We start from the raw sequence: 71,344 nt of genomic DNA, 5'->3' as shown, positions 1-71,344 counted from the left end.
ACGACATACGGGTGACAGTGGTTTCAACTTATTTTTTGAGGTCCATACCGGCCTATGGGCTTTTTCTTAAAGATCGGCAGCCCAATGTATTTTTTTAACCACATTATATATATTTATATTATTACTATTATTGTATATTTTATAGAGACTTATATATACATTATGAAAACATCCCACGTGTTATTAACTTATAACAGTAAATGTTTAACAGAAGTTGGCAAGGAAAATCCTAGTTGTTTTTGACTCACAGGCAAGGAAAATCCTTGTGATTGCGTACAAAAGCTTGCGAAGATTTTAAGGACCAATGTAATAATAACGCGCTCATTTTTATTTTGAGCAATAACTCACTAATTTGTTAATTATGTATATAAAAAATGTGCCATTCCGGTTTATTTTTGATATTAATTGCTCCTTCTAACATAACATTATATATATAACGAGCCCAGCAAATTCGTGTATTTGAAGGAAGTGCAAATGGGCTGGGATTTCTTAGATAATATAAATGGGCCGCATTGACGCGAAATTATTTGTTCACCCAGCCCAGCAAATGGACTGTACATTCTAGAAAACATGGCTTAAATATATGCCACATTTTTGCAGGCTGACATGTGGGCAAATAGGTCGAAGCCTACGCAGGGCGTTGTCAACTTGGTCGGCATGCACCTTCAATCTCTCGTCTTCTTCCTCCAGCGTCGCCGGGACCGCCTGGTCCGGCCTCCGGCGGCTAGCGGCTCTGCTTAGCACGCATCACTGCGAAGCACTACCCCGCCGTCGGCCAGGCTATCCCTCCACCCCTCCACACCTCCTGTTATTCTCCACCGACTGCAGCCCCACGCCGCACCAGAACCAGTTATAACCCTTCTCCTCCACTTAATCTGCACTCCACTGCCGCGTCTTCCCATCTCCGAGTCGTTCCCGTCCGGGGCCTCGTCGTCGTCCACTGTCTCGCTGCGCTCGTTGCGGCGTGGTCAACAAACGAGAGTCATCAAAAGAGGACTATACGTGGAGAGCCTAACGGCTAGGACCCACGAGGTCCATGGTCGCACGCAAGGAAAGTTCCTCCTTATTAAGCTAAAAAAAATGTTTCCTCCACCTGACAGCTGGGACCCACCGGCTGTATCTTCGCACGGAAGGAAGTGCCTCCTTGTTATGCGAAAAAAATTATTCCTCCCGTTGACAGCTGGGACCCGTCAGATTTGGTGGCTGACTTGTGGGCCTACTAAGCGGACGTGTACGCAGGGCTTTGTCAACTTAATCAACAAATGATTCTAGCAGCTGGACTGTTGGATGCTAATCCAACAGCCATGCTCCTTCTTCAACCTCTATTCTTGCTCCTGTCTCCCGTGAGCGGCACCGCGGCTGTGCTGCCGGGCACCCGAACCAGTCAAGTTTCCCACTCCTCTCTATCTGCGACTCCACTGCCCCGTCTTCCCCATCTCCGGGTCGTTCTAGTCTGGGGCCTCACCGTCGTCCACCGGCCTTTGGTGCGCTCGGCACGGTATGGTCAACGTGGTCAACAACCGAGAGTCATCGGAACATGACTGTACGTGAGAGGCTGACAGTGGGGACGCACCACGCCCATGGACGCATGCATGCAACGGAACGCGGCGTGGTCAACGTGGTTAAGGAACGACTTCCATCGGAAGTGTACTGTACGTGGAGAGGCTGACAGCTGGGTCCACAGCCGCAGCAAAGAAGTGCCTCCTTATTACGCGGAAAATAATGATTCCTCCACCTAACAGCAGGGACCCACCGGATGGGCCACCGTATTTTGTGAAAAAAGGTTTCCCCCCTGACAGCTGGGACCCACCGGACGGGTCACCGTATTTCGCGAAAAAAACGTTCCCCCCGCTGTCAGCTCGGACCCACGGATGTGCCTCCTTATTATGCACAAAAAAATGAATACTCCCCCTGCTAGTTGGGACCCACCTTGGTGGGTGGCTGACTTGTGGGCCTACTAAGTTGACGGGGACGGAGTGCTTTGTCAACTTAGTCAATATGAACGATTCTAGCTCCAGTGACCGTACGATGTCCATCTGATACGTCTCCAACGTATCTATAATTTTTGATTGTTACATGCTATATTATATTCTGTTTTGGACATTATTGGGCTTTATTATACACTTTTATATTATTTTTGGGACTAACCTATTAACCGGAGGCCCAGCCCAGAATTGCTGTTTTTTGCCTATTTCAGAGTTTCGCAGAAAAAGAATATCAAACGGAGTCCAAACGGAATGAAACCTTCGGGAACGTGATTTTCGGAACGAACGTGATCCAGAGGACTTGGACCCTACGTCAAGACACCAACCAGGAGGCCACGAGGTAGGGGGCGCGCCTACCCCCCCCCCCCCAGACGCGCCCTCCACCCTCGTGGGCCCCCTGTTGCTCCATCGACGTACTCCTTCCTCCTATATATACCTACGTACCCCCAAACTACCAGATACGGAGCCAAAAACCTAATTCCACCGCCGCAACCTTCTGTACCCGTGAGATCCCATCTTGGGGCCTGTTCCGGAGCTCCGCCGGAGGGGGCATCGATCATGGAGGGCTTCTACATCAACACCATAGCCTCTTCGATGAAGTGTGAGTAGTTTACCTCAGACCTTCGGGTCTATAGTTATTAGCTAGATGGCTTCTTCTCTCTTTTTGGATCTCAATACAATGTTCTCCCCCTCTCTCGTGGAGATCTATTCGATGTAATCTTCTTTTGCGGTGTGTTTATTGAGACCGATGAATTGTGGGTTTATGATCAAGTTTATCTATGAACAATATTTGAATCTTCTCCGAATTCTTTTATGTATGATTGGTTATCTTTGCAAGTATCTTCGAATTATCAGTTTGGTTTGGCCTACTAGATTGATCTTTCTTGCAATAGGAGAAGTGCTTAGCTTTGGGTTCAATCTTGCGGTGTCCTTTCCTAGTGACAGTAGGGGCAGCAAGGCACGTATTGTATTGTTGCCATCGAGGATAACAAGATGGGGTTTATATCATATTGCATGAGTTTATCCCTCTACATCATGTCATCTTGCTTAAAGCGTTACTCTGTTCTTATGAACTTAATACTCTAGATGCATGCTGGATAGCGGTCGATGTGTGGAGTAATAGTAGTAGATGCAGGCAGGAGTCGGTCTACTTGTCTCGGACGTGATGCCTATATACATGATCATACCTAGATATTCTCATAACTATGCTCAATTCTGTCAATTGCTCAACAGTAATTTGTTCACCCACCGTAAATACTTATGCCCTCGAGAGAAGCCACTAGTGAAACCTATGGCCCCCGGGCCTATTTTCCATCATATTTATCTCCCATCAACAAGTTATTTCTGTTGCCTTTTATTTTGCTTCTATTTTACTTTGCATCTTTATCATAAAAATACCAAAAATATTATCCTATCATATCTATCAGATCTCACTCTCGTAAGTGACCGTGTAGGGATTGACAACCCCTTATCGCGTTGGTTGCGAGGATTTATTTGTTTGTGTAGGTGCGAGGGACTCGTGCGTGGCCTCCTACTGGATTGATACCTTGGTTCTCAAAAACTGAGGGAAATACTTACGCTACTTTGCTGCATCACCCTTTCCTCTTCAAGGGAAAACAAACGCAGTGCTCAAGAGGTAGCACCATCCAACGGCCGTAGTGCTTCTTCAACCTCTGGTCTTGTTGCTCCAGCCGTCCAAAGCAGCGCCGGTCGTGCCGCATGGTCCTGCCTCCCGTGGTCGGCTGTGCTGCCGCGGAGGCCTCACCGCCCCCTACTATTCCCACCGCTGGCCAGGCCCTGCGGTGACGGCAGCCTCACACCGCAACCGAACCAGTGAACCCTCGTACTCCTCTCCGCGCGGGCTTCCACTGCCGCGTTTTCCCCGGCTCCGCGTCGTCCCCTTCCTAGGCCTCGCCGCCGTCCACCGCCCTGGTGCTCTCGGCGCGGCGTGGTCAACGTGGTTAAGGAACGGCTTCCATTGGATGTGGACTGTACGTGGAGAGGCTGACAGTTGGGTCCACGGCCGCAGCAAGGAAGTGCCTCCTTATTACGCGCAAAATAATTATTCCTCCACCTAACAGCGGGGACCCACCGGACGGGCCATCGTATTTCGCGAAAAAATGTTTCCCCCTGACTGCTGGGACCCACCAGCTACATCTTCCCATGCAAGGAAGTGCGTCCGGGCAAAAAAATGATTCGCCCCCCTGACTGCTGGGACCCACCAGCTACATCTTCGCAGGCAAGGAAGTGCCTGACAGTCGGGACCCACCTGGTCGAAGCGTACGTAGCGTTGTCATTTTGGTCGCGAACGTGTACGTACATACTGATCAATGTAGAGGTGCGCACGTGTCATAGTAGAGGTGCGCACGTAGCATGTACACGTACGTACAGCGGCCAGGGTGCAAGAAAGTAAATACATCCACGTATGTACATACGGACGGGGTCTCGAACGCCTACTCGCGCGTACGTACGGCCAGGGCTCGTGTACATGGCTGGGTCGGAACAGAGAAACAACGTCGTCGTCGTGTTCATGGGGAGGCAACGGAATGCGTCGTGTTCATCGGGAGAAAACGGAACGCGTGGGAGCCAACCGGCTTGGACGGAACAGCCGATGGAAACGAGGCCTGGCGTGCCACAGAATGGAGGAAATGGCCTTGTGTTCGACCGGCCACGTTCGAAACGGGATCCTATTCATCGGGAGGGGTCTGGCGTACCGCAAAATAGAGGAAACGGACCTCCTACGGTCGCAACGGGGGTCCTGTTAATCGGGAGGGGTGTGGCGTACTGCAAAACGGAGGAAACGGACTTGTGTTGGAGCGCTACGGTCGAAACGGGGGTCCTGTTCATCAGGAGGGGTGTGGCGTACCGCAAAACGGGACTCCACGGGATATTGTTCATCTCCACCGTCGACCCCCTCCAGCCTCCACGGGCTACTGTTCATCCATCGTCGACCTCCTCCAGCCTCCACCTGCGACTGTTCATCCACGGGCTCCTGTTCATCCAGCCTCCACCGCGCGCTACTCCACCAGCTACTGTTCAACCAGCCCTCTCCACGGGCTCCTGTTCAACCACCCCTCCACGGGCTACTGTTCATCTAGCCCTCCACCGTCTACTGTTCATCCTGCCCTCCACGGGGTGGTCCTGTTCATCCTGCCCTCCACGGGGTCCTGTTCATCCAGCCCCAACCGGCTCGAACGATCGGGGTCCTGTTCATCCACTCCCACCGGGAACTGTTCATCCAAACCCCCCAGCAACGCTCACTGTTCATCCAGAGGCAACGCCACGGGGTCCTGTTCATCCACCCCCACCGGGAACTGTTCATCCAAACCCCCCAGCAACGCTCACTGTTCATCCAGAGGCAGCATCGATCGGCTTCAGTTAGCAGCAGTAGCGAAGGAATCGCTCGATCGGGTTCAGTTATCAGCCATCGATCGATCGCTCGGGTTCAGTAACGCGTAGCCTGCAGTGTAATCGCTCGGGTTCAGTTAGAGCCCAACGCCTCGCACACACGCGCGTACGTAGGAGAGAAACGCGCTTCGCTCGGCCCCCGACCACCCACCGTAATCGGGGACTCCCCGATATTTTCCGCGCCCTCGCTTCTACAACGGTTTTTTTCCGTCATGGACGGCCCAAAGAATGTCATGCAGCTGCGTCTCCGGCCCGCCCAGGACGAAAAGCCCATTTTCTGTCATGATCTTTTTGTTGGGGAACGTAGTAATTTCAAAAAAAATCCTACGCACACGCAAGATCATGGTGATGCATAGCAACGAGAGGGGAGAGTGTTGTCCACGTACCCTCGTAGACCGACAGCGGAAGCGTTATCACAACACGGTTGATGTAGTCGTACGTCTTCACGATCCGACCGATCAAGTACCGAATGCACGGCACCTCCGAGTTCTACACACGTTCAGCTCGATGACGTCCCTCGAACTCCGATCCAGCCGAGTGTTGAGGGAGAGTTTCGTCAGCACGACGGCGTGGTGACGATGATGATGTTCCACCGACGCAGGGCTTCGCCTAAGCTCCGCAACGGTATTATCGAGGTGTAATATGGTGGAGGGGGGCACCGCACACGGCTAAAAGATCTCAAGGATCAATTGTTGTGTCTCTGGGGTGCCCCCTGCCCCCGTATATAAAGGAGCAAGGGAGGAGGAGGCCGGCCCTAGGAGGGGGCGCACCAAGTGTGGAGTCCTACTAGGACTCCCTAGTCCTAGTAGGATTCCACCTCCCATATGGAATAGGAAAAGAGGAAGGGAAAAAGAGAAGGAAGGAAGGGGGCGCCCCCCTTCCCTAGTCCAATTCGGACCAGACCAAGGGGAGGGGTGCGGCCACCCTTGAGGCCCTTTTCCTTCTTTCCCGTATGGCCCAATAAGGCCTAATACGTATTCCCGTAACTCTCCGGTACTCCAAAAATACCCGAATCACTCGGAACCTTTCCGAAGTCCGAATATAGTCGTGCAATATATCGATCTTTACGTCTCGGCCATTTCGAGACTCCTAGTCATATCCCCGATCTCATCCGGGACTCCGAACTCCTTCGGTACATCAAAACTCAATAAAACTGTCATCGTAACGTTAAGCGTGCGGACCCTACGGGTTCGAGAACTATGTAGACATGACCGAGACACGTCTCCGGTCAATAACCAATAGCGGGACCTGGATGCCCATATTGGCTCCCACATATTCTACGAAGATCTTTATCGGTCAGACCGCATAACAACATACGTTGTTCCCTTTGTCACCGGTATGTTACTTGCCCGAGATTTGATCGTCGGTATCTCGATACCTAGTTTAATCTCGTTACCGGCAAGTCTCTTTACTCGTCCCGTAACACATCATCCCGCAACTAACTCATTAGTCACAATGCTTGCAAGGCTTATAGTGATGTGCATTACCGAGTGGGCCCAGAGATACCTCTCCGACAATTGGAGTGACAAATCCTAATCTCGAAATACGCCAACCCAACAAGTACCTTTGGAGACACCTGTAGAGCACCTTTATAATCACCCATTTACGTTGTGACGTTTGGTAGCACACAAAGTGTTCCTCCGGTAAACGGGAGTTGCATAATCTCATAGTCAGAGGAACATGTATAAGTCATGAAGAAAGCAATAGCAACATACTAAACGATCGGGTGCTAAGCTAACTGAATGGGTCAAGTCAATCACGTCATTCTCCTAATGAGGTGATCTCGTTAATCAAATGACAACTTATGTCTATGGCTAGGAAACATAACCATCTTTGATTAATGAGCTAGTCAAGTAGAGGCATACTAGTGACACTCTGTTTGTCTATATATTCACACATGTATTATGTTTCCGGTTAATACAATTCTAGCATGAATAATAAACATTTATCATGATACAAGGAAATAAATAATACTTTATTATTGCCTCTAGGGCATATTTCCTTCAGTCTCCCACTTGCACTAGAGTCAATAATCTAGTTCACATCGCCATGTGATTTAACATCAATAGTTCACATCACCATGTGATTAACACCCATAGTTCACATCGTCATGTGATCAACACCCAAAGGGTTTACTAGAGTCAGTAATCTAGTTCACATCGCTATGTGATTAACACCCAAAGAGTACTAAGGTGTGATCATGTTTTGCTTGTGAGATAATTTTAGTCAACGGGTCTGTCACATTCAGATCCGTAAGTATTTTGCAAATTTCTATGTCTACAATGCTCTGTACGGAGCTACTCTAGCTAATTGCTCCCACTTTTAATATGTATCCAGATTGAGACTTAGAGTCATCTGGATCAGTGTCAAAATTTGCATTGACGTAACTCTTTACGACGAACTCTTTTTGTCACCTCCATAATCGAGAAACATATCCTTATTCCACTAAGGATAATTTTGACCGCTGTCCAGTGATCTACTCCTAGATCACTATTGTACTCCCTTGCTAAAATCAGTGTAGGGTATACAATAGATCTGGTACATAGTATGGCATACTTTATAGAACCTATGGCCGAGGCATAGGGAATGATTTTCATTCTTTTTCTATATTCTGCTGTGGTCGGGCTTTGAGTCTTACTCAATTTCACACCTTGTAACACAACCAAGAAACTCTTTCTTTGACTGTTCCATTTTGAACCACTTCAAAATCTTGTTAAGGTATGTACTCATTGAAAAACTTATCAAGCGTCTTGATCTATCTCTATAGATCTTGATGCTTAATATGTAAGCAACTTCACCGAGGTCTTTCTTTGAAAAACTCCTTTCAAACACTCCTTTATGCTTTGCAGAATAATTCTACATTATTTCCGATCAACAATATGTCATTCACATATACTTATCAGAAATGCTGTAGTGCTCCCACTCACTTTCTTGTAAATACAGGCTTCACCGCAAGTCTGTATAAAACTATATCCTTTGATCAACTTATCAAAGTGTATATTCCAACTCCGAGATGCTTGCACCAGTCCATAGATGGATCGCTGGAGCTTGCATATTTTGTTAGCACCTTTAGGATTGACAAAACCTTCTGGTTGCATCATATACAACTCTTCTTTAATAAATCCATTAAGGAATGTAGTTTTGTTTATCCATTTGCCAGATTTCATAAAATGCGGCAATTGCTAACATGATTCAGACAGATTTTAAGCATAGATACGAGTGAGAAACTCTCATTGTAGTCAACACCTTGAACTTGTCGAAAAACCTTTTTGCGACAAATCTAGCTTTGTAGATAGTAACACTACTATCAGCGTCCATCTTCCTCTTGACGATCCATTTATTCTCAATTGCTTGCCGATCATCGGGCAAGTCAACCAAAGTCCACACTTTGTTCTCATACATGGATCTCATCTCAGATTTCATGGCCTCAAGCCATTTTGCGGAATCTGGGCTCACCATCGCTTCTTCATAGTTCGTAGGTTCGTCATGGTCTAGTAACATAACCTCCAGAACAGGATTACCGTACCACTCTGGTGCGGATCTTACTCTGGTTTACCTACGAGGTTTGGTAGTAACTTGATCTGAAGTTACATGATCATCATCATTAGCTTCCTCACTAATTGGTGTAGAAGTCACAGGAACAGATTTCTGTGATGAACTACTTTCCAATAAGGGAGCAGGTACAGTTACCTCATCAAGTTCTACTTTCCTCCCACTCACTTCTTTCGAGAGAAACTCCTTCTCTAGAAAGGATCCATACTAAGCAACGAATGTCTTGCCTTCGGATCTGTGATAGAAGGTGTACCCAACTGTCTCGTTTGGGTATCCTATGAAGACACATTTCTCCGATTTGGGTTTGAGCTTATCAGGATGAAACTTTTTCACATAAGCATCGCAACCCCAAACTTTAAGAAACGACAACTTTGGTTTCTTGCTAAACCACAGTTCATAAGGCGTCGTCTCAACGGATTTTGATGGTGCCCTATTTAACGTGAATGTAGCTGTCTCTAATGCATAACCCTAAAACGATAGTGGTAAATTGGTAAGAGACATCATAGATTGCACTATATCCAATAAAGTACGGTTATGATGTTCGGACACACCATTATGCTGTGGTGTTCCAGGTGGCGTGAGTAGTGAAACTATTTCACATTGTTTTAACTGAAGGCCAAACTCGTAACTAAAATACTCTTCTCCACGATCAAATCGTAGAAACTTTATTTTTCTTGTTACGATGATTTTCTACTTAACTCTGAAATTATATGAACTTTTCAAATGTTTCAGACTTCTGTTTCATTAAGTAGATATACCCATATCTGCTCAAATCATCTGTGAAGGTCAGAAAATAATCATACCCGCTACGAGCCTCAATATTCATCGGACCACATACATCAATGTATGATTTCCAACAAATCTGTTTCTCTCTCCATAGTTCCGGAGAACGGCGTTTTAGTCATCTTGCCCATGAGGCACGGTTCGCAAGCATCAAGTGATTCATAATCAAGTGATTCCAAAATCCCATCAGTATGGAGTTTCTTCATGCGCTTTACACCAATATGACCTAAACGGCAGTGCCACAAATAAGTTGCACTATTATTATTAACTTCGCATCTTTTGGCTTCATTATTATGAATATGTGTATCACTACGATCGAGATCCAACAAACCATTTTCGTTGGTGTGTATGACCATAGAAGGTTTTTATTCATGTAAACAGAACAACAATTGTTCTCTAACTTAAATGAATAACCGTATTGCAATAAACATGATCAAATCATATTCATGCTCAACGCAAACACCAAATAACACTTATTTAGTTTCAACACTAATCCCGAAAGTATAGGGAGTGTGCGATGATGATCATATCAATCTTGGAACTACTTCCAACACACATCGTCACCTCGCCTTTTACTAGTCTCTGTTTATTCTGCAACTCCCGTTTCGAGTTACTACTCTTAGCAACTGAACCAGTATCAAATACTGAGGGGTTGCTATAAACACTAGTAAGTACACATCAATAACATGTATATCCAATATACCTTTGTTCACTTTGCCATCTTTCTTATCCACCAAATACTTGGGGTAGTTCCGCTTCCAGTGACCAGTCCCTTTGCAGTAGAAGCACTTAGTCTCAGGCTTAGGTACAGACTTGGGCTTCTTCACTTGAGTAGCAACTTGCTTGCCGTTCTTTTTGAAGTTCCCCTTCTATCCCTTTTCCCTTTTCTTGAAACTAGTGGTCTCGTCAACCATCAACACTTGAAGTGGTCATGTCAACCATCAACACTTGATGTTTTTCTTGATTTCTACCTTCGTCGATTTCAGCATCACGAAGAGCTCGGGAATTACTTTCGTCATCCCTTGCATACTATAGTTCATCACGAAGTTCTACTAACTTGGTTATGGTGACTAGATAATTCTGTCAATCACTATTTTATCTGGAAGATTAACTCCCACTTGATTCAAGCGATTGTAGTACCCAGACAATCTGAGCACATGCTCACTAGTTGAGCGATTCTCCTCCATCTTTTAGCTATAGAACTTGTTGGAGACTTCATATCTCTCAACTCGGGTATTTGCTTGAAATATTAACTTCAACTCCTGGAACATCTTATATGGTCCATGACGTTAAAAACGTCTTTGAAGTCCCGATTCTAAGCCGTTAAGCATGGTGCACTAAACTATCAAGTAGTCATCATATTGAGCTAGCCAAACGTTCATAACGTCTGCATCTGCTCCTGCAATAAGTCTGTCACCTAGCGGTGCATCAAGGACATAATTTTTCTGTGCAGCAATGAGGATAATCCTCAGATCACGGATCCAATCCGCATCTTTGCTACTAACATCTTCCAACATAATTTTCTCTAGGAATATATCAAAGTAAAACAGGGAAGCAACAACGCGAGCTATTGATCTACAACATAATTTGCCAAATACTATCAGGACTAAGTTCATGATAAATTTAAGTTCAATTAATCATATTACTTAAGAACTCCCACTTAGATAGACATCCCTCTAATCATCTAAGTGATTACGTGATCCAAAGCAACTAAACCATGTCCGATTAACACGTGAGATGGAGTAGTTTCAATGGTGAACATCACTATGTTGATCATATCTACTATATGATTCGCACTCGACCTTTCGGTCTTTGTGTTCCGAGGCCATATCTGTATATGCTAGGCTCGTCAAGTTTAACCTGAGTATTCCGCGTGTGCAACTGTTTTGCACCCGTTGTATTTGAACGTAGAGCCTATCACACCCGATTAACACGTGGTGTCTCAGCACGAAGAACTTTTGCAACGGTGCATACTCAGGGAGAACACTTTTATCTTGAAATTTTAGTGAGAGATCATCTTATAATGCTACCGTCAATCAAAGCAAGATAAGATGCATAAAGGATTAACATCACATGCAATCCATATAAGTGATATGATATGGCCATCATCATCTTGTGCTTGTGATCTCCATCTCCGAAGCACCGTGCTCGTGATCTCCATCTCCGAAGCACCGTGCTCGTGATCTCCATCTCCGAAGCACCGTCATGATCACCATCGTCACCGGCTCGACACCTTGATCTCCATCGTAGTATCGTTGTCGTCTCGCCAACTTATTGCTTTTACGACTATCGCTACCGCTTAGTGATAAAGTAAAACTATTACATGGCGATTGCATCTCATACAATAAAGCGACAACCATATGGCTCCTGCCAGTTGCCGATAACTCGGTTACAAAACATGATCATCTCATACAACACATTATATCACATCATGTCTTGACCATATCACATCACAACATGCCCTGCAAAAACAAGTTAGACGTCCTCTACTTTGTTGTTGCATCTTTTACGTGGCTGCTACGGGCTTAGCAAGAACCGTTCTTACCTACGCATCAAAACCACAACGATAGTTTGTCAAGTTGGTGCTGTTTTAACCTTCGCAAGGACCGGGCGTAGCCACACTCGGTTCAACTAAAATGAGGGAAACAGACACCCGGCAGTCACCTTTAAGCAACGAGTGCTCCGAACGGTGAAACCAGTCTCGCGTAAGCGTACGCGTAATGTCGGTCCGGGCCGCTTCATCTCACAATACCGCTGAACCAAAGTATGACATGCTGGTAAGCAGTATGACTTATATCGCCCACAACTCACTTGTGTTCTACTCGTGCATAGCATCAACGCATAAAACCAGGCTCGGATGCTACTATTGGGGAACGTAGTAATTTCAAAAAAAATTCCTACGCACACGCAAGATCATGGTGATGCATAGCAATGAGAGGGGAGAGTGTTGTCCACGTACCCTCGTAGACCGACAGCGGAAGCGTTATCACAACGCGGTTGATGTAGTCGTACGTCTTCACGATCCGACCGATCAAGTACCGAACGCACGGCACCTCCGAGTTCTACACACGTTCAGCTCGATGACGTCCCTCAAACTCCGATCCAGCCGAGTGTTGAGGGAGAGTTTCGTCAGCACGACACCGTGGTGACGATGATGATGTTCCACCGACGCAGGGCTTCGCCTAAGCTCTGCAACGGTATTATCGAGGTGTAATATGGTGGAGGGGGGCACCGCACACGGCTAAGAGATCTCAAGGATCAATTGTTGTGTCTCTGGGGTGCCCCCTGCCCCCGTATATAAAGGAGCAAGGGAGGAGGAGGCCGGCCCTAGGAGGGGGCGCACCAAGTGTGGAGTCCTACTAGGACTCCCTAGTCCTAGTAGGATTCCACCTCCCATATGGAATAGGAAAAGAGGAAGGGAAAAAGAGAAGGAAGGAATGGGGCGCCCCCCTTCCCTAGTCCAATTCGGACCAGACCAAGGGGAGGGGTGCGGCCACCCATGAGGCCCTTTTCCTTCTTTCCCGTATGGCCCAATAAGGCCTAATACGTATTCCCGTAACTCTCCGGTACTCCGAAAAATACCCGAATCACTCGGAACCTTTCCGAAGTCCGAATATAGTCGTCCAATATATCGATCTTTACGTCTCGGCCATTTCGAGACTCCTCGTCATATCCCCGATCTCATCCGGGACTCCGAACTCCTTCGGTACATCAAAACTCAATAAAACTGTCATCGTAACGTTAAGCGTGCGGACCCTACGGGTTCGAGAACTATGTAGACATGACCGAGACACGTCTCCGGTCAATAACCAATAGCGGGACCTGGATGCCCATATTGGCTCCCACATATTCTACGAAGATCTTTATCGGTCAGACCGCATAACAACATACGTTGTTCCCTTTGTCATCGGTATGTTACTTGCCCGAGATTCGATCGTCGATATCTTAATACCTAATTCAATCTCGTTACCGGCAAGTCTCTTTACTCGTTCCGTAATACATCATCTTGCAACAAACTCATTAGTTGCAATGCTTGCAAGGCTTAAGTGATGTGCATTACCGAGAGGGCCCAGAGATACCTCTCCGACAATCGGAGTGACAAATCCCAATCTTGAAATACGCCAACCCAACAAGTACCTTCGGAGACACCTGTAGAGCACCTTTATAATCACCCAGTTACGTTGTGACGTTTGGTAGCACACAAAGTGTTCCTCCGGTAAACGGGAGTTGCATAATCTCATAGTCATAGGAACATGTATAAGTCATGAAGAAAGCAATAGCAACATACTAAACGATCGGGTGCTAAGCTAACTGAATGGGTCAAGTCAATCACGTCATTCTCCTAATGAGGTGATCTCGTTAATCAAATGACAACTTATGTCTATGGCTAGGAAACATAACCATCTTTGATTAATGAGCTAGTCAAGTAGAGGCATACTAGTGACACTCTGTTTGTCTATATATTCACACATGTATTATGTTTCCGGTTAATACAATTCTAGCATGAATAATAAACATTTATCATGATACAAGGAAATAAATAATACTTTATTATTGCCTCTAGGGCATATTTCCTTCACTTTTGTCATAGAAGTAGGACCCCACCACATCTATGATGATACCGGATTTTGTCACAATTATCGTCATAGAAGTGTCATAAGTATGACAGAAAAGATTTTCGTTCGGCCCAAAATGTCACGGATGTGTCTTTTTTTGTAGTGGTATCTGTAACAGCAATAAAATAACACAGACGATCGAAATCTTACCCATTCAATGGGGTTGTACATGGAGTAGCCTTCCCGGCAGTTTAAGCGGAGAAAATCTTCTTTCTCACCCTTATACAGATCGGCCAAGATTGTGGCCAGTTCGGCTGGGGTATCCGGATCCTTCCGCCTGTAATGGGACGCGCCATCTTCTCCGTTGTAACACCATAAGGAAGTTACTCTGGATTGGAGAGGCTGGACACACCTCTTTATTGCAATAGCCATGACCTCGACTATCGAGAGCTCGGTATGGGCTAGCAGCCTGACCTTGCTGACCAACCTCTTTATCTCAGCACTGTCTTCTTCCTTGGGACTTCGGGGACGCCAGTTAAGACGCTTATTTAAAGGAGCACTGGAAAATTCAGGAAGGCCACGCCGAACTGGGTCCGGCAGTGGGACATCGTCCATATAGAACCATTCCGAAGACCACTGTTGGTACACCTCTTTGGGAGTTCAAATGAGGTATCCGGATCCGGCTATGCGCCATACTTCGGCGCCACCCACTTCAAATATAGAGTCTCCTCGATGGCGAGAACGAGGCAAAAGGACTTCTTCCATAATTCAAAATGGGCCTCAATGCTGAGGAATAGTTCGCAAAGGGCAACGAAACCTGAGATGTGCAGAATCGAACCTGGGGTAAGGTTGTGCAGTTGGATGCCGTAAAATTCCAATATGCCCCTGAGAAAGGGATGGATTGGAAATCCTAGGCCCCGCAGCAGGAATGGGATGAAGCACACTCTCTCCTCCTTATTGGGGTTGGGGAAATTCTCGGACATCACATCGTTGCCGATTGAGGCCAGTCCCGCTCGAATAGGGACTAGATCTGTGAGGGGAAGATAGCCCTGTGTCTGGAGTTGGCTCAGCAGAAGATGAGGCACGAAGCAACTCTGCCAATCACCCTCTTGAGGGCCATGGGGGCGCAAAGAAGAGCCTGGGGCGCTGGCCATGTTGGAAAGCTTTGTTCGTGGCTAATCTTGACGGTTTTCCTTTTGCACGACATGGGATGGCATTTGGGGATCTACATCTCCTTATATAGATGCCGTCCGCGCGTGGTGAGGGGCTTATTTGCAAAAAAACACGGCCCGTTCGTATTCATTCGGCGCGGAAATCGAAGTGACCTCAGGAAGGGATCATAAAGGCAGCACATCGAGGTCAGAGCCAGACTGTTGTCAATCCGAAGTATGAATGAAGAACCCGCCTTGCAAAGCCGAAGATATAAGCCGGATACTACATCGTCATTGAAGGCAATTTCATGGGCTACTGAGGGAGTCCTGGATTAAGGGGTCCTTGGGTGTCCGGGTTGTGTGTTATGGGCCGGACTGATGGGCCGTGAAGATACAAGGTAGAAGACCTTTCCCCGTGTCTGGATGGGACTCTCCTTTGCATGGATGGCAAGGTTGGCGTCCGGGTGTATAGTTTCCTTCTTCTGTAAACCGACTCTGTACAACCCTAGGCCCCTCTGGTGTCTATGTAAACCGGAGGGTTTAGTCCGTAGAGGCTATCAGAATTCATATAGGCTAGACATCTAGGGTTTAGCCATTACGATCTCGAGGTAGATCAACTCTTGTAACCCCTATACTCATCAAAGTCAAAATCAAGCAGGAAGTAGGGGTTTACCTCCATCGAGAGAGCCCGAACCTGGGTAAACATCGTGTTCCCAGTGTCCCTTGTTACCTTCGATCCTCAGACGCACAGTTCGGGACCCCCTACCTGAGATCGGCCGGTTTTGACACCGACACCGGGGGCCATAGGTTTCACTAGAGGCTTCTCTCAAGATAGAAATTATTACGGTGGGTGAACAAATTACTGTCGAGCAATTGATAGAAAAGCGCAAAGTTATGATGATATCTAAGGCAATGATCATGAATATAGGCACCATGTCCGTGTCAAGTAGACCGAAACGATTATGCATCTACTACTATTACTCCACACATCGACCGCTATCCAGCATGCATCTAGAGTATTAAGTTCATAAAGAACGGAGTAACGCATTAAGCAAGATGACATGATGTAGAGGAATTAACTCAAGCAATATGATGAAAACCCCATCTTTTTATCCTCGATGGCAACAATACAATGCCTGCCTTGCTGCCCCTACTGTCACTGGGAAAGGACACCACAAGATTGAACCCAAAGCTAAGCACTTCTCCCATTGCAAGAAAAACCAATCTAGTTGGCCAAACCAAATCGATAGCTCGAAGAGACTTGCAAAGATATCAAATCATGCATATAAGAATTAAGAGAAGATTCAAATAATATTCATAGATAAGCTGATCATAAATCCGCAATTCATCGGATCTCGGCAAACACACCGCAAAAGAGTATTACATCGAAAAGATCTCCAAGAACATCGAGGAGAACTTTGTATTGAGAATCAAAGAGAGAGAAGAAGCCATCTAGCTACTAGCTATGGACCCGTAGGTCTGTGGTAAACTACTCACGCTTCATCGGAGAGGCAATGGTGTTGATGTAGAAGCCCTCCGTGATCGAATCCTCCTCCGGCAGGACGCCGGAAAAGGCCCCTAGATGGGATCTCACGGGTACAGAAGGTTGCAGCGGTGGAAAAGTGGTTTCATGGCTCCCCTGGTAGTTTTTGGGTAATAAGAGTATATATAGGAGGAAGATCTAGGTCAAGGGGTCACCGAGGGGCCCACAAGGTTGGGGGCGCGCCCTCCACCCTTGTGGCCGCCTCGTGGCTCTTCGGACTTGCACTCCAAGTCTCCTGGTGTCTTCTGGTCCAAGAAAAATCATCGCGAAAGTTTTATTCCATTTGGACTCCGTTTGGTATTCCTTTTTCGCGAAACTCTAAAACAAGGAAAAACAGGAACTGGCACTGGGCTCTAGGTTAATAGGTTAGTCCCAAAAATCATATAAAATAGCATCTTAATGCATATAAAACATCCAAAACAGATAATATAATAGCATGGAACAATCAAAAATTATAGATACGTTGGAGACGTATCAATCTCAAAGCAAATATGATGAAGACTAGATCCGAGGGCCGTAGATTTCACTAGTGGCTTCTCTCAAGAAATAGCACACGGTGGGTAAAAAAAATACCGTTGGGCAATTGATAGAACCTCAAACAATTATGATGATATCCAGGCAATGATCAATATATAGGCATCGTGCCCAAGATTAGTAGACCGACTCTGCCTGCATCTACTACTATTACTCCACACATTGACCACTATCCAGCATGCATCTAGTGTATTAAGTTCATGGATAAATGGAGTAATGCAATAAGAACGATGACATGATGTAGACAAGATCTATTCATGTAGGAATAGACTCCATCTTATTATCCTTAATAGCAATGATCAATACGTGTCTTGCTGCCCCTTCTGTCACTGGGAAAGAACACCGCAAGATCGAACCCATCACAAAGCACCTCTTCTAATGGCAAGAAAAATCGATCTAGCGGGCCTAACTAAACCAAAGATTCGAAGAAGAAATACGAGGCTATAATTAATCATGCATATAAGAGATCAAAACTCATATAACTTTCATGGATAAATAGATCTAATCATAAACTCAAAGTTCATCGGATCCCAAGAAACACACCGCAAAAAGAGTTACATCAAATAGATCTCCAAGAGACCATTGTATTGAGAATCAAGAGAGAGAGAGAGAGAGAGGAAGCCATCTAGCTACTGTCTAGGGACCAATAGGTCTACAATGAACTACTCACGCATCATCGGAGAGGTACCAATGAGGATGATGAACCCCTCCGTGATGGTGTCTAGATTGGATCTCGTGGTTCTGGAACTTGCGACGGCTGGAATTGTGTTTCGTCGACTCCCCTAGGGCTTCTGAAATATGTGGGTATATATAGGGCAAAGAGGCGGTGCGGGAGGCCATCGAGGTGGGCACGACCCACCAGGGTGCGCCTGGGCGCCCAGGTGGGTTGTGCCCCCCCCCTCGGGGCACCCCTCTGGTACTTCTTTGGCCCATGTTGTTCCTTCTGTTCCATAAAAATTCTCCAAAAAGTTTCGCTGCGTTTGGACTCCATTTAATACTGTATTCTGTGATGTAAAAAACAAGCAAAAAACAACAACTGACACTGGGCACTATGTCAATAGGTTAGTCCAAAAAATGATATAAAGTTGCTATAAAATGATTGTAAAACATCCAAGAATGATAATATAACAACATGGAACAATCAAAAATTATAGATACATTGAAGACGTATCATGTGCCCTGTTCTCCCTCCCTCGTGTGTTGCTTTGGGTTCCTCAACGTGCCATTTGGTTCTAACGAATTGAACTACAAACGGGCTTTCCTTTATCCTCCATGTACGCCAACCTACTGACTGAAGGAAATATGCCCTAGAGGCAATAATAAAGTTATTATTTATTTCCTTATATCATGATAAATGTTTATTATTCATGCTAGAATTGTATTAACCGGAAACTTGATACATGTGTGAATACATAGACAAACAGAGTGTCACTAGTATGCCTCTACTTGACTAGCTCGTTGATCAAAGATGGTTATGTATCCTAGCCATTGACATGAGTTGTCATTTGATTAATGGGATCACATCATTAGGAGAATGATGTGATTGAATTGACCCATTCCGTTAGCTTAGCACTCGATCGTTTAGTATGTTGCTATTGCTTTCTTCATGACTTATACATGTTCCTATGCAACTCCCGTTTACTGGAGGAACACCTTGTGTGCTACCAAACGTCACAACGTAACTGGGTGATTATAAAGGTGCTCTACAGGTGTCTCCGAAGGTACTTGTTGGGTTGGCGTATTTTGAGATTGGGATTTGTCACTCCGATTGTCGGAGAGGTATCTCTGGGCCCTCTCGGTAATGCACATCACTTAAGCCTTGCAAGCATTGCAACTAATGAGTTTGTTGCAAGATGATGTATTACGGAACGAGTAAAGAGACTTGCCGGTAACGAGATTGAACTAGGTATTAAGATACCGACGATCGAATCTCGGGCAAGTAACATACCGATGACAAAGGGAACAACGTATGTTGTTATGCGGTTTGATCGATAAAGATCTTCGTATAATATGTGGGAGCCAATATGGGCATCCAGGTCCCGCTATTGGCTATTGACCGGAGACGTGTCTCGGTCATGTCTACATAGTTCTCGAACCCGTAGGGTCCGCACGCTTAACGTTACGATGACAGTTTTATTATGAGTTTTGATGTACCGAAGGAGTTCGGAGTCCCGGATGAGATCGGGGACATGACGAGGAGTCTCGAAATGGTCGAGACGTAAAGATCAATATATTGGACGACTATATTTGGACATCAGAAAGGTTCCGAGTGATTCGGGTATTTTTCGGAGTACCGGAGAGTTACGGGAATTCGTATTGGGCCTTAATGGGCCATAGGGAAAGGAGAGAAAGGCCCCAAAGGGTGGCCGCACCCCTCCCCATGGACTAGTCCGAATTGGACTAGGGAGGGGGGCGCCCCCTTCCTTCCTTCTCCTTCTCCCTTCCCTTCTCCTACTCCAACAAGGAAAGGAGGAGTCCTACGCCCGGTGGGAGTAGGACTCCCCCCTTGGCGCGCCCTCCTCCTAGGCCGGCCGCCTCCCCCCTTGCTCCTTTATATACGGGGGCAGGGGGCACCCCATAGACACAACAATTGATCTATTGATCTCTTAGCCGTGTGCGGTGCCCCCCTCCACCATATTACACCTCGATAATATCGTAGCGGTGCTTAGGTGAAGCCCTGCGTCGGTAGAACATCATCATCGTCACCACGTCGTCGTGCTGACGAAACTCTCCCTCAACACTCGGCTGGATCGGAGTTCGAGGGACGTCATCGAGCTGAACGTGTGCTGAACTCGGAGGTGTCGTACGTTCCGTACTTGATCGGTAGGATCGTGAAGACGTACGCCTACATCAACCGTGTTGTGTTAACGCTTCCGCTATCGGTCTACGAGGGTACGTGGACAACACTCTCCCCTCTCGTTGCTATGCATCACCATGATCTTGCGTGTGCGTAGGAAATTTTTGAAATTACTGTGTTCCCCTACAGTGGCATCCGAGCCTGGTTTTATGCGTTGATGTTATATGCACGAGTAGAACACAAGTGAGTTGTGGGCGATATAAGTCATACTGCTTACCAGCATGTCATACTTTGGTTCGGCGGTATTGTTGGATGAAGCGGCCCGGACCGACATTACGCGTACGCTTACGCGAGACTGGTTCTACCGACGTGCTTTGCACATAGGTGGCTGGCGGGTGTTAGTTTCTCCAACTTTAGTTGAACCGAGTGTGGCTACGCCCGGTCCTTGCGAAGGTTAAAACAGCACCAACTTGACAAACTATCATTGTGGTTTTGATGCGTAGGTAAGAACGGTTCTTGCTAAGCCCGTAGCAGCCACGTAAAACTTGCAACAACAAAGTAGAGGACGTCTAACTTGTTTTGCAGGGCATGTTGTGATGTGATATGGTCAAGACGTGATAAGATATAAGTTGTTGTATAAGATGATCATGTTTTGTTGAAGTTATCGGCAACTGGAAGAAGCCTTATGGTTGGCTCTTTATTGCATAAGATGCAAGCGCCAAATAATTGCTTTACTTTATCGATATGCGATAGCAATAGTTGCAAGAGCAATAGTTGGCGAGACGACCATGTGATGACACATTGATATAGATCAAGATGATGGAGATCATGGTGTCATGCCGGTGACGATGGAAATCATGACGATGCTTTGGAGATGGAGATCAAAGGCACAAGATGATGGCCATATCATGTCACATATTTTGATTGCATGTGATGTTTATCTTTTATACATCTTATTTTGCTTAGTTCGACGGTAGCTTTATAAGATGATCTCTCACTAATTATCAAGGTACAAGTGTTCTCCCTGAGTATGCACCGTTGCGAAAGTTCTTCGTGCTGAGACACCACGTGATGATCGGGTGTGATAGGCTCTACGTTCAAATACAACGGGTGCAAAACAGTTGCACACGCAGAATACTCAGGTTAAACTTGACGAGCCTAGCATATAACAGATATGGCCTCGGAACACTGAGACCGAAAGGTCGAGCGTGAATCATATAGTAGATATGATCAACATAAGTGATGTTCACCATTGAAACTACTCCATCTCACGTGATGATCGGACATGGTTTAGTTGATATGGATCACGTGATCACTTAGAGGATTAGAGGGATGTCTATCTAAGTGGGAGTTCTTAAGTAATATGATTAATTGAACTTAAATTTATCATGAACTTAGTCCTGATAGTATTTTGCAAATTATGTTGTAGATCAATAGCTCGCGTTGTTGCTTCCCTGTGTTTATTTTTGATATGTTCCTAGAGAAAAATTATGTTGAAAGATGTTAGTAGCAAAGATGCGGATTGGATCCGTGATCTGAGGATTATCCTCATTGCTGCACAGAAAAATTATGTCCTTGATGCACCACTAGGTGACAGACCTATTGCAGGAGCAGATGCAGACGTTATGAACGTTTGGCTAGCTCAATATGATGACTACTTGATAGTTTAGTGCACCATGCTTAACGGCTTAGAATCGGGACTTCAAAGACGTTTTGAACGTCATGGACCATATGAGATGTTCCAGGAGTTGAAGTTAATATTTCAAGCAAATACCCGAGTTGAGAGATATGAAGTCTCCAACAAGTTCTACAGCTAAAAGATGGAGGAGAATAGCTCAAGCAGTGAGCATGTGCTCAGATTGTCTGGGTACTAAAATCGCTTGAATCAAGTGGGAGTTAATCTTCCAGATAAAATAGTGATTGACAGAATTCTCTAGTCACCATCAACAAGTTAGTAGAACTTCGTGATGAACTATAGTATGCAAGGGATGATGAAAGTAATTCCCGAGCTTTTCATGATGATGAAATCGATGAAGGTAGAAATCAAGAAAAAGCATCAAGTGTTGATGGTTAACAAGACCACTAGTTTCAAGAAAAGGGCAAAGGGATAGAAGGGGAACTTCAAGAAGAACGGCAAGCAAGTTGCTGCTCAAGTGAAGAAGCCTAAGTCTGGTCCTAAGCCTGAGACTATGTGCTTCTACTGCAAAGGGACTGGTCACTGGAAGCGGAACTACCCCAAGTATTTGGTGGATAAGAAGGATGGCAAAGTGAACAAAGGTATATTGGATATACATGTTATTGATGTATACTTTACTAGTGTTTATAGCAACCCCTCGGCATTTGATACTGGTTCAGTTGCTAAGAGTAGTAACTCGAAACGGGAGTTGCAGAATAAACAGAGACTAGTAAAAGGCGAGGTGACGATGTGTGTTGAAAGTAGTTCCAAGATTGATATGATCATCATCGCACACTCCCTATACTTTCGGGATTAGTGTTGAAACTAAATAAGTGTTATTTGGTGTTTGCGTTGAGCATGAATATGATTTGATCATGTTTGTTGCAATACGGTTATTCATTTAAATTAGAGAATAATTGTTGTTCTATTTACATGAATAAAACCTTCTATGGTTATACACCCAATAAAATGGTTTGTTGGATCTCGATCGTAGTGATACACATATTCATAATAATGAAGCCAAAAGATGCAAAGTTAATAATGATAGTGCAACTTAATTGTGGCACTGCCGTTTAGGTCATATTGGTGTAAAGCGCATGAAGAAACTCCATGCTGATGGGATTTTGGAATCACTTGATTATGAATCACTTGATGCTTGCGAACCGTGCCTCATGGGCAAGATGACTAAAACACCGTTCTCCGGAACTATGGAGAGAGCAACAGATTTGTTGGAAATCGTACATACACATGTATGTGGTCCGATGAATATTGAGGCTCGTGGCGGATATCGTTATTTTCTCACCTTCACAGATGATTTGAGCAGATATGGGTATATCTACTTAATGAAACATAAGTCTGAAACATTTGAAAAGTTCAAAGAATTTCAGAGTGAAGTTGAAAATCATCGTAACAAGAAAATAAAATTTCTACGATCTGATCGTGGAGGAGAATATTTGAGTTATGAGTTTGGTCTTCATTTGAAACAATGCGGAATAGTTTCGCAACTCACGCCACCCGGAACACCACAGCGTAATGGTGTGTCCGAACGTCGTAATCGTACTTTACTAGATATATGGTGCGATCTATGATGTCTCTTACTGATTTACCGCTATCGTTTTGGGGTTATGCTTTAGAGACGGCTGCATTCACGTTAAATAGGGCACCATCAAAATCCGTTGAGACGACGCCTTATGAACTGTGGTTTGGCAAGAAACCAAAGTTGTGGTTTCTTAAAGTTTGGGGCTGCGATGCTTATGTGAAAAAACTTCAACCTCATAAGCTCGAACCCAAATCGGAGAAATGTGTCTTCATAGGATACCCAAAGGAAACTGTTGGGTACACCTTCTATCACAGATCCGAAGGAAAAACTTTTGTTGCTAAATTCGGAATTTTTCTGGAGAAGGAGTTTCTCTCGAAAGAAGTGAGTGGGAGGAAAGTAGAACTTGATGAGGTAATTGTACCTGCTCCCTTATTGGAAAGTAGTTCATCACAGAAACCAGTTTCTGCGACGCATACACCAATTAGTGAGGAAGTTAATGATGATGATCATGAAACTTCAGATCAAGTTATTACTGAACCTCGTAGGTCAACCAGAGTAAGATCCACACCAGAGTGGTACGGTAATCCTGTTCTGGAGGTTATGTTACTAGACCATGACGAACCTACAAACTATGAAGAAGCAATGGTGAGCCCAGATTCCGCAAAATGGCTTGAGGCCATGAAATCCGAGATGGGATCCACGTATGAGAACAAAGTATGGACTTTGGTTGACTTGCCCGATGATCGGCAAGCCATTGAAAATAAATGGATCTTCAAGAAGAAGACTGACGCTGACGGTAATGTTACTGTCTATAAAGCTTGACTTGTTGCAAAAGGTTTTCGACAAGTTCAAGGGATTGACTACGATGAGACCTTCTCACCCGTAGCGATGCTTAAGTCTATCTGAATCATGTTAGCAATTGCCGCATTTTATGATTATGAAATCTGACAAATGGATAAACAAAACTGCATTCCTTAATGGATTTATTAAAGAAGAGTTGTATATGATGCAACCATAAGGTTTTGTCAATCCTAAAGGTGCTAACAAAATATGCAAGCTCTACCGATCCATCTATGGACTGGTGCAAGCATCCCGGAGCTGGAATATACGCTTTGATAAGTTGATCAAAGCATATAGTTTTATACAGACTTGCGGTGAAGCCTGTATTTACAAGAAAGTGAGTGGGAGCACTACAGCATTTCTGATAAGTATATGTGAATGACATATTGTTGATCGGAAATAATGTAGAATTATTCTGCAAAGCATAAAGGAGTATTTGAAAGGAGTTTTTCAAAGAAAGGACATCGGTGAAGCTGCTTACATATTGAGCATCAAGATCTATAGAGATAGATCAAGATGCTTGATAAGTTTTTTCAATAAGTACATACCTTGACAAGATTTTGAAGTAGTTCAAAATGGAACAGTCAAAGAAAGAGTTTCTTGCCTGTGTTACAAGGTGTGAAATTGAGTAAGACTCAAAGCCCGACCACGGCAGAAGATAGAAAAAGAATGAAAATCATTCCCTATGCCTCGGCCATAGGTTCTATAAAGTATGCCATGCTGTGTACCAGATCTATTGTATACCCTACACTGATTTTGGCAAGAGAGTACAATAGTGATCTAGGAGTAGATCACTGGACAGCGGTCAAAATTATCTTTAGTGGAATAAGGATATGTTTCTCGATTATGGAAGTGACAAAAGGTTCGTCGTAAAGGGTTATGTCGATGCAAGTTTTGACACTAATCTAGATGACTCTAAGTCTCGGTCTAGATACATATTGAAAGTGGGAGCAATTAGCTAGAGTAGCTCCGTGCAGAGCATTGTAGACATAGAAATTTGCAAAATACTTACGGATCTGAATGTGACAGACCCGTTGACTAAAATTATCTCACAAGCAAAACATGATCACACCTTAGTACTCTTTGGGTGTTAATCACATAGCGATGTAAACTAGATTACTGACTCTAGTAAACCCTTTGGGTGTTGGTCACATGACGATGTGAACTATGGGTGTTAATCACATGGTGATGTGAACTATTGATGTTAAATCACATGGCGATGTGAACTAGATTATTGACTCTAGTGCAAGTGGGAGACTGAAGAAATATGCCCTAGAGGCAATAATAAAGTTATTATTTATTTCCTTATATCATGATAAATGTTTATTATTCATGCTAGAATTGTATTAACCGGAAACTTGATACATGTGTGAATACATAGACAAACAGAGTGTCACTAGTATGCCTCTACTTGACTAGCTCATTGATCAAAGATGGTTATGTTTCCTAGCCATTGACATGAGTTGTCATTTGATTAATGGGATCACATCATTAGGAGAATGATGTGATTGAATTGACCCATTCCGTTATCTTAGCACTCGATCGTTTAGTATGTTGCTATTGCTTTCTTCATGACTTATACATGTTCCTATGACTATGAGATTATGCAACTCCCGTTTACCGGAGGAACACTTTGTGTTCTACCAAACGTCACAACGTAACTGGGTGATTATAAAGGTGCTCTACAGGTGTCTCCGAAGGTACTTGTTGGGTTGGCGTATTTCAAGATTGGGATTTGTCACTCCGATTGTCGGAGAGGTATCTCTGGGCCCTCTCGGTAATGCACATCACTTAAGCCTTGCAAGCATTGCAACTAATGAGTTTGTTGCAAGATGATGTATTACGGAACGAGTAAAGAGACTTGCCGGTAACGAGATTGAACTAGGTATTAAGATACCGACGATCGAATCTCGGGCAAGTAACATACCGATGACAAAGGGAACAACGTATGTTGTTATGCGGTTTGACCGATAAAGATCTCCGTAGAATATGTGGGAGCCAATATGGGCATCCAGGTCCCGCTATTGGTTATTGACCGGAGACGTGTCTCGGTCATGTCTACATAGTTCTCGAACCCGTAGGGTCCGCACGCTTAACGTTACGATGACAGTTTTATTATGAGTTTATGAGTTTTGATGTACCGAAGGAGTTCGGAGTCCCGGATGAGATCGGGGACATGACGAGGAGTCTCGAAATGGTCGAGACGTAAAGATCGATATATTGGACGACTATATTTGGACATCGGAAAGGTTCCGAGTGATTCGGGTATTTTTCGGAGTACCGGAGAGTTACGGGAATTCGTATTGGGCCTTAATGGGCCATACGGAAAAGGAGAGAAAGGCCCCAAAGGGTGGCCGCACCCCTCCCCATGGACTAGTCCGAATTGGACTAGGGAGGGGGGCGCCCCCTTCCTTCCTTCTCCTTCTCCCTTCCCTTCTCCTACTCCAACAAGGAAAGGAGGAGTCCTACTCCCGGTGGGAGTAGGACTCCCCCCTTGGCGCGCCCTCCTCCTAGGCCGGCCGCCTCCCCCCTTGCTCCTTTATATACGGGGGCAGGGGGCACCCCATAGACACAACAATTGATCTATTGATCTCTTAGCCGTGTGCGGTGCCCCCCTCCACCATATTACACCTCGATAATATCGTAGCGGTGCTTAGGGGAAGCCCTGCGTCGGTAGAACATCATCATCGTCACCACGCCGTCGTGCTGACGAAACTCTCCCTCAACACTCGGCTGGATCGGAGTTTGAGGGACGTCATCGAGCTGAACGTGTGCTGAACTCGGAGGTGCCGTACGTTCGGTACTTGATCGGTCGGATCGTGAAGACGTACGACTACATCAACCGCGTTGTGTTAACGCTTCCGCTATCGGTCTACGAGGGTACGTGGACAACACTCTTCCCTCACGTTGCTATGCATCACCATGATCTTGCGTGTGCGTAGGAAATTTTTGAAATTACTGCGTTCCCCTACACTGACAAAATAGGATTTCTAGCTGCCTCCTCAGGCAGGCTCCTCGCGCGTCCCGACGGCGGTGTTTCTCTTGCATTGGCGGGCGGCTTGCATGCTCTTTGGTAAATTTCTCTCTTTTGGATGGAGGTTTCGTATGGGAATTGATTAGACGCTAATTAAGGAAGAGAGGTTAACTAGTGGCAGTTCGGATGGCGTGCGCTGCGTGATTGTAGGAGTTACCGATGCGGGGTGTGATACTCATACTATGAGACTACCCATAGTGGGGAGTAACTCAAACTAGTGTACCTCGTAAAAAAACTTAGACTAGTGTGGAGTACAGCCACTCAATAAAATTGCTAAACGCACATACAAAAGGGATTAGATTAAGGTTAGCTGTTAGATTTACGGTTTTGCTAATTTACAGTCGGCTGTTTTGTAATTCGCTGACGTTCGAATTTCTGTCCGTTCGATCTCGCGTCGAGATTCGTGCTCGGTCCTGCTTTTTTTGCGCTGGTTTTCGGGTCGGTTTTGTTTATCGGGCGCGGTTTCTGGATCCGCCCGTTTTTCCTCGACCCGGCCGAACCGGTGGGCACTGTAGGTCTTTGTCGCTTTTGAATTTGGAGCGGGGTGTCATTCCCCTTTCTCATTTGGATAAGGCAGAGGGAGTGAGAGGTCGAGCGACGGCGGAGGGCGAGGCGATTCCTGGAGGCGATTCCCCAGTTTCATGGCGATTTGGAGCTCATCCGCCGCAGGATTTTGACGGCACCCTCTTCGTTCTCGTCGCCCGCAGCTGCGCTGGTTTGTTGCCTTGCCTTCTCGCCCGTTTGCCCTTGCTTTTTGTGGCCCTGTAGCTTCAGATCTAGGTGATTTTTGGGTTTCGCGGGATGTGTATGTTGCTGCCGTGGTGTTCTAGTTCGCCATGGGCGCGCGCGTGATATCTGGTAGGATCTAGTTGTGTCACCCGTAGTTTTGCACGCGCGTGATCTGTGTGTTCCTGCAGTTTTTGTGGAGGAGCGCCCGTCATGCGTTCTAGTTGTTGATGTGTAGGTAGGCGCAGAGGTTAGTTTTTTTGTAGATGTTGTGGATGTACGCGGAGTTGTTGTTAGTTTTCAGCGGCGGATCCTGTAGCTTGTGGCTGTGATCGAGTTGTGGTTATAACGCCTGAATTTTGTCTAGTTTTGTGTTGTTTTTGTCCCATGTTGTTCATCCCAGTGGTTTATTAAGTCATCCCTATGTATTTTTGTTCCTGTTTGCTGTGTACTTTCATGTATTTTGATGCTTGTTTTTATGTTTTTTCCACCATTATATGAGTGTATCTAAGATCAAGGGGCTGTAGTATGCGCATGAAGTTCCGCTCTCCACTTTTTCTCACTGCATCTTGTCCTGCAGATATATGTTTTTGCAACCTATTAGTTGGCATTTTTTTGTTCACTGCATCTTGTCCTGTAGAGTTTCATTGCTACCATTTGCGCCATGCCGTTGTCTTATATTTTTGTTGTGGACCCAGCCCAAATGTTATGCCCCTCCCAAGTACGTTTTTGTCGTCGTTGATGTGTATTTTTTTATGTGGCCTATAGTTGATGTGGAAATAGGCGTGGTAGGCAATAGGTTTCAGCGATGGATCCTAAAGCTGATGTTTCTGAAGACCGAGTTGTTGTTTGTAGTTTCTGTAGCCTCTGAATTTTGGTCATCTTGTAACGTTTCTCGTCTTTTTTTATGTTGTCTATTGTTGTTGCTCTTGTCAAGCTTTTTCTGCAGGTTGGGAATCGCCTGCTAGATGTAGGGTTTCATCCCCATTTTGTGCCATGATTGTTTACTTTTTAGGGATGGCATGATTTTTGAGTTTATTTTCTTTAGTGTTTTTTTTTGTGTCATGCCAGTGTTGACTGTTGGTTAAGTATATTTGAGTGTTGTTGTTTTGTTCTGTAGTTCATGTCATAGTTTCAGTATATCCACTTTAGAGTAATTATAGTGTATTTTTCTGACTTTCTGTGTCCTTTTTGTCCCAGTATTACAATGTAATGTCTCTTAGGTTTTACAGTGTTCTTTTTGTGGTAGTTTTGCAGTGTAAATGCACTCATTTACAGTATAATGGTGCTAGCCTTTTACAGTGTAATTTCTGATAGTTTTTACAACGTAATTGTGCTAGTTTGTACAGTGTAATCTCAGTGTATTTATTTGTTCTATTACAGTGTAGTTGTGCTTAGTTTTACACTGTAATTTTTGTGCATTTTTGTCCAATACTCACAGTGTAGTTGTGCTAGTTTTGCATTGCAAATCCACTCATTTACAGTATAATGGTGCTAGTCTTACAGTGTAATTTCTGTTAGTTTTTACACTGTAATTGTGGTAGTTTTTACAGTATAATCTCAGTATATTTTATTGTTCAATTACAGTGTAGTTCTGCTAGTTTTTACACTGTAATTACAGTGTATTTTTTTGTCCATTACTTACAGTGTAGTTGTGCTAGTTTTACACTGTAATTACAGTGTATTTTTTGTCCAATACACAGTGTAGTTGTGCTAGTCTTACAATGTAATTTCTGTTAGGTTTTACATTGTACTTGTGCTAGTTTTTACAGTGCAATCACAGTGTAATTTTGTTCAATACTTACAGTGCAGTTGTGCTAGGTTTATATTGTAATTACAGTATATTTTTTGTCCAATGCTTATAATGTAGTTGTGCTAGTTTTTACAATGTAATGACAGTGCATTATGTTGTATACTTACATTGTATTTTTGAGTTTTAATTGGATGCTTTTTCACTGTTACTTATGTTTTTGTTTTTTCCTTTTTTAGGTTTAAATGGGCAAGCTACGGAAAGCTTCTCATTGGGATGTTCCCGTATATCATCTTTAGATAGTGCTGATTCTGGAGGTGAAGCATTTGTGCCTAATGATTTTGCAGAAGATGGTTCTTTCCCTGTGTCTATGGTATTTATTTATTTTCTGCTTCTTTTTATTTTAGTTTTTTGACCTTCATTTTTTTTGGGTTGTCTTATTTTTTTATTGGTTTTTTCTGCAGGAATTATCTGGTGACGAAGGAGGGCTTGACAAAGCTCTTCTGAAGTTCTATCTTAACCGAGTATGTTTTATTTTATCTAGGACTTTTCATTCTTGTTTCATTTTTTTACATTTTTTTCTGATGCGTGATAGTTGTGTTTTTGTTATGTTTTCAGAAAGTAAAATGCCTCAAGAGGAAATTATCATCTGCTTCAAGGAGGAATGTGGTTAGTTCCTATTTTCTTTTTTGTTTTCAGCAGTTTTTACTTTCTGGAAGAAAAATGCTTGAAGTTCTATCTTAATGAATTTTTTTGTAGTGTTAGTCCAATTATTAGTAACTGCATTTTTTCAATGTATTGCAATGTTCTTTTTGTACTAAGTAATAGTAATCTAAAGCTATTTTTTGACTGGTTTGATATGTGTTTTCACTCATATTGTTTTTGTTATTTTCTAGTGTAAGTCCAATTATTTTAGTAGCTGTATTTTTTGATGTATTTGTAAAGTATTTTTTGTACTTAGTAATAGTAATGCGAAGTAATTATTTTGAGTGGTTGATATGGTGTTTCTCTTTTGTTGTTTTTGTAGAGGCAGAAAAGCTCTAGCGATTACCCTACTTGTGCTACTTTCACTAGATATTCTGGGAAGTTCTTCTCTGGTGTTGTTGATGGTTTATGTTCTAGGTATCGAGATGTTGTCCAGAGATATGGCATGGGCTGTCTCTTAGAGTTTGTTAGGACCGAGGTGCCCCTTAGGTTAGTGAAGTGGCTCGCCAGTAGGTTTGATGTCCTTTCATCTGAATTCCAGCTCAAAAAGAAATTTATCCCAATGACCAAGTATGATATTCATGACATCCTCGACCTTCCAGTAGATGGTGAGCCACTTGTGTGTGATGCTGAATCCGGCCGTGATTTTATCCTCTCTCACTTCAACTTGACCAGTATTCCTCCCGTGTCCTTCTTTGCTAACAAGCTAAAATCAACCACAGTCGGGTTGCCTGATGAAGATGTCTTTATCTGTTTCATGATTGTTGCTTTTTCATCATTCCTTTGTCCCAACTCTAGCCTCAGTCCTAGCCCAAAGTACCTTCACATCTTCCGGGATTGTCCTTCTGTGCGTAACTATGATCTGTCAAAATTTGTTTATGAGTGGCTGTTGAGTTGCATAAAAAAGTTCAAGGATTCCACTAAAGTTGCTTCCAAAAGATCAGTGACGTTTGGCGGTTGTCACTACGCTTTTGCTGTAAGTCTTGTTATTGTTCTTCTCTTTTCCGGATTTCCTTTTGGGGGTAGTTTTCAGCTTGTGTCACAATGTAGTATTTGTCCTTTTCTTGCTCAAAGACATGCAGCCTTGTTGTGTCTGCCATTTTAAACTGGAATTTCCTGAATATTCCAATGTTGTATAGCTCATGTGCTTGCCTTTCTATGCTGTATTTTGACCAAAATGCTTTCTGTGCAACTTTCTTGTTTCTACTAACATGGTCGCATTCTTCTTCCCTGTCATGCACAACATCAAGTATCCGGTCATACTCTCTCAAAAAGCTAGTAGCACTAAATTTAGCTCCAACCCCTTTTTTGAAAAGGGAATTCGTCCCTTCGCTTCTTGCTGTAGTTTGTATGAATGGGAAGAATTTGTCCTTGAAGTACACAGGGATGAACTTTTTCCTGTTTTCCCACATGTCGTTGAAGTACTTGATGTGATGAACTTGGTATTTTTCTATCATTTCTTGCCATTGTGTTTCAAATTCTTCAACTGTCAAGGAGTTGTCCACAATGTCCTGGAAGTCTTCATAGAGTCCCTCATTAGCTTGGAAGCAGGGCCCGACTTTTTCCTCTGCCTTCTTCTTTATGTGGAAGAGGCAGCTCCTATGGGTAGCATTAGGAAAGACTTTTTCAATTGTTGCTTGCATTGCCTTGTCTTGGTCTGTAATGATTGATATAGGATGCTTTCCTCCCATAGCCATCAGGAATTGTTCGAACAACCAAGCAAATGTTTCTTTTGTCTCATTGACGATGAATGCACAAGCAAACAAGTATGTGTTGCCATGTGGGGATATGCCAACAAGGGGTGCAAATGGCAAGTTGTACGTGTTTGTTAGGAATGTAGTGTCAAAACTGATGCAATCTCCACATACGTCATACATCATTCTTGACCTCACATCTGCCCAGAATAAGCTCCTCACTTTATTCTCTCCATCTAGCTCAAACGAGTAGCAAAAGCCAGGATTTTCTGTTTGTTTCTTGTTGAACATTTGCACTACTTCCATCATGTCAGAGTTTGTGATGTCTCTGTTAATTGTTGCTGCATAGTTTGTGACATGTTTCTTTGTGTAGGGAAGATGATCCATTCCTCCTCTCAAGTAAGCCAAGACAGCTACAATCCTTCTTGTTTCCAGGTTTGTATGCTTCAACACCCTTATCAAGCACTTCTCTTCATCCGACATGTACTTATGTGACCTGAAGAATCTACTGTTTGGTGTTAACTCATGGTTGTGTTCTAGTTGTTGTCTTGTGATTTCCCACATGCCTCCTTTTTCTGATATGACCATGATGACTTTACAATCTGTTTTAGCTATGACTGTAGATTTTCTCATGGGCACTATGCATTCCTTATCTATTTCTTTTGTCTTGCCCCACTTGTTGCACTTCATAGTGATCCTTGTCACCTCATTGTTCCTTTTTTTGCTTGATGTTCTTGAGATTGCTACTGTAGCCACTGAAAATCCTGCCACTTTCGAGTAGAAATTGAAATATTCCTGAGCTTCTTCCTTTGTTTTGAACTGCATGCCTAATTGAGGCTTGAAATTACTGCTAGTGTTCATCAGATTTCCCTCTGACGCAGCTTCTTGTTCATTTTGCAGGAATCTTTCAATGTCTTCTTCGTCGAGGAATTCATCTTCTCCCTCTTGTTCTAGTGAGTGTTCTGGTTCTTTTCTTTCTCCTTCATCCCTGCCTGTACTAGAGTTCGTGTTAGCCGCTGCTCCACTGGGATCAACTTCTTTAGGCTCCTGCAACATTTAGGGATTTTTATTTTTAGTTACTTTTCTTCTGAAACGTTATGTGCTTCTTCTTTTTTCTGAATTTTGTGGTGTGTACCTGTTGCAGATTGATGTTGTCGTTCAGGTTTGTGTCCCATGGATCGGATTCTCCTGCTCCATCTTCGGCCACTGGCATTTCTTGATGCAAGTCTGCCTCCAGTGTCTGCAAAGTAAGTTTAATGATTGTTAGTGTGTTTTTATTCGGCATTTTCTTTTGTAATAGTTATTCAGATGTAGTTCTGCTTACATGGTCATCATTTGTTGTGATGATACTGTCCTTTGTTTTGCTCCTGGAGTTTTCGTACATAGTTTTGGCAATGTTCGTAGATCCATCTGCTGAATGTACCTGCAAGGTTCATCACAAGTTTTTTTTAACCATCACCTGAAATGTACTGTGTATTTAATGATTTTTAGATGTTTACCTTGTATATAATGTCGGAATGAAGGAGCGCAGTGAAAGAAAATGATTCCTGCATGATCATTGTGTTAGCTTTTTACCCTTTTATGTATATTAAAAGAAGTATTTGCAATTGCATCTCACATTCAGTATGAGTTCTTCCTGTGATAATCTCAGTAGATCCTCTTCAATCACTGCCCTCATCATGGTCCTCTCCTTAAACATTTTGGACAGTACAATGTCAGTGTTAACATAATGATGAGCAACAAAGAACATAACAATAGAAAGAACACAATCACGAGGGGGTTTTACACTGCATTTTTCTAGTGCATTTTTTTCAGTGTAATTTCTCGTGTACTTTCAATGTAAATTTTCCCTAAGAATTAAATGAAAGAAGAATCACAGTAAATTTTGGTATTGCTCTGTAATTTTCAAGATAGCATCAGAGTAAAATTTGAATGTTGTATGACATGTTACTGAAAAATGCAATACTACAGTAAGAAGCATCAGCTACCAAGCATTTTACAGTGGATTTTCTAGGTAGCTTCAATGTATTTTTTACATTCTAATTTCTCGCGTACTTACAGTGCAATTTGATGTCTAGTTTTTGACATGTTTTACTCTGTATTTCTCTAGCTTTTTTTTTCACTGAATCTGGCTTACTATGTGACTAGTTTGTCTGCAATTTCAAGCATTTTGTCTGTAACTAGTAGTTTACTCTGGGATTTAGGAGGAATTTACAGGTACTTTTCTGTGTACTTACTGCGTTTTTATGAGGAATTTACAGTGTACTTACTGTGTTTTTTGTACTGTAATTTACTATGTTCTTTGCTCTGTAATTACTTCTTTTTGTTTGCAACTATTTTTACTGTGGAATTTTAGGACGTTTTTTTCACTATACTTACTGTGTTTTTTGTAGTGTATATGTTCTTGCATTTTTGCAATTACTTCATTTTGTTTTGCAACTACTTTTACTCTGGAATTTAAGAGAAAGTTACACTGTAAATTTAGAGGATACAAGACTAGTTACATAGTGATTTTTAGAGGAATTTACAGTGCAATTTTTGTTGTGGTTCTGATGTTGATCTCTCTCCTATGTTTCAGAGTAGATCGAAGGAAAATCTTTGTGAAACTGTCAACGTAAGAGACATAAGAGGGGGTGAAAAGAAGAGATGATGCAGAGGAGTTACTGACCTGTGGATCATGGTCTTCAGCTTTTTCGTGATCAGCAGATTCATCCCCGTTTGTGATATGTGCGTTTCCTCTTCGTTCTTCTCTTCCTGGGAGCTCTCCTCCTCCCCGATCTGTCATGGTCGCCTCTCCCTTTCCCATGGGTGTCGCTAGATCCGGTTCGGTAAGATTTGTCTAGCGTTTTTTCTGAAGGTGGGGGTTTTGTATAGCGTTTTTGACATGTTGCGTGGTTTGCAAGCTTTCAGGGAGTACTGTTTGTGGTCCCTGAATAGGTGGAGGTCTTGTTTTCCTGAAGAAAGCGGGTCGGATGGTTGCCGGACCCGTTAGCGTGTTGTTTTTCTCCTTTTTTGATGACTGTCCTGGTAGTACAGCTGTAACATTGTCATTGGACAAGAAATTTGAATGTTTTCAAAAAGGAAAACAGTCAGATGTCAATTAGACAATCCCTAGATTTATTTAGTGAGTCTAATCATGCGGTGGTAATTGATCCGATGTACATTTTGTGGGTGTGTTAGAGAAGATTTGGTTTGCTTTTTAATAGGTAGTGTAGATAATCATTTTCAGATTTTTCGATAAAGCAAGGTTCTGTCCGTGAGTTCGACCGTTTCTCATCTATTGAGATATTGAGACTACCGGTAACTGTTGTATGGAAAGCACATGACGAGACGACACCACACGTCGGGGCCGGAAGGGAGCCAAGGTCCTCCGTCCACTCCCCTATCCGCCGCCCCCGCCCCGCGCATGCGACACCACGTGTCCACCACCCATCTCCGTCGCCCCCGCGCCCCCATTCCTCCGCGCGCCCTCCCCGAGGTGAGATCACCGCATCCTTCTCCTCCTGCTCCGACTTGCGCTCCCCATCGCCGCTCCACTCCCTCGACCTCGCGAGCCGCCCCATGACCCTGTCCACGAGCCCCTATAACTAAGCCCCGGTCCCGAGCCAAATCCCTCCCGCTACCCGTCCCACCACCCCCGCATTTGGATGGATTCGGCGGCCTCTACAAATCGCTCCCCGCTGCGTCCCGCCGCCGCCGCCACCGCCACCGCACGCCGAAGCAGCAGCTCCGTCCGCCCCGCGCTTCCGAACCGGTGGGTTTCCCTTTTTTTCCCTCTCCGTTCGCGCGGCCTCGTTTCGCCGCGCTGCATTTTGTCGTTCTCGTGCCGTTCAATCTGCCGCTCTGAATGATGTGCGTGTGTTTGGTCGAGGTTCCCGTGCAGTGTAGCGGCGAGCAGGCTTGGGGTCGCGCCCGGCTGCGGAGGAGGGCAATTCGGAAAGGCAGGTGTCTCGATTTCGTACCTTTGTTTTTCGCGGTCTACCTCCATGCATCAACTCTAATTGGTGGATTGATCCGAGTGGATTTTGTCGTGGTGCAGGCGCAGCGATTTGGGTCCGTGCGGAGTACCTTGGCGAGAGCACAGACTGGTAATGCTGGGAGAATTGTGACCGAGGTATCGCACCGCACTAAGTGTTCATGCCCTGTATGGTTATACTATAGCACTGTATTTGTTCGTCGATCCATTTAGCTACCAGTCTACTGAACTGTTTGTTTGATACACATTCGTGGTCATTTGGCATGTCGTGAGCTATCGTCCTGGTAAAACCTCACACTAAGCGAATATGTTTGTATTTATCAACTGTATGATGCTGCGTATTCTTATTCCTCATTCTGTATCATGTTATTTTGGCTCAAGTGTATGTTCATTCTGTAACACCGCCAGGAAAGGGAAAGCGCAATGGCGGGTACCGAAATGCCCTTGAAATATTCTTCCGGCAAAGCATCCCCTCTAGGAGTGTCACAGGATGAAAGTGGTCTGAACTTCGCGATTTTCTCTCAACATGCTTCTTCTGTCACCCTCTGCATCAAGCTTCCTGAGAGGTATAGACAATCTTTCCTAAATTGTGTGGTTTTCTTGCTTTCAGTGTCATTTAAGTTAACGGTTTTTGCCTTTTAGGCCAGGACTCGTGAATCCTGGTTTTCCGCAAAACAAGTTGTTCATAAAGCCAAAACACATCCATATGTCGCACTTTGATCAACTGTTTGTGTATGTTGCAGATCGTGCACAAAACGATGTTTATTTGTTTCCCAGGTTGACATTTTGTTAGTTGATCTGGGGTGTTGGCCTGGTTGAAATAACCTTTTGCTGATCAGCATTGTGCTTTAGCTTGTTCATCTCACATTCTCTTTACAACGAAATATGATTTGTCTCATCGTCTGACATACTGGATTACCCTGCAGAGGAACCAAGGATGAAGAAAGTGAAAAGGCTGTGGAGTTTGCTTTAGATTGCCAGAAGAACAAAACTGGAGATATATGGCATGTGTCGGTGGAGGTATTCTTATGAAGCTTTGATGTTATCTGTACCTTTGAAGATAAGGCATTATTCTTTTGAATATTGACAACTTGGTGTGGCTGACATTTATGGAACAAGAATCCCATCATTCGTCTCATGTGTATCTGTATTACATATTCTTCAAAACAAGATTTAATTTTATGAGAATCATATATTTTGAAAGCACTGGTCTTATCACGTTAACTCATTCATAAAAAGAAACAAAATGCACTGCTGAGTAGTGCAGGCTCATAACTTTGGCTATCTCACTGTGTCACTTCTAGCATCTTTCAGTTTACTGCAAGGATTTTTGTGGTTTCTGGATGAAATCGGGGAGAAAAACCCTTAAATAAAAAAGCTTCCAGCATGTTACACATCTATCTTTTTTGGTCTTGGCTGAAAAACATATCCTTATGTTCTTTACAATATTATTGTTGGGAGGAGAAATCATTATGTTCTCTTTTGGTCTTGGCTGAAAACACATCCTTATGTTCTTTACAATATTTATTGTTAGGAGGAGAAATCTGTGCCTATTTTGCTTCTATTTATTTTCCCATGGAAGCTTGCTATCCATGTGCCAGAGCCATGAGTTGGTTGCGAGATCTTATGGGTTTCACCTCTAGCCTACCCCAACTTGTTTGGGACTAAAGGCTTTGTTGTTGTTGTTGTTGTTGTTGTTGTTGTTGTTGTTGTATATATGCTGAATGAAGCCTTCTATAACTGTACTTTCAGGGGTTGCCCACTTCTGGAGTTCTTTACGGATATCGTGTTAATGGTCCTCAAGGATGGGAACAAGGCCATAGGTTTGATAGCAACATTGTTCTTCTTGACCCTTACGCGAAACTAGTTTCTGGTCGAAATTACTTTGGGCTTGATAAAGGGCCCAGCCAGCCTTTTGGAACATATGATTTTGATAGCTCTCCTTTTGACTGGGGTGCTGACTACCAGCTTCCAAATTTGCCTGAGGTACTAGAATCATTTCATAGAAGAAATGCAGAAAGCATCCCAAACATGAAGTTCACTGCTTTTCTTCTGTTCTTTAATCTAGACAGATCTAGTTATATATGAAATGAACGTTCGCGCTTTCACTGCGGATGAGTCAAGTGGGCTTGATCCAGCTGTTCGTGGAAGCTATCTAGGATTCATCGACAAAGTAAGTTTTAATTTCTTCTTATTGTGTGGCTTGTGACCACAATTATTTGTTTGGTCCTTACGGGAAGTTATTAGCGAAATAAATATATTCCCACTATTATTTTAGTGATCTAGTTTTGGGAACCTGATATGCATATTAGGTTTCAGTGTTCAAGGCTTCAAGCCTATTGTTTAATGACTTATGCATGCAATAGTTGTGGTTTTGTAGATCCCGCATTTGCTTGAACTCGGAGTTAATGCAGTGGAGTTGCTACCTGTTTTTGAGTTTGATGAGCTGGAGTTCAAGAGGTACCCTAACCCAAGGGACCACATGGTAAAAATTCTGATATGCCACTTTGTGCATGATGTCATCATTATGGTTCATCAGTGGAATCAATTGTGGAATGACTTTTCATCTTCTCAATTGGAAGGTCAATACATGGGGTTATTCTACAATCAATTTTTTTGCTCCCATGACCCGCTATGCAAGTGCTGGTGGTGGACCATTGGCTGCTTCCAGAGAGCTCAAGCAGATGGTCAAGGCATTGCATAAAGCTGGTATAGAGGTATTGACATCCAGTAGATATGGCAACCTATTGTAGCATTCTTATCCATCCCACATGAGAACATGTGTTTAATGGTATCATCATTTTGTATAGGTTATTCTGGACGTCGTTTACAACCATACGAATGAAGCAGATGATGCTAATCCTTATGTTACTTCTTTCCGTGGCATCGACAACAAGGTGATTTATCTATTTGAGTTATAGCCGACGAAGGCACCTATCTGCTTGTCGCTCTATCTTTTCTTAGTTCTAATGTGTAGGCTGTGTTTTGTTCCGGGTTGAAAAGAACTAGGTTAGAATCGGAATAGGGCTGCTTAACTCAGAATTTGTGTATGGGTTTGCTCACTCCACCCTTTTGACCTGTTATTTTATAATGGGTCAGACAGTCACTGGTCTTAGAAGGCTAAGTACAATTTGTGACCAGGTTAAGTTAATCTGTTCTAAACCCCAAAGTGTTTAGAAGTGTACACCTGCTTCAGGTTTTACATGAATTTATACCAAAAACACTACTTTCATTCATGCAGGTTTATTACATGTTAGATCCGAAGAACAACTCTCAACTGCTGAACTTCTCGGGATGCGGTAAAACCATGATTCCTGAACTTCTGTTACTTGATTGTTTGTGACGTGCTTGTAATAGGTGAACATGTTCTAGGGTGCTACCTGATGCTTTGTATGTTCTTTGTTGCTCCGGCTTTAAGGATGTTAATGTATCTTGTTTTGCTGATCCGCTTACTAACCATGTACCTTGCTAATTTATCTTGCGATTGTGTGCTTCTAGGCAAATAAACTGCATATCTGGCTGCTACTTTGTTGTGATGTATTTCAAATGATGAATGTTGATTCAATCTATGTTTATTATCTTCGTCATGCCATCAGACTGAACCTTGCAGCCATGTTAGGTGCTATATTGACTGGTAGAAGGGTTAAGAGTGGTCACCTGGTCATTATTTGGCTGCAGCCACTATATTTCTCAACCCATGCATTGATGTGAGACTGCCACATTGCTACCTATAAGGAAACCTTGTTAAAAAAATATATTGGAAGCCTGCTTAATTATCTGGTTGATATAACATTTAGATGGCTAGGTACTTAATATTCTGGTACATTTAAAATTTCAAGTAAGTGGAACTTGTGTCTGCTCCTAAGTGTTAACAGTATAATTGGTTTAATCCAGGGAATACACTAAACTGCAACCATCCTGTTGTCATGGAACTCGTACTCGACAGCTTGAGACATTGGTATGCACAACTTGCATGTTGTTCTATACTTCAAGCAACTGCATTTTAGTTTATGCATATTTCTGTCTTCATGTTGATCATTTCTTTAGTCTTCATAATCAGTATAGTCAATGCTTCGACAGCACCTGTTTATACCTGTGTTCCACTCTCACAATCAAGTGCTAACAAGTAAATAAATATGCATGTGGAATTGAACTGTCGGATCTATATGATCAAATCAAGATGATACTGATAGACTGAAATTACTGAAAACTACCTCTATGTTGCAGTACACACTGCACACATTAATTCATAGCCATCAAATCATCTGGGTTGTGACACGTTATAGTTGATGAGGTCACTTGACTTCTTCAGTTAATATACGGGGAGGCCTGGCCTTCAGGCAATGGGAATGGATGACTCGAGTTGCTTGAGCAATTGATGCCAGCAACAAGTGTCAATGTCATAGCCTTTGAGAAAGAACTCACCCAACAAATGGTTCTTGCACATGGAACAAAAACATTGGTGGGGAAACTCCGGAACTCCCAATCCTAGGGTGACATGGAAGCTGTAACCATAGGAGGGGAGCGAAGCTCATGACTTCCATTTGTTCTTAAAAGAGGTGGGCTTCTGCTTCTATACCCACTCACACCAGCGAAGTGAATAGGAGCCAGTTCGATCGGAACAGGCTAGACCAAAAAAACGTGTGACCTGTCTAACCCACACTGAGTTTCTGGTTGGACCGGTTGCTTGCTGTGCCTCCAGACTGAGCCTCGCTTGCCAATCATTCTTGTTTCCTTACTCCTTGGTACCCATGATGTCCGGTCCATACCCAAGACATGGTGTAGAAGCATCAGGTAGCAACCAATTCTCATGGGAGTCTAGGTGGGTGACTCTTGTGCCTTGTGAGTGGACCGACTAAGTATTTTCAACCTTGAACGAGTGACGTCGCTAGGGATCTCCTTATCAAAGTATTGTATGCACTGACAAATCCTATATTAAATGTATTAGTGCAAGGCAGCCAAAGGATCAAGAAAACTGCACTGTAGTAGTTCATTCATATCTTGATACAAAATTCAGACCAAGTATTTTCGTATGATCTCTTTTTCAAAGAATTCATCATATTTTAAGTATGTTTTCTTATTTGCATGACTATTTGATGCTTCAAGGGTTAAGGAGTATCACATAGATGGATTTCGGTTTGACCTTGCAAGTGTTCTTTGTCGTGGACCAGATGGTAGTCCTCTTGATGCTCCTCCACTCATCAGGGTAATTTTATAGTTGCAGAACTTTAGTGTTTAACTTCAAATCAGAGATACAATTTTCCTCTTTTTAATCAAGTGAAGTTCATTGATATCATAAAACACAAGACATAAGTTCTTACATCAACTATTGTCCATATCTTACTATGGTTGATCGGATACAAATTGTGACCTAATGAATTCACATGAACCAATGCCACCTTGAAATTTATGGACTTCACTACATTGTATGCCGTATTTGCTTTCTCTTTCTCAGTTGTTGAACTATTTGTCGGGCAGATATTTAGTGCAATCATGCAAAATTTCATCATCAGATATTCAGCTCTTCATTAATGAAGTAGATTTAGAGGAACCTGAGGGTCCTATGAATGTGTGACCTTTTGAATGCCCCCTTACATTTATGAAATTGCAAATGATATATCACACCTTCTCAAGACTGCAATGTTCATCTGATAGCCTACATTAGTGTTTTTTGTAGAATTATCAGCCTATGATGTTTGTTGTTATTTTATCTCATTGTTTATTTTGCTGGTCACAGGAAATTGCCAAAGATTCTGTGTTATCTCGATGCAAGATAATTGCTGAACCTTGGGATTGTGGAGGTCTTTATCTAGTAGGGCGTTTCCCTAACTGGGACAGGTAATTTTGCACTATGTGTATTGAAATTGCTGGATATGTATATTTTTCTTACTTTTGTTTCCTGTTTAGCACTAAACTATTTTTACACTGCGATGATAATGTAGCACAAAGAGTTGTTGTTATTCTAACATAGCTGATGTAATGCTCCGATGATCATTTATAAATTACCCCCTCCGTCCCATAATATAAGAGCGTTCTTAACACTAGTGTAGTGTCAAAAACGCTCTTATATTTTGGGACGGAGGGAGTACTTAACAACTGCACTCCTTTTCATATGGTGGTCCCTTTTGTTGCCTAAACTTGCTGCCGGTAATTTCAAATATATGAAGAGCTGAATACGTTTCAATGTTGTTGGTGAATATTGCCAATATTTCTAAGATATAATCAAATGTTCTTGTAGGTGGGCTGAATGGAATGGAAAGTACAGAGACGATCTTCGAAGGTTCATCAAGGTACTGTTTGCTAAATCCCGATCCTGATCTTTACCATTCTCCAAATTCCCGATCGTTTCCGTATATTCTTAAGACAGATCATTAGATGGTTCTGTTCATGACCTTTTTGTTGTGGCGAAAAATTAAGTATCCTCTATCTTATATTTATATTGACAAAACCAAGTTATAGATATAAAACTCAGAAAGATAAAAAAGGCCAGAACAGCTAAAAGAGAGAAATATTACCACAGAAGAATATAGAATTTTCAAGAATGTATGAGGCTTCTCGGCCTGTTCAAATTTACTGACCCAATTTTCCATGGACTGCTGTTGCTTCTACTCACTCATGCTTTCCATAGCATAATGTCTTTGAATCAATCATAACTAAATTATCAAAGACCTACAACACCAAGATATTTCCTTTTTAGCATCAGTGGATTTTGATAACATTTGATCTGAATTTAGAGTGCACTTCTGCAAAAGAGTTTGTCCTGATTACTTTCTTTGTTATATTTCCAATTTTATTTCTGCAAGCACTGATGAATGATTGAATGCTGCTAATTTTGAGGGTTTTTGCAGGGTGACCCTGGTATGAAGGGGGTGTTGGCAACTCGTGTGTCTGGATCTGCTGATCTCTACCAGGTATTTTGTTCAGATGCGCTCTTTCCCTGCCTGCCTTTTTATCCATCAGTTGAAGATTTTCCTTGCTTGGTTATATCATCACTAAACATACTTTCTTTTGGAGCCCTGTTTCTTGATGTTTTGTAGTAGTTTTTAAAGTATTTGTAAATTCCTAAGCTAAATACAGGAAACACACAATTATGTGTGTGTTTGCGACAAAGAAATTCCTGAGCTCAAGCCTTCAGTGTTGTTGAAAGTTGAAACTATACACTTGCTATTTCCATAGTGTCATCAGGGTGCAGCTTATGCTATTAACATATGCAACCTCCAAATTTATTTTGTACGCAATTCTAATTGCACTGTTTTCAATGCTCATTCTGATTAATTCCTGCAAGATCCACCCAAATGCTTAACGGTATTGGCTGTACTCTGAATATTGTTGGAGATGTCATTTCGAAATTTAAACCAGTTCTCTATGTATGGAGGTGTTAGGAGCCTCTGTGAATAAGCTTTGGGACTTCTTTTTATGTGGAAGATTTAGGATTACATAGTTCAAAACAGGACGACGTGTAAAATCAAGTTTTGATGTGATATTGATTGGCAGGTGAACCAGCGGAAGCCTCATCATGGTGTGAACTTTATAATAGCACATGATGGGTTCACCTTATGTGACCTTGTTTCATACAACTTAAAGGTAACTCGAGTATTACCAAAACACTATAAAGTTAAGGTCCTTCTATACAAGTAGTGGTGTCTATGTTAATATGCTTTCTGTTTGACCAAAATTATATAGCACAACGATGCTAATGGAGAAGGTGGGCGTGATGGATGCAATGATAATTTTAGCTGGAACTGTGGTGTTGAAGGTACCATAATTACTCATTATCACGCGTTGCTCTTCACATTGAAATTAGCAGCTGAAAAGAGAATTTTTTCTTTTCTTCGAGCAACCAAGGAGCTCTGCCTTCTCATATATAAGAAGAGAATTGGCCAGTTAATAAGGAAAAGTGGCTGAAAACTGATACAACGAGCCATACAAACACACCGGCCCCGAGGCTGCACCCCCAACTGGCCGACTACTCTGCCACCCAAGCGACCCTAGTCGACACCCTACCACACGACCCGGAGTTGCCCCTCCGGCTTACAAACATCAGCAACACAGCACACGGGCCCCGAGGCCCCGCACCCAATGGGTCGATGACTCAACCACCCAAGCAGCCAGAGGAGACACCCAACCACACAGAGGCGATCTCCAGAGCCGCCGTTCTTAAGATATTTGACTGAAGTATAGTATTGCACAACAAGGAGAACACAAAATGCTCTTTTAGTTTAAAATTAATTTTGTAGTATGCTTGACACTTGACAGAACTCATGCATAGTCTTAGTACTGGAGCTTTCTGTATCACGATTAGACCAAATACAACTATGTCGCCTCCAAAGTGGAGTAGCCCAATTCTGCCCTTCTTTGCGGAGTTGGATTCTCTGTTCTTGTGATGGGCGTCGTGTTCTGTCCGTTTGTGTGGATGGCATCTAGGCCAGGGTTGGTTTGGTGATGTTTGTTGTAATGTCTGTCTTGTGACCGTTGGTTGTGGTCTTGTCTTGAGTGGTCGGTTGCTTCAGCGTAGTCTTAGGCTTCTACGGTTACTACTATTTTTATATCAATGCATCGAGACGCAAGCTTTCTGTTTTCTCGGAGAAAATACAACCATGGATGGTTATCATATTTTGGAAGGAACATTAGTTCAGTTTGTTTCACTTAACGCCATCATGTTATGTGTAGATATTGATATATTCGTTGCTTGTTTTTGAAAGATTTGACATATTAAATGTTGGTAACAACCTATTTTGGTCTTGTTGCCAAACAGGAGAAACAAATGATTCAAATGTATTAGCTCTGCGTTCGAGACAAATGAAGAACTTCCATGTGGCATTAATGATTTCTCAAGTAAATATTATTGATCACTCCACAGTTGGACTTTTACGTGGTATTGCATAATGTAAAAATTACTAATTGTGTACATTTTTTTGTAATAGGGCACCCCAATGATGTTGATGGGAGATGAATATGGTCATACACGTTATGGAAACAATAATAGCTATGGACATGATACCTGCATAAACAATTTCCAGTGGGGACAGGTTACATATTATTTTGGTTTTCCATTCAAAATGTGTTATGGATGTGCCACATCTATATGCTAACTTGTTTTCCCCCCCTGTCCATGTGATACAGTTGGCGGAAAGAAGATATGGCCATTTCAGGTTTTTCTCAGAGATGATTAAGTTCCGTCAGAACCACCCAATACTGAAACGGGACAGGTTTCTCAGTAAAGTATGTTCAAATTCTTAGTGTTGTTCTTGCAGTTGACTGGCGTATTGAAAATAAACATTTCTTCCTTTACTGAAATATAGTCATCAGTTTCTGTTGAGTATTTGCTAAGTATGTGATCTCCCTGGTCTCTTATTGTGCATTGCATGTTAGAAACGACAATTCCTAGCTTTTGTAGGATTCAAGTATGCAACTCTTGGTTTGATTTTCTTCCAAAGGTTTTCATTGCATTCTGATCTTTCTTGATTGTAGAATGATGTCACTTGGCACGAGGATTGTTGGGATAACTTGGAAAGCAAATTCTTGGCATTCACGTAAGGAAGTTTGGCTTTCAGTTTTGATCGTATAATTCATTCTGACCATATGATAGTATTGTTGTAATTTGGTTGCAATGGCCAATGAGTTCTTGTCTTCTCAACTGTTTTGTTTGGCGATTAATGTAGGATACACGACCACAACTCTGGTGGAGATATCTATTTGGCATTCAATGCCCATGACTATTCTGTGGATGCTGTGATTCCCCCAGCCCCTCAACAAAAACACTGGAACCGTGTGGTATGCATAGTTTCTGGTCTTGCTAAATTTTTGTAACTCAGTGGTCGTACTGTCTAGTTCCTCCGGTGCTACTACATCTATTGCTTGGATAAATCTACTGATTTTCCTCACAATGTTTTCCAAGAAAGATAGATTTTTGCAATTTTCTGGAAGCAAGTGGCTTAGTTCTGAACTTGCTACTCCCTCCGATCCATATTAATTGACGCTGCTCTAGTTTAATGTTGTACTAACTTTGTACTAGAGCAGCGTCAATTAATATGGATCGAAGGGAGTACAAGTTTAATGGATAATTAGCCTGAAACTGCTATTGTGTCCTTGTTGCAGGTGGATACCAACCTGGAATCACCAAACGATATTGCACCGGAAGGGGTGCCACTTACTGGATCAGGGTATAGAATTGCTCCATTCTCTTCCATCTTGCTCAAGGCAAGCCCATAGATTGGAGTAGACAGGCCACAGTCTGAAGGAAGCATGAGAATAATGTCAGTTTCGACTCATTTTGGTGAGTTGTCAGTTGGTTAAAACAGTACGCGGATCTTACTCTCCTAGCCCTGGACAACGCATGCTGCAAAGCGTGACAAACTCTTGAGCTGGGAGTCGGGCGCATCTTTGTGAAATCGACTACAGTTGCAACTGGTATATAGAGCTTTGTCTAATAATGGCACACTTTGTTTCCACTGTTCCACATGTAAGTAGACTGAAGTTGCTAGCCATTTAGTTGGGGATAAGAAGTCTGGAGGGAATCTAGTCCATAGCTGTCTGTTCTTTCATTCTTCCTTCGACCTGTGAATGGCTACCAAGCTCTTTGTTCCTATAATAATGTGGCACTGAAATGCCCTCGTTTGCAAGTCAATTTGTGTTTTTGTGACATTATAACATTCTAGAATAAAGATACGAGGGGCGCATTTGCCTTGAAAGGCCCCATTGCAACATCTTAAGCATGGAGCCATGAGGCATGATTAATGCTAGAAGTTGATGGTAAGTTCTGGTATTTTTATATCATCAATTCCCTGAACTAACATGCTGCCCCGAGTTCTTGCCTGTAGCCGCATGTAGCGATTGCGACCACGCCGTGGCGGTGCCATGCTCATCGCGCACTGGGCCAAGGGCGACGGCGGTTGGCACGCAGGAGATTTCTACATGCGCGGCATGAGAAATGCTACAGCTTCCCCAACAGGGATCGCCAGGCAGGGCCGGGGCCGGCGCTTGAACCGGGCATGTGATGGAGTTCCCATGTCCATCTCACCTGAACGCCCACCAATGTGGCCAGCCAGCTCCTCCATCACAGCCAGGTAATCCTCAATCATTGGCGACCACCTAACTAACCTCCCATCAAGCTCCAGACACGAGGAAATACAACGAAACGAAGCTAGATGAGCGCCTTTAGACGAGCGAATCACCGGCGAACTTAGCTGTCCTGTTATATTAGGGGGTCCCGATCGTAAGGCTGTGGGGGCATGCTTTGCAAGCAGCGGCTGTCTTTCTGATTTGGCTCGTGCTATTGTTTTTTGTGATGGCGGCTGCTTCGCTAGTACTACTGGTACCAACCACCTCTTGATTAACCAACGGATGGTGGAATTTTGAATTTGCTTGGGAAAAATTCCCAATCATTTTGTCGACGACCCATTCAGTCTATGATTATGTCAAGCTGGTTTAGGCGCCCACTTTCTTCCGAATATGTGAAGGACTTCTTCCAACCGACTGCCGAACAAAATTCTCCCGGACACAGGAATTGGTAAGAAAACTATGCCCACTTTTACCTTTCTTTTAGGCAATGCCCACTTTTACCTGATGTAGCATGAGATTTGCTATCCATTTGCCATGAGTCAATGCCTTCGTAAACACTTTGATGAGTGGCCAAGCAAAATGCCTAGCTGCGCACTGATCTTTTATGACATCTACTATTAACCTCCGTGGCCCACTTGGCATCTCCGGTTTTTATACAACTGTGCAGCACTACTACATGCTTCGTGGGCGTGCAACAGGGCCATGGGAGACGACACCTCCACGACTTTTTATCACAGTGCCCAGCAGAGTTCGCGGCCGTCACGTAGCGGCCTTGCACCCACGTAGTCGTAGATTTCATTTCACTCGGAAGATGGTGGTTGTCGTCGCTTAGTTGGTACGTCGGCGTCACATAGCTCTGTACTACACCGCGGCTGGCCGACCGGCCGGAATCTTCCACCCTGGCCACAGCCCGTCTCCATGGACCTGACGGGGCTTTGATCGAACCAACGGACTTGTTTTTGGCAAGTTTGCTCTTGTTAAATCGGATCGGCTCAGATGTCATTCGGTGGATAATATTCCGGGCAGGATCAGGATGTTTGTTGGCAACTCACGGCCTAGAACAATGGGAATATGGGTTTATATCGTCGATCAGAAGGTCAATGATATTCGTTGGTCGTGTACATTTTTAGATACTCCCTCCGTTTCTTTTTAGTCTGCATATAAGGTTTGGTCAAAGTCAAGCTTGGTAAAGTTTGACTAATTTTATATTAAAAAATATAAACATTCACAATATGAAATCAATATTATCGGATGCACCATGAAACGTATTTTCATATTATATGGTTTTAGTATTGTAGATGTTCATATTTTTTATATAAATTTGGTCAAACTTTGTCTAGTTTGACTTTGACCAAATCTTATATGCGGAGTAAAAAGAAACGGAGGGAGTACAAAGATTGGTTGGCACATTTCTCTATTTTTTTATTACATAAAAAATGGAGTTAAGGAAGTTAGCGTCTCTACCATACCTCCCCCCCACCTCCTCCTCCCCCGCCGCCGGGGGATGCCATGAGCAAAGATCTTGCGACGGATGGCGGTGGTAGGGCTCTTGTTGATCTCCCGTCATGGTGGTTGCCCGTTAGAGGATGGCGCACGGCGGATTATGGCATGGAAGCCAAGGCGGTGGTAGCGATGGGTAGTCGCAGGGGCATCGAGGGCGGAGTGGCGACCCCTTCATAACGTTTTGCGCGAGGTTCCTTGTCATCGGATGATGCCAAATCTAGAGCGCACATTGACGCAATCGTCGGGAATAAGTTTGCCTCCATTGGTTGGATCAAGTGATGTTAGATTTTGTGCGCCAAGCCAAAAGACTCGATGTGGTCTTTGTCGGCTAGACTTGGTAACGACATTGCTCTTACATCATCTCCTTGATGGCGTTATCTTCGGTTTCTAGAGGTGATCTCCAGATGAAAACTCGTGTTCTTGCCTTTACTGGCTTTGTTCTGACATCGTTGTCATATACGCATTGCATTTTCCTTGTCTAGGAAAAAGTCAGCTTTACTTAGGCTGAGTTTGGTATTGTGGTGGTTTATGATAACCTTGTGTTGCCTAATCTGTTTTTGCCTATTTGAGCGTATGTTTGAACCACTTTTGTCTACTTTTGTGACTAATTTTACATAGTAATTATGAAATCGTCATAACAAAACACAATTCGGCAATCACAAATTAAGCCTTAAAAAGGAGGCACAATGATTCAAGTAGTGAACAGGTTTGTTGCATGTTTGAAACGAGTTTCTTATAATTAGATAGTGATTCCAGTTTAGTAAGGAATGAAACATGAGTTTCGACAAAGTTACTATGAAAATCGTAAATTAACTTGGTTTTCAAAGTAAGTTTTCAGGGACCATCCATTGTTGCGATTAGTCCATATTTCCATTGAACTCTTGCTTTCAGGCAGGGACTTGCTTTTGTCGGTTTGATTCAGAGCTCTGCCTATCTACCCACATAATCACACTCTTCCACATGGTTGTTAGGAATGAGACAAGTGCAATCGTGTGTATCTTCTGTCCAAAGAATATGAACGTTGGAGGAGTGGAGCGTTGGGCTTTGGAAGGGCACGGTTTAGGTTGGAAAACTTTGGATTTATCTTATGGAACAAGGTGGACATTTTGAGAAGGAAAGGAACGGCACATTAGGTTCTGGAAAGATTTGGCATGTTAGGTATACCCTATGGACCAAATCGAGCAATCTAAACGTGTGGAGCTTTAGGTTTTGAAAAGGGTTTGGGTTAGGCTGTACATAACAGGCAGGAGACCAAAACTTGCAAGCCAAACAATGTGCGTGAAGAATACACGGAAGAGATAGCTTGATAATAGCAATTTCTCTTGTTTTTCCAACCGTCTTTGTTAGTGTGATTCCTTTCTCGTTTCGTTGTGTCGTAAACCCAAAATTTTGATGGAGAAACGCTGATAGCAACCCAATCATCTACCAACGGCTCAATATAGAATTGGTGTGGGCAACGTGCGCTCCATTGATCGGCACCAAACCAATCATTTCATTCCGAAGGTGTTAATTATGTAGGCAACCAATCTTAGCTGGTTGATGCTATCATGAAATGATCAAAACAAGGAGCTCTATTTTATGGCTATTTTTCTAGAAAGACGTTTTTCCTTATAAGTGCCCCACGACGTGCGCGTGCACACATACTAACATACACAATGTACAGCCTCTTGCTAGTTTTGCAAGTTTTATTTACTGAGCAAAAAATATGATGTATATCAGGCAACGCAATACATCATGAAATGATGAGACAATGCGGGTTATTGATCTTTGGATGAGAAAGATGACGATGTTTGATGATTTGACACTCGCATACTCGGTCCGATCGTACAGGGTGAACCACACACGTAAATCGGTAAACCATCTTGGAATGAGTCAGTCGCATTCGGTTGATGGTTATTTTCTACACCCTTAGAGGGTGCTTGATACGTTTTAGTCTCATGACTAAAAGTAGTGAGACTAAAACTTGCTAGCCTTACCCATGCTTGGATCCAAATACTGAAGAGACTAAAATCAAGTTAATGAGCATTTATTATCCTTCAAACCCTCGAATCAAGAACTCGCCTGTGTTAAAGGAGGCACTACTAGGAAAAGGGCTATAGATGGAATGGCCACTAATGGCGCACCAGATATGTGGTGCGCCATTGCTATGTAGCAGTGGCGCACCATGTGCTGGTGCGCCATTAGTGTGAAATACACTAATGACGCACCAGACACACGGTGCGCCATTAGTAACAAATTTTTATTTTTTTTATTTTGCCAGACATACTAATGGCGCACCAGGACATAGTGCGCCATTACTAGTTGTAACTAGTAGTAATGGCGCACCAGCAGCATAGTGAGCCACTACAATATTTTTTTTATTTTTTACTTTTTTACAAAACTACTAATAGCGCATCAGGGGCAGTGCGCCATTACTAGTTTAAGCTAGTAATGGCGCACTGCTCCCCCGTACGCCATTAGTGTATATTTCATGGACACTTGATCTCGATCCCCCTCCATCTCGATCGCTATCCCACCTCGCCAGATCCGGTCCCCCTCGCCGCCGAGCACCCCTGCACCCTCTACCCCGCTCCACCGGGCGCCACCGCCGACCCCCCGCACCCTCCCCCGTTCCACCGCCGCCGACGACCCACCGCACCCTAGCTCCCCTGCTCCACCGCCGCCGACGATCCACCGCACCCTCCCCGGCCCGCTCCACCGCCGCCGACGACCCCCCGCACCCTCCCCCACTCCATCGCCGCCGACGACCCACCGCACCCTAGCTCCCCTGCTCCACAGCCGCCGACGACCCAGCGCACCCTCCCCGGCCCGCTCCACCGCCGCCGCCGACCCCCCGCACCCTAGCTCCCCTGCTCCACCGCCGCCGACGACCCACCGCACCCTCCCCGGCCCGCTCCACCGCCGCCGACGCCCCCCCGCACCCTCCCCGGCCCGCTCCACCGCCGCCGACGACCCCCCGGCCCGCACCCTCCCCGCCCCGCTCCACCGCCATCGACGACCACCCGCACCCTAGCTCCCCTGCTCCACCGCCGCCGCCGACCCCCTGCACCCTCCCCGGCCCGCTCCACCGCCGCCGACGACCCCCCGCCCCCTCCCCGGCCTGCTCCATCGTCACAAATTATTACTGTTTTTGTAAAAAATTGTTACTGTTTCATATTCATATTCATTTTCTAAAAAATTTATTAGATGCAACAAAAAATAATAAAAAAATTACTTATGGCGCACCTATGGCTGGTGCGCCATTGCTACATAATTTTTTTTACTAATGGCGCACCCGTCGTGGGTGCGCCATTGCTATGTAAAAAAAACATTCTAATGGCGCACCGCTTCGGGGTGCGCCATTAGTAAGTTTCCCCCCTTAGCTAATTCCTCCCCTCTCCCTCGCCAGTCCACCCGCGCGCTCACCTGACCCATGACGCCGCCGCCCCGACCCCCGCCGGACTCCACCCCCGTCGCCCCCGCGCCCCCGTGCCCCCCACCACTGCAGCTCCCCCGCGCCGCCGCCCCCGCGCCCTCCACAACTGCAGCTCCCCCGCGCCGCCCCACGAAGCACGTGGCCGCCGGCCTCCCCACGACCAACCGAGGCGCCCAGGAGGACCGCCGCCGTCTTCCTCTTCGACTACGAGGACCCGGACGAGCTCGGACGCCCTCGAGCCATCCCTTCGACGCCGCCGCCGCCACCGACCCCGACCCCTCCGGCGACCGCCCGCGCCCGCCCAGGTACCTCTCCTCCTTCCTCCTTCCTCCTTGTCCAGCGCCCGCCGCCCCGACAGCATCTCCAGCAGCACCTCTGAGCAATTTGCTCCACTTGTTCATGCAAGCTAGTAAAACTGTTGTTCTTCTTCTTGCTCCTGTGATGGATTTTCTGAACCTTACATTCGTTCCTACACTAGTACTTCTTCTGCTCTGTTTAAAACTGCTCTTCTCTTTTTGTATTAGTCTCAGATAAGCAAGCATGATGCAATTATGATCTGGGCAACCGCAGATAAGTAGTAGGAGTAACTATGTTTGTAAATCAAAATTGCTTCACTCCTCGTGATAATCTGCAGATTCAAGTTGTGGCAAAAAAATGTTCTGTCTATTTACAGTGTGGAGTATACAGTTATTACAGTGTCAATGTTGATGATTTACAGTGTGGAGTAGTCATATTTTTCTTTGAAATCTAAGTGCAATTTCTCTGTCTTGTTGCTAACTGAATTTACAGTACTAAGTGGTCTCTAAATTCTGCAGTATTTATGTTCATGACTTTACTGAACTATGTTGTCTTTTCTAATAGTGCCTTGATTTAAATAGTTATATTTTAGCTTCATGGTTCTGTGTAATTTGTGCCTTGATTTTCTGTCATCTCTGAATTTTGTTGTTCCTGTGCTTGCTACTCCTTAATTCACACATGTACAGGAGGTACAAGAGGTTAAATTGAATCTAACCCTCCAATGTTATATGTTTTGAACTCCTTCCTGAAATCCCTTCTATTATTTTTATCCCAAACAAGTACCCAGGTTTATAAAGATCTAGTGAGCATTGCCAGTGTTGGGGAGGGAGTGATCTGAATTGGTTTATGTGACTCATCCTCATTAACTTTTCTCTCTAACCTTTTTTACAGTACAAATAAATTGTTCCTTCTTCTGTATTTGACCACTGTTTATTGTGGTTTTGATTTTGTTACAGTGTTCTCAAGTATAACAACATAGTGGGATCATTTGTCAACATAGTGGGATCATTTTGCAGATTCCAGCAAACAACATAGTGGGATCATTTGTCAACATAGTGGGATCATTTTGCAGATTCCAGCAAACAACATAGTGGGATCATTTGTCAAGGCCAGCATCGGAGTGCTAATTTACATGTATAAATAGATAAAAGATTCAGAGTGTAGCTCTTTGTGCTCCCTGCATCCTTTTTCTGAGCTGTTTGTGCTCCCTGCATCTTTCAGCTCTCATTTTCAGTGGAGTTGTTGAATTATATGCTCTTATTGGACATGTTTTACGTGTTGATCCATCAATTGCTAGTTTGCTGGGTTTTGTCTGCGACCATCGTGTCGTGATGATTTTGCAGGTACCCCGAGAGGCCCTTGAGTTTGCCGGAATGTCGATTAACTTTCGTTCCGGCAAATTCGGGTACTCCATATGTCCTATTTTCAGCAAAGGTCATGCTGAAATTTTCCGTGAATTTTAGCATGACTTTGCTAAAAATAGGACATATGGGGCACTTCCGACTAATGCATGGGCCGGGGTATCTTAGTACTTAATTAAGTAGGATCAACTGCCTCTTGTGTTATTCATATAGAAGTGTGATATCTACTCATAGTTATTACTAATGTCAGTTGCTCGTCATCGATAAACCCTAATCTGGTAGGATGACCTACTAAAAAAGCCCATACCACATATTCTATTTGGATGGGCGTGTTTTCACCACACTGTGGATTATCTTATTGGACCCAACAGAGATGATGTAGTTTTGAATTATGAACATAGGAAATGTCGTCATCGGACGACGAAAGTCTCCCGAGGGAGTGCGACTGGTGCCACGACGGTCGAGGTCTGTGCGACAGGCCTCACCTGGACGATGATCGGCGCTTCAGCATTAAGCTCGAGGAGACCTTCGAAGTTGAAACGGTACGCAACGACGACAAGTATTTTTTGCATAATTAAGCATGACTTCAACTATTTCAACGTGTAATTTCATCTTTTACAATTCGAGTATAGTTTATCCCATGCCATGCAAGACGCTATGTCTTGGAGAGGATGGATTTTGAAGATCATGAAAATTTTGAAACAAAGAAAATTCACCTAAGGACACATCATGATGTGGATTTTGAAGTAAATCTATATAATGCTGAGAGCGTAACCCATTTTGGTTGCAAAAATTGGGAAGCATTTTGCAAGATGTATGGTTTTGATGAGGGTATGCTTGTCACCATGGATCTTGGTGATCCTGGCATCGACCAAGACAATATGGACATTTGGGTCCTTGTTGATACGCCTCCAGTTCTACCGCTATGTGAGTTTCTCAAACATAGTTAATTATTAACTAATCTATATTGTTTATTTCAAAATAGTTGACAACTTATTTCCATTGACAGCTTATTTTGATTGTTCAAAAAATGTGCGGAAAATGGTAGACAAAACCCACTACACCGATGGCTCCGAGTTAACTTATCAGGAGAAAAATCATTTGGTCGGATTTTGTACTGATCTTGAGAATTACAATATCTACAATCAAACTCCTCAACATTATGGTCAATACGTGCCACTAGTGCACGTGTTGAACTACGGTAACTACCATGGAGATACCCTGATAAGATTTTTTACTATTACGACATCCGTGCATCTTTTGCATACTTCTAAAACTAGTACATCATTGCTAACTATGAAGTTATTACTATGTTTTTCAACAGAGAATCCCAGAGGATTGTGTGCCTCATTTGATGTATCAGAATGGCAGCCTTCAAGTTTTGAACTTATATCCAGGTCATCCTACAAATCTCAACTGTCCATACCGGATTTCTAGAAGAAGTGGAGACATGCTAATCAGAGAATGGAAAAAATGTATGGACAGTCGTAAGGAGGTTCTTGGAAGCAAAAGGAAGCGCCGCGCAAGAATTGGAGACAGGATGATCTCCATTCTCCATAATGGAGAGTCAGAGTCTATATTGTTTTATGCTATTTTACCTTAAATAGGGTATTTTAGGTCCTGCCTAATACTGATGATCATGTGCTAAGAACAATTAAGTAGGGTTGGTTCGATGACTATCAGGATGATGATCGTATGACTTGTTATTAATAACGAGTAGAAGTTGTATGATGATGATTAGTAGGACTTGTTAGGATTAGTATTAATTTCGACAAACTCGCTACTCGCGGTCTCGAGACTTGTAATGTTCTATCTTTGTTCGGTCTTTTGATTTCGGAGACTAATATGATGAATTGTATTCGGAGACTAATCTTCTATTGTATTCGATGAATCTGCTGTTGCTGTGTGGTGTTGTTTATATTCTGTCCAATAATATATTTTGTAATCTGTGCAAATATCAGAAAAGAAAAAAAATCCCTAATATACATACTAATGGCGCATTACCCAAACGTGCGCCATTAGTATGCCAAAGGATACTAATGGCGCATCACCCAGCAGTGCGCCATTAGTATGGCAAAGCACATGCCCACTGGGAGGCATACTAATGGCGCACCGGGGCCTATACTAATGGTGCACTGCCCGGTGCGCCATTAGAGTACCAGATACTAATGGCGCACCAGCGGTGCGCCATTAGTAAAAATTACTAGTGGCGTGATGCTAGTGGCGCACCAGTAGTGCGCCATTAGTAGGCAAAACTGATGCGCCACTAGTAAGCCTTTTTCTAGTAGTGAGGGGAGTTAAATGAGGAGAGAGGACTAATCCACATTTTAGTAGGGGTACCCCTGACTAAATTTTTTTAGTCTTAAGACTAGTTTTAGCCCCTCTTTAGTCAGAGGTGCTTGGAACTTTAGCCTATTAAAGAGACTATTTTTAGTCAGACTAAAATAAGTCTCTTGGATCCAAGCACCCTCTTACCTCAACTAAACATGGCAAAGTCACAAGTGTTTACTTTTACGGGTAGATGGGCTGAACCAACCCTCAAAAAGAAAAGAAAAGAAATTCTCCAAATTTACAAGGTTCCAAGTGCGTGTGTGTGCGTGTCTACATGTGTGTTGTAGCTGCATAAAGAAGCACCTTGACCTTGGAGGCAACCTTGCTGTTGAAAATGGACCTCCATTATCCTTGTAAAGAAAACTCGATGCACAAACATCGCAATCGTGTGAGCCAATCGACTCACTAGCAAATACAGTACTTCTTGATATTTCAGGTTTGCGCGTGTGCGTCATCCACGTAATTGCGAGAAAAAGCGCTTTGACTTTGTAATAACTTTGTTTTTGAAATCTGATTTTTTATTACCTTGTAAAGAAAAACTCGATGAGATAACTCCGCAAACGCGTGGGCCAATCGGCTCATTAGCAAATACCACTTGCTATTTCACATTTACGCGTGGCCTTGACTTTGGAAAGTAACATTGTTTTGAAATCTGACATTTTATTATCGCTGTAAAGAACGCCGCAAACGCGTGGGCCAATTGGCTCATTAGCTACGTGCCATTTTACATTGATCGACCGAAGACAAAATTGGGCAAGGCAAAACAGGAAGAGAAACCCAGCTCACCGTCGACCAGAACTACGCGTGAACCATAACGAGAAACAGCAAATAATCAGCAAAATTAGGCAAGGCGATCGCGGGAGAATTTCCCGTGAACTAAAAGAAAGAAAATTATGCCTGCCAGCTGTTGGGATTGAGCTAGATTTTTCTGCTCGTTTGGAAAAAAACTTGGTTGCCGTTCAGAAGTCAGAAGTTCGGAGAAGAAAAAAGAGTTGAAGCTTTCCACCCAGACCGGCTGTTGGATGTCGATCGGACGGCTACCCAGCATGGAAATTAGCATCAAGGCCCCTGATAGTGCACGTAATTCATCGTCGTAGCCCCGTCCGCGGCCCCTTTATAAACTCCCGGCCCAATACCGTCTCGGACACCATTACAGTACACACCACCACCACCACCACCTCGAGCAAAAGCAGAAGCCACAACCCAAGCTCAAGCTCAAGCTCTCCTCTCCACTCCTCCAATGGCGCGCATCCAGCTCGTGGCTCTGGCCCTGACCATGCTCTTCGCCGCCACCGCGGCCCAGGCCCCGGCGGCCACCCCGCTGCCCGCGCCCGTGGCCCCGGTGTCCCCGCCTCCGATGATGCCGCCGCCGACCCCGGCGCCGGTGTCCCCCCCGCCGGCCGTGGCCCCTGCCACCCCTCCCCCGGCGCCGGCGCCCGCCGCACCCGCCCCCGCGCCCGTGGTGCCTGCCCCGACCCCCTCGTCCGTCGCCCCCACCCCCGAGATCAGCTCGCCGCCGGAGCCGTCGATGATGGCGCCCGCCCCCGCCCCGTCAATGGACACGCCCACCACCCCCGCCGGCGCCGCCGGCACCGTCCACCCCGCCGCTGCGTGGGTCGCCACCGCCGCCGTGGCCGCCGCCGCCGCCTTCTACTGAGAGATCCGCAGATCGGCTGCGATTTAATTTATCCGAGGGGCCCCGCTCCCTCTCCTTTTGTGGTGGTGTTCTTCGAGCTGTTCATCTTCCTTTCTTTTTGTTGCTTTGATGATGATTACATTCGGCATTCGATTCGGTTACCAGTAGCAGTATGTGTGTGTTGGGCGTGGATGGACAGATCTGATTGTTTGGTCGTCGTCGTCGCTGGTGGTGGTGTTTGATCCATGTCCGTTCCATTGTACAATCCCCCGGTTAATTCATCTCACCATATGTATCATTATTCTTTTACTTTTACTGTGCCCTTCCTGCATCCTCGTTACTACTACTGCTGCTCAGCTCGTAGCATGATTTTTAGCTCTTGCTCCGGCAGATCGGATCTTGAAGAGCGTACGTGATATCGTACACGTATTGGTATAGTAGTAGTAGTACGTAGTAGGTCGCAGAAGAATGCTCGTGCTCGTTCGTACGTGCATCACGCGGACGGAAGCGGAATGGATCTGAGGCTGGGCGGGGCGCTCTGCTCCAGATCTGGCCTGGCCTGGTCACCTTTAAAAAACCGCTGGTGGTACTGTAGAAGCACACCACGCGTATGGCAGCATCTCGAGGCGAGGGGAGGAGAGGAATTCTTTGTTGCTTTCTCGCTTTGTGAGAGGAGCGGAGCCGAGTGAGTGAGAGTGGGGTGGAGGCCAGCTCGGGGACAGCCGTGGAATGCGCCGCGGGGTCGGTGGAGAAAGAAAGGTCGAGCATCGGTCGTGGCGACGGCGAGGTGTCCCTCCCTCGGCTCGGCATCGAGGGGGCAGAGCGCTAGGGCTGGGCTGGCAGGCGGCACGTGCCCGCGTGCCGGAGCCAACGCTCTGGGCGCGGGCGCTCGGTGTCCTGTTTTGTCCCGTCCCGTGCGCGTCCGCTCCTGCCATGCCCTGCCGCGACACGGACCGAGCAGCCCTGCATTGCACTGTGCTCGTCTCGTGTGCGGTCGCGGCCGCGTGGGCGCGAGCAGGGTGCGCGCGTACGTACGGCGCCCAGGGTGGCCGTGCAGCGCCTTGGCCGGTAGATCGGCTGTGTCTCGCAAGGAGTTGTCCGTCGCAGGAGAGGTAGATAGATTCGCGGTGCGCGTCGCGTTGCCACTCCGTGATGATTGCGACGGCGACGCCGGCCGGAAAGGCTGATTCGGAGGGACGGAGCGCACACGCCGTAGGATGGATGATCGTCGTAGCCTCGTAGTAGGGCCCGTGACTTTGGCCCCTCCTCAAATGCTCCATTTTCGCGATGCCGTTTTAGGCTTTTTCTTTAGGTAGCCTTTGACAAATCGAGCGATCATGGCCTCATAGGCATCGCGGGGGATTGATTCTTCTCCCCTGAGAGAAAAATGCCGTCGTAGCCTCGCAGGTTCTCGCCAGGCACGGCATACCAGTGGTCGTCCGCCTAAACCTGAACGCCACCCGTCCATCCATCCATGAGCGGGCGGCGTTGCACTTGCAACTTTGGGGCTGGAAAGCAAACGAACCTCTTTCGCTTTCCGTCTGGTGGTGTGGGGGGGACAAAGGAAAGCTCCTGGAGTTGGCTTTTCTCTGGAAATCTCGTTCGGCGAGGCCAAAGCTGGGGTTTACGCAAAAAAAAGAAGAAAGCTGGGGTTTACGCGGCGTGTAGGGCTCTCTCTCTGGCCCTGCCTTGCCTGTGCCACGCCCGCACGCCTGGGTAGGCCTGTCGTTCGGCTGTCGTCCCGATACGTACGTCGTCGTGCCGTGCCATGCCATCCAGACCCTAAAATTTTCACGATTCATTCTGAAGAATCTTCATAATCACGCGTTTCTAATGGCCGAGGAATTCAAAGAGTCCCGGTGTACGCCGTGTTGCTCGGGCCCGCTTTGCTGGTCGGCGCAAGTCTCTGCTCTCTGGCTGGTCCTCCTGCCCGTCACGTGCGCTCCATATGGTGTGATGTGATGAAGGGCACAAGGGCCAATAAATCAAAGGTCCGTGGTACGTTCTCACTAAAACGCTTTGATTACGTTCTTGGCTGATCGAGCTTTCCCACGGCGCTCAACTGAAGCATACTGGAGTACATGGTGAGTGAGAGAGTTCACTGTTTCACTTGTCAGGCGGCGATGCCGATCTTTCAGGCTCGATTATTGTCTGTGTTTTTGAGAAGAGACGAAGCTCTAGGCTGTTTATTGCACATGAGTGGGGTTTAGTATAACTGAGCCATCTCATATGCGCCGTTTTTATCATTTGCTTTTGGCGATTTTTTATGAGGTTTCGTCTTTGCAGTTTTAGCCTTTTGGCGGTGGCGCGTCTTCTTCTGAATCCGGTGTTCGGCTGGGCGGTTTTGAGTGAGTCATATAGCACTAATGCTGTGCGCTAATCCTAGGGGTGGCCGAGTGCGTGGTGATCTATGCCTCAAGTTGTCATCAATTACCTTAGTCTATAAAAACGTCTTATAATTCCAGACGGAGGTTAGCTTGTAGCGGCACGGTGTCGAACGCAAGTTGCATCATTGTGTACTTGGGTATGCTACGCGAATGTTCTACATGTGGCACATAATTTATTTTTTGAACACATGTAGCACGCATATGTGGATTTTTCTGGTACTACCCTTTTGAGATGCGCAAGTGTGATTCGCATTTTTTTTAAATGCTCTATTATGTGCGTGGCTCTGCAATATTTTTTTTTTGAAAGTACGGGGTATTTTATGTTTTCTAGGCAAGGTCAGTCTTACCGATGTCTAGGCTGGTGGGCTTGAAGCCGGCCTGCGATATTCAAGCCCTCCTCTCTCATGATTGGGGCTTTGAAAATATATTAAGCCCATTTGCTTCTTGACTGGCAAATATTTCAAATATTATGTTCTCAGTTTTAAAATATTCAAGCCAAACAACAGGCACCCTGCTCATACTTGCACGTCATTTGATTGTTTCCCCTTCTTGTCCTGCGTCATTTCAAACCTGAAAAAAAGTAGGCTACACCAGAGATGGAGGAGTGAATAGCATAAAACTACCACTTTTCGCGTTATGATTTCAAAAAACTATCGAAAAATTGTTTGTGACTGATAACTATCACTTTTGGCGTCGGCTGTTTCAAAAAACCCAAAACGCCCGTTGCTAAGAAATTAAACCGGTTTATGAGAGGTCGGACCCGCATCTAAACGAACCGTCAGTTTGACCGTTAGATGACATGTGGGGTCCACATGTCAGTGTCTCTTCCTCATCTCCTTCACTCCTCTCCGCCTCCCTTCTCCTTCTTCGACGTCAACTCCCCACCGGTGACAGACCCCGAAGTTCACCGGAGACAGCGGCGCGGCCATGGGCGCCGGCCACACCGCTGGCCTACGCGCACGACCGCATCCATCCACACAACTGCGTCCTTGCGGACGGCGGCGTCCAGCAGGGCCACGGAGCGCCGGCCGCCTCCCCTTCCACCAGCGCCAGCCGCCCTTCTTCCACCTCGCCGGCGTCGGCCGGCCGCTCCTCCACCTCCCCAACTGCCTCCTCTCCCAAGATCCTCTTCTCCTGCCCGTAGTCTGCAGCCCGCCGCGCTACGGCCTGGAGCCATGGCGCCACCGGCCAGAGGCGCTGCGCCGCATTGCCGGGCCAACCTCGACAGCCACCGCTCGTGCAGGGTCCAGGCGGCGATGGGTCGCGGCTGCGGGTGGACCTGGCGGCTAACTCCGGCAGGAGGTCTCCCTGGATGCAGTCCTCCATGGCGGCGTCCAGCAGGGCGACGAAGCCGTCCACCTGCACCTTGCGCGTACTGGATGACGACGAGCGACGGAAGGGAGCTCCACGGCGGCGCCATGGCTGGCCGGCGAGCTCCTCACGGCGGCTGCTGGCCGGTGAGCATGGCTACGGGCGCACGGCCATGGGAGGGACCCGATTGCATTTTTAGAACATTTACAGGGACCCAATTGTTTTTTATGAGGAAGAGGCACTAACATGTGGGCCCCACATGTCATCTAACGGTCAAACAAACGGTCAAACTGACGGTTCGTTTAGGTGCGGGCCCGACCTGTCATAAACCAGATTAATTTCTTAGCAACGGGCGTTTTGGGTTTTTTTGAAATAATCAACGCCAAAAGTAATAGTTATCAGTCACAAACAAATTTTCGGTAGTTTTTTTCGAACCATAACACGAAAAGTGGTAGTTTTATTCTGTTCACTCGAGATGCAGCAATTTCACATAAATGTTGAAGGAGGCCTCCTGATCCTTACAAACCCCGATGAAGGTTGTCGTGTGGCAAAGAGAGCTTTTTGCAACAACAATAAAAAAGACTGTGACAAAGGTTTCGACACTAAAAACTGATCCTAAATTCAAGTCCAACTCGAATTCAGTGGTAAGACTGTGCATCGGCTCATCATGCACTCAGGAGAGTTCTGCTCAAGCTTCTTGTTTGCGGATTGATGTTTAGGACAAGTAATTCTATAGCTGCCTGCTATGTCATTGTGAGCTGCTGCATGCATTGTCCAGATGCAGAGGACGGGGCTATATTCTCTCTCTTTTTTTTAAAAAAAAGTCCTTGTGCGCTGTAGTTTGATGTCAAGGTTTTCTTAGCTTCTACAGATTGCCAAATTTGCATAGCCATGGAGATTAAAGCAGGGCAGTAGCTTTTCAACAACCATCAGATGCATGATCCGACCGACCATTTTTGTCTACTATATCTAAATAGCTAGCCCCCACTATTAGGAATTCTCTTACTTCTCCTTGAGCCACATCACCTAAATTAGTTTAGCTGTTGGATATACTCGATCGGACTACATTAGCCATTGGATCTACCCATTAAGAGCCACCAACGCATGCATGCAGTGCATATAGTAAATCATGCGTAAAGAGTGTTTTAATCAATTAAAAACTGATGCATGCATGCCTCTCATACTCACTATGAAAAAAAGTGACGCATGCATGCATATTTTGTTTTGTTTTCATCCAATTCTGCACTTATACATAGAGATGTAAATTTATTTATTTATTTTTAAAATATTAATAAACAAATTACCCTTATGAGTAGAGATTGTAAAGCCATTAGCTTGGTTGATTAGTTCAGATCATTTTTTATTTCATACAAACTCCTGCAGCAACACGCGGGGCATTCTTCTAGTTTACCATGTTCCTGCCCCTCGACCTTTTTGTTCCTTGGATTCTTGATCCCCTCCTAACTTACCAGCAATCAGATCCATCCTCATATCCTCTAATTTGTTTTTGATTCTATCACAATTCGCATATACTGGGCTTCCCTGATTACCTGAGATCTGCTTCCTCGACGCTTGGGTTGGTTTTTCCTTTTTGGCATATCTCCGCATCGCCTCTCTGATCTTGATCCAGTCCTCCCGTAGTCCCAGCGGGTCTGCATGATCCCGATGCCTCTCTTCTACATCCCTCTCTCTCAACCTCATCTCTCTCAGTGGTGGCAGATCCCGCCGTCCGGCCGGGATCTTCTCTCACGCATCGGGGTCGCCTCGCGATCGCCTCGGCCGGGATCTTCTTGTCCAGCGTCATTTCAAACCTGAAAAAAAGTAGGCTACACCAGAGATGGAGGAGTGAATAGCATAAAACTACCACTTTTCGCGTTATGATTTCAAAAAACTATCGAAAAATTGTTTGTGACTGATAACTATCACTTTTGGCGTCGGCTGTTTCAAAAAACCCAAAACGCCCGTTGCTAAGAAATTAAACCGGTTTATGAGAGGTCGGACCCGCATCTAAACGAACCGTCAGTTTGACCGTTAGATGACATGTGGGGTCCACATGTCAGTGTCTCTTCCTCATCTCCTTCACTCCTCTCCGCCTCCCTTCTCCTTCTTCGACGTCAACTCCCCACCGGTGACAGACCCCGAAGTTCACCGGAGACAGCGGCGCGGCCATGGGCGCCGGCCACACCGCTGGCCTACGCGCACGACCGCATCCATCCACACAACTGCGTCCTTGCGGACGGCGGCGTCCAGCAGGGCCACGGAGCGCCGGCCGCCTCCCCTTCCACCAGCGCCAGCCGCCCTTCTTCCACCTCGCCGGCGTCGGCCGGCCGCTCCTCCACCTCCCCAACTGCCTCCTCTCCCAAGATCCTCTTCTCCTGCCCGTAGTCTGCAGCCCGCCGCGCTACGGCCTGGAGCCATGGCGCCACCGGCCAGAGGCGCTGCGCCGCATTGCCGGGCCAACCTCGACAGCCACCGCTCGTGCAGGGTCCAGGCGGCGATGGGTCGCGGCTGCGGGTGGACCTGGCGGCTAACTCCGGCAGGAGGTCTCCCTGGATGCAGTCCTCCATGGCGGCGTCCAGCAGGGCGACGAAGCCGTCCACCTGCACCTTGCGCGTACTGGATGACGACGAGCGACGGAAGGGAGCTCCACGGCGGCGCCATGGCTGGCCGGCGAGCTCCTCACGGCGGCTGCTGGCCGGTGAGCATGGCTACGGGCGCACGGCCATGGGAGGGACCCGATTGCATTTTTAGAACATTTACAGGGACCCAATTGTTTTTTATGAGGAAGAGGCACTAACATGTGGGCCCCACATGTCATCTAACGGTCAAACAAACGGTCAAACTGACGGTTCGTTTAGGTGCGGGCCCGACCTGTCATAAACCAGATTAATTTCTTAGCAACGGGCGTTTTGGGTTTTTTTGAAATAATCAACGCCAAAAGTAATAGTTATCAGTCACAAACAAATTTTTGGTAGTTTTTTTCGAACCATAACACGAAAAGTGGTAGTTTTATTCTGTTCACTCGAGATGCAGCAATTTCACATAAATGTTGAAGGAGGCCTCCTGATCCTTACAAACCCCGATGAAGGTTGTCGTGTGGCAAAGAGAGCTTTTTGCAACAACAATAAAAAAGACTGTGACAAAGGTTTCGACACTAAAAACTGATCCTAAATTCAAGTCCAACTCGAATTCAGTGGTAAGACTGTGCATCGGCTCATCATGCACTCAGGAGAGTTCTGCTCAAGCTTCTTGTTTGCGGATTGATGTTTAGGACAAGTAATTCTATAGCTGCCTGCTATGTCATTGTGAGCTGCTGCATGCATTGTCCAGATGCAGAGGACGGGGCTATATTCTCTCTCTTTTTTTTAAAAAAAAGTCCTTGTGCGCTGTAGTTTGATGTCAAGGTTTTCTTAGCTTCTACAGATTGCCAAATTTGCATAGCCATGGAGATTAAAGCAGGGCAGTAGCTTTTCAACAACCATCAGATGCATGATCCGACCGACCATTTTTGTCTACTATATCTAAATAGCTAGCCCCCACTATTAGGAATTCTCTTACTTCTCCTTGAGCCACATCACCTAAATTAGTTTAGCTGTTGGATATACTCGATCGGACTACATTAGCCATTGGATCTACCCATTAAGAGCCACCAACGCATGCATGCAGTGCATATAGTAAATCATGCGTAAAGAGTGTTTTAATCAATTAAAAACTGATGCATGCATGCCTCTCATACTCACTATGAAAAAAAGTGACGCATGCATGCATATTTTGTTTTGTTTTCATCCAATTCTGCACTTATACATAGAGATGTAAATTTATTTATTTATTTTTAAAATATTAATAAACAAATTACCCTTATGAGTAGAGATTGTAAAGCCATTAGCTTGGTTGATTAGTTCAGATCATTTTTTATTTCATACAAACTCCTGCAGCAACACGCGGGGCATTCTTCTAGTTTACCATGTTCCTGCCCCTCGACCTTTTTGTTCCTTGGATTCTTGATCCCCTCCTAACTTACCAGCAATCAGATCCATCCTCATATCCTCTAATTTGTTTTTGATTCTATCACAATTCGCATATACTGGGCTTCCCTGATTACCTGAGATCTGCTTCCTCGACGCTTGGGTTGGTTTTTCCTTTTTGGCATATCTCCGCATCGCCTCTCTGATCTTGATCCAGTCCTCCCGTAGTCCCAGCGGGTCTGCATGATCCCGATGCCTCTCTTCTACATCCCTCTCTCTCAACCTCATCTCTCTCAGTGGTGGCAGATCCCGCCGTCCGGCCGGGATCTTCTCTCACGCATCGGGGTCGCCTCGCGATCGCCTCGGCCGGGATCTTCTTGTCCAGCGTCATTTCAAACCTGAAAAAAAGTAGGCTACACCAGAGATGGAGGAGTGAATAGCATAAAACTACCACTTTTCGCGTTATGATTTCAAAAAACTATCGAAAAATTGTTTGTGACTGATAACTATCACTTTTGGCGTCGGCTGTTTCAAAAAACCCAAAACGCCCGTTGCTAAGAAATTAAACCGGTTTATGAGAGGTCGGACCCGCATCTAAACGAACCGTCAGTTTGACCGTTAGATGACATGTGGGGTCCACATGTCAGTGTCTCTTCCTCATCTCCTTCACTCCTCTCCGCCTCCCTTCTCCTTCTTCGACGTCAACTCCCCACCGGTGACAGACCCCGAAGTTCACCGGAGACAGCGGCGCGGCCATGGGCGCCGGCCACACCGCTGGCCTACGCGCACGACCGCATCCATCCACACAACTGCGTCCTTGCGGACGGCGGCGTCCAGCAGGGCCACGGAGCGCCGGCCGCCTCCCCTTCCACCAGCGCCAGCCGCCCTTCTTCCACCTCGCCGGCGTCGGCCGGCCGCTCCTCCACCTCCCCAACTGCCTCCTCTCCCAAGATCCTCTTCTCCTGCCCGTAGTCTGCAGCCCGCCGCGCTACGGCCTGGAGCCATGGCGCCACCGGCCAGAGGCGCTGCGCCGCATTGCCGGGCCAACCTCGACAGCCACCGCTCGTGCAGGGTCCAGGCGGCGATGGGTCGCGGCTGCGGGTGGACCTGGCGGCTAACTCCGGCAGGAGGTCTCCCTGGATGCAGTCCTCCATGGCGGCGTCCAGCAGGGCGACGAAGCCGTCCACCTGCACCTTGCGCGTACTGGATGACGACGAGCGACGGAAGGGAGCTCCACGGCGGCGCCATGGCTGGCCGGCGAGCTCCTCACGGCGGCTGCTGGCCGGTGAGCATGGCTACGGGCGCACGGCCATGGGAGGGACCCGATTGCATTTTTAGAACATTTACAGGGACCCAATTGTTTTTTATGAGGAAGAGGCACTAACATGTGGGCCCCACATGTCATCTAACGGTCAAACAAACGGTCAAACTGACGGTTCGTTTAGGTGCGGGCCCGACCTGTCATAAACCAGATTAATTTCTTAGCAACGGGCGTTTTGGGTTTTTTTGAAATAATCAACGCCAAAAGTAATAGTTATCAGTCACAAACAAATTTTCGGTAGTTTTTTTCGAACCATAACACGAAAAGTGGTAGTTTTATTCTGTTCACTCGAGATGCAGCAATTTCACATAAATGTTGAAGGAGGCCTCCTGATCCTTACAAACCCCGATGAAGGTTGTCGTGTGGCAAAGAGAGCTTTTTGCAACAACAATAAAAAAGACTGTGACAAAGGTTTCGACACTAAAAACTGATCCTAAATTCAAGTCCAACTCGAATTCAGTGGTAAGACTGTGCATCGGCTCATCATGCACTCAGGAGAGTTCTGCTCAAGCTTCTTGTTTGCGGATTGATGTTTAGGACAAGTAATTCTATAGCTGCCTGCTATGTCATTGTGAGCTGCTGCATGCATTGTCCAGATGCAGAGGACGGGGCTATATTCTCTCTCTTTTTTTTTAAAAAAAGTCCTTGTGCGCTGTAGTTTGATGTCAAGGTTTTCTTAGCTTCTACAGATTGCCAAATTTGCATAGCCATGGAGATTAAAGCAGGGCAGTAGCTTTTCAACAACCATCAGATGCATGATCCGACCGACCATTTTTGTCTACTATATCTAAATAGTTAGCCCCCACTATTAGGAATTCTCTTACTTCTCCTTGAGCCACATCACCTAAATTAGTTTAGCTGTTGGATATACTCGATCGGACTACATTAGCCATTGGATCTACCCATTAAGAGCCACCAACGCATGCATGCAGTGCATATAGTAAATCATGCGTAAAGAGTGTTTTAATCAATTAAAAACTGATGCATGCATGCCTCTCATACTCACTATGAAAAAAAAGTGACGCATGCATGCATATTTTGTTTTGTTTTCATCCAATTCTGCACTTATACATAGAGATGTAAATTTATTTATTTATTTTTAAAATATTAATAAACAAATTACCCTTATGAGTAGAGATTGTAAAGCCATTAGCTTGGTTGATTAGTTCAGATCATTTTTTATTTCATACAAACTCCTGCAGCAACACGCGGGGCATTCTTCTAGTTTACCATGTTCCTGCCCCTCGACCTTTTTGTTCCTTGGATTCTTGATCCCCTCCTAACTTACCAGCAATCAGATCCATCCTCATATCCTCTAATTTGTTTTTGATTCTATCACAATTCGCATATACTGGGCTTCCCTGATTACCTGAGATCTGCTTCCTCGACGCTTGGGTTGGTTTTTCCTTTTTGGCATATCTCCGCATCGCCTCTCTGATCTTGATCCAGTCCTCCCGTAGTCCCAGCGGGTCTGCATGATCCCGATGCCTCTCTTCTACATCCCTCTCTCTCAACCTCATCTCTCTCAGTGGTGGCAGATCCCGCCGTCCGGCCGGGATCTTCTCTCACGCATCGGGGTCGCCTCGCGATCGCCTCGGCAGGGCTTCCGCTAATCACGCCCATAGTCTCCTTTTCCCTTTTACCGCTTAGTCGATTTTATTACTCAGCGTGACACATCACCCAACACTCTGGAAGCATGAAGAATATGTACTAATTTTCTAGAAAATGAACTAAGCTACACACAAAATGCTAGGGACCGTCTCTTTGCATGAGAGGAAGAAAGAGGTTTTGTAGTGTAGGGACGCGTGTTGGACTGTGACTTACTTACACTGACCACAAGAAATTTTAGTTGCCCACATCACACAATGTATGCTCAGGCATCACGACGACACTCCAGCGGCACACACAGGCCGCGCCACAAACCAACGAACACGTCACGTACATGGTGAAGAGTGGCGCGCCAGAAAACGTAGCAAAAAACACAGCGAACTTATTACCCGTACACACGAATCAAACTGCAGTGTCTTCGTCCTGACCATACTCACCCACGATGACGGGCTTTCATCAGAATGGTGCGAGCACGATTAGAGCCCCCGCGGCGGCGGTGACGAGGCCGCTCATCGCCGGCAGGAGGGATCCCCCGGCGGCGCCGGCGGGGATTGTGCCTCCCGTCGTGGAGCCCCCCGCGACCGTGACGGTGACGGCGAGCTTCATGCCGCTGGCGCAGTGGCCGGGGACGTCGCAGATGAAGTAGTGCACGCCAGGGGTCGTGAGCGTGATGGTGGTGGCGCCGCTGTCGTCGTTGCTCAGCGAGTTGCCGCCCGAGCAGGCGTCGTAGCCGCTCTTGTTCACCTCCGTCACCGTGTGCGCCTTGCTCGTGTAGTTGAACACTGCGCAGGAAGTACGTAGATCACCGACATGTACGCGTACGTATACGTGCTATTAGTAGCTAAATACTCCTACGTGTGATGATCAGTGGCTAGCTAGTTGTAGCGAGCTATGTATCTCACCTAGCGCGTCGCCGACCGCGAAGGTCTTGTCGGACGTCCAGGCCGTGTAGTCGACGCCGGTCTGCCAGCCGTGCCCGTCGCCGACGTCGAACGTCGTAGCCGCCGCCGCCGCGGCGCAGCTCGCGACCAGCAGCGCGACGAGAGCGGCAGAAAAGGACGCCATGCTCGGCTGATGAAATCCCTGATAAGTGGATAACTGTTGTCGTTCTACGCTCGACAGCAGGTCGGAGCTAGGGTCTATTTATACACAGTTGTAACAAACTCGCACTTTCTTTTCTTCTTTTTGAGACGAACAAATTCGTAGCTGAGAATCGAACTTCTGCCAAATCTCCCCTTTCCGGAGCCGGCGCGGGCGCGGGGTGTGAATGGAATGGGGCTGCCATGGCTTTGGTGCGACACAAGGCTTCCAGCAATCCAATCAGAGGGGAGGAGAAGCTTCGCCTACCGCGCTGGCCTATCTGGCTGGCATCTCTGCCCCTGTTGTGTTTGTGTGCCGCGCGCTGGCAACCGCACTACTCATATATGGGAACGCCTTTGCGTGATCCGATTCGGTGCATCCGCATTTTCTAGGAGCTACTCACGGATCGAGCTTTGCCTTTCGTCTTCCACGTGTTGCCACCTTCAACTTCGAATCGGGATATAGTAGGGTCCATGATATTCCGACCAATGGGATTGATCTAGGCACTGCTGGAACCACGCCAACCATGTTCTTTTTACCACCTCGATCGAATACTCTTCCAACTTTACATTACTGAAAATATTAGTAGCCAAATTTCTAGTGTGTGATGCCGTCATCAAATGCGAGCACGGGAGATGATACAACGTAGACCTCTCGCATGAGCACTCACATCTCTTAAGATAAAGCTTGAACGACCCACCTTCATATGGCACGCCGTCCGCGTCAATCCAGTCATCAACCTTGAGGGGATACTAGGGTTTCTCCAAATCGATATTGTCGGGGTTACAAATATAGGTAGGCCTAAGTATATAAATGACCCAACAAGAGGCCATGGCCGATCATGGATACAACCCAGAAGATCATGGGCCAAGGGGCGTCACCACCAGGCCATCAAAAAATAGAGGGGTGACCCGGGACAAGACTAAGGGCGTGTTTGGTTGATTACCAGAAGACGCCACACCGCAGATGCGGCCGCACCACAGGTGCGGCGGACGAAATGAGCGCCAGTGCCACACTTTTGGCGAGCCATGGCGTGAAAAATGAAAGTGCAATGCGTACGCATAGTGCGGCACGCCACAACATCTGCATAAAGCAAACATTGGCTAAGCTTAGGCGTATGGAGTTGTGGCGAGCTGTGGCATGCCGCGGTAACGAACCAAACACGCCCTAAGTCCTTACAATCGGGTCTTGAGCCGCCTGGCGGACAAGACCCTACACTCGGCCATCAAGGTGACGGGAGTAGTTAGCTGGGCCTACAACCGAGGGTTACAGATGAAAGCACAAGTGCTCCCTGGGTGATTTTGGTAATTAATGTCAACATATCTCTTGTTGAACTAATGTCTTTATCTTGTGTATTTCAGACAAGTTCAACAATGGCGTGGTATGGACAAGAGGATGTGGAACCCCTTCAAAATGCTAAGGACACATATTGGCAAAAGCTCAAGACTCTTCATCTATATTTTAGTGACCCAAGATCATATTGAGTCCATAGGAAAGCCAATACTATTAAAAGGGCATGAGGTGTTGCTTATTGGTCTACTTGCTCAAAATGCTTAGTGATATTGCTCCAAAGCCCTCAACCACTTTCTCATTCCAAATACGTCCAAAACCCAAAGTCAAACTCAGCCCCACCGAACTCTTCTATCCGGCGCCACCGAGTTCACCTGACATAGCCACTGCCAGAAACCCTAACACTTCGGTCACACCGACACGGATCTCGGTCTCACCGAGATGACCTTGCAAACTCTCTGTTGCCTGTTGCATTTATTTCGGTCTCACCGAATTTGCGATCGGTCACACGGAGTTTGCTTGACAATTT

At 45.2% G+C, this 71,344-nt stretch overlaps 3 protein-coding genes across 5 annotated transcripts; 2 read left to right on the top strand and 1 right to left on the bottom strand.

Moving 5' to 3' along the window:
* The first annotated feature begins 27,960 nt into the window (after positions 1 to 27,960).
* Positions 27,961 to 35,476, top strand: LOC120965174 (uncharacterized). 3 transcript variants are annotated; one of them, XM_073500425.1, is made up of 8 exons: positions 27,961 to 28,113; positions 30,114 to 30,247; positions 30,339 to 30,398; positions 30,493 to 30,543; positions 32,647 to 32,708; positions 33,174 to 33,226; positions 33,418 to 33,520; positions 34,852 to 35,476. In XM_073500425.1, the coding sequence occupies exons 4-8, from the start codon at positions 30,539 to 30,541 to the stop codon at positions 34,854 to 34,856; spliced, it is 228 nt and encodes a 75-aa protein (XP_073356526.1). In that variant the 5' UTR covers positions 27,961 to 28,113; positions 30,114 to 30,247; positions 30,339 to 30,398; positions 30,493 to 30,538; the 3' UTR covers positions 34,857 to 35,476. The 3 variants fall into 3 exon arrangements, with proteins under 3 accessions (XP_073356526.1, XP_073356525.1, XP_040246412.3); XM_073500424.1 differs by lacking the exon at positions 27,961 to 28,113 and adding an exon at positions 30,902 to 31,555 and having other exon boundaries at positions 28,402 to 30,247; XM_040390478.3 differs by lacking the exons at positions 27,961 to 28,113; positions 32,647 to 32,708; positions 33,174 to 33,226; positions 33,418 to 33,520; positions 34,852 to 35,476 and adding an exon at positions 30,902 to 32,181 and having other exon boundaries at positions 28,402 to 30,247.
* Positions 35,477 to 35,589: 113 nt separating this feature from the next.
* LOC109733236 (isoamylase 3, chloroplastic) lies at positions 35,590 to 46,940 on the top strand. Its single transcript, XM_020292434.4, has 24 exons — positions 35,590 to 36,027; positions 36,157 to 36,214; positions 36,313 to 36,387; positions 36,658 to 36,815; positions 37,176 to 37,269; positions 38,002 to 38,235; positions 38,318 to 38,422; positions 38,630 to 38,734; positions 38,832 to 38,966; positions 39,060 to 39,146; positions 39,491 to 39,548; positions 40,144 to 40,207; positions 41,356 to 41,455; positions 41,987 to 42,087; positions 42,488 to 42,539; positions 43,098 to 43,160; positions 43,744 to 43,833; positions 43,933 to 44,005; positions 45,005 to 45,084; positions 45,174 to 45,278; positions 45,373 to 45,471; positions 45,721 to 45,782; positions 45,912 to 46,023; positions 46,348 to 46,940. The coding sequence occupies exons 1-24, from the start codon at positions 35,921 to 35,923 to the stop codon at positions 46,459 to 46,461; spliced, it is 2,331 nt and encodes a 776-aa protein (XP_020148023.1). The 5' UTR covers positions 35,590 to 35,920; the 3' UTR covers positions 46,462 to 46,940.
* A 21,590-nt stretch (positions 46,941 to 68,530) lies between these two features.
* Positions 68,531 to 69,553, bottom strand: LOC109733217 (blue copper protein). Its single transcript, XM_020292415.4, has 2 exons — positions 69,348 to 69,553; positions 68,531 to 69,227 (listed from the first exon to the last, which is right to left on the bottom strand). The coding sequence occupies exons 1-2, from the start codon at positions 69,508 to 69,510 to the stop codon at positions 68,902 to 68,904; spliced, it is 489 nt and encodes a 162-aa protein (XP_020148004.1). The 5' UTR covers positions 69,511 to 69,553; the 3' UTR covers positions 68,531 to 68,901.
* Between the last annotated feature and the right edge of the window lie 1,791 nt (positions 69,554 to 71,344).

Source organism: Aegilops tauschii, chromosome 5, assembly GCF_002575655.3.
Source record: "Aegilops tauschii subsp. strangulata cultivar AL8/78 chromosome 5, Aet v6.0, whole genome shotgun sequence".
Classification (NCBI taxonomy): domain Eukaryota; kingdom Viridiplantae; phylum Streptophyta; class Magnoliopsida; order Poales; family Poaceae; genus Aegilops; species Aegilops tauschii.
Note: the sequence above shows the minus strand (reverse complement) of the source record. Positions and strands in the feature narration are given on the sequence as shown.

Coding starts and splice junctions, on each gene's coding strand:
- LOC120965174 (XM_040390478.3), top strand. CDS start 30,089: ATGTTTTTGTTTTTTCCTTTTTTAGGTTTAAATGGGCAAGCTACGGAA. Junction 30,248..30,338: donor GTTCTTTCCCTGTGTCTATG/GTATTTATTTAT, acceptor TTTTTTCTGCAG/GAATTATCTGGTGACGAAGG. Junction 30,399..30,492: donor TGAAGTTCTATCTTAACCGA/GTATGTTTTATT, acceptor TTATGTTTTCAG/AAAGTAAAATGCCTCAAGAG.
- LOC109733236 (XM_020292434.4), top strand. CDS start 35,921: ATGGATTCGGCGGCCTCTACAAATCGCTCCCCGCTGCGTCCCGCCGCC. Junction 36,215..36,312: donor GAGGAGGGCAATTCGGAAAG/GCAGGTGTCTCG, acceptor GTCGTGGTGCAG/GCGCAGCGATTTGGGTCCGT. Junction 42,088..42,487: donor CGTTTCCCTAACTGGGACAG/GTAATTTTGCAC, acceptor ATGTTCTTGTAG/GTGGGCTGAATGGAATGGAA.
- LOC109733217 (XM_020292415.4), bottom strand. CDS start 69,510: ATGGCGTCCTTTTCTGCCGCTCTCGTCGCGCTGCTGGTCGCGAGCTGC. Junction 69,228..69,347: donor CGCGGTCGGCGACGCGCTAG/GTGAGATACATA, acceptor CTTCCTGCGCAG/TGTTCAACTACACGAGCAAG.